The 72,089-nt window shown below is 42.6% G+C and overlaps 2 protein-coding genes across 2 annotated transcripts in view; one reads left to right on the forward strand and one right to left on the reverse strand.

Annotated features, from left to right (window-relative positions):
* The window catches only part of LOC121571046 (caspase activity and apoptosis inhibitor 1), a 7,123-nt gene extending 782 nt beyond the window's left edge, over window positions 1–6,341 (forward strand). The window contains exons 2-6 of the mRNA XM_041882285.2: window positions 2,177–2,368; window positions 2,800–2,884; window positions 3,143–3,206; window positions 3,586–3,653; window positions 5,617–6,341. Of these exons, the coding sequence (XP_041738219.1) occupies window positions 2,177–2,368; window positions 2,800–2,884; window positions 3,143–3,206; window positions 3,586–3,653; window positions 5,617–6,227 (1,020 nt within the window). The 3' untranslated portion in view covers window positions 6,228–6,341. The remainder of the gene's footprint in view (window positions 1–2,176; window positions 2,369–2,799; window positions 2,885–3,142; window positions 3,207–3,585; window positions 3,654–5,616) is intronic.
* Window positions 6,342–33,079: 26,738 nt separating this feature from the next.
* Window positions 33,080–39,774, reverse strand: LOC123491401 (alpha/beta-gliadin A-V-like). The gene is made up of 2 exons (XM_045222090.1): window positions 39,586–39,774; window positions 33,080–33,904 (listed from the first exon to the last, which is right to left on the reverse strand). The coding sequence occupies exons 1-2, from the start codon at window positions 39,772–39,774 to the stop codon at window positions 33,080–33,082; spliced, it is 1,014 nt and encodes a 337-aa protein (XP_045078025.1).
* Window positions 39,775–72,089: the final 32,315 nt, after the last annotated feature.

Here is a 72,089-nt window from a genome sequence, read left to right on the forward strand (position 1 = left end):
GATTGAGGTAAATGAATACTCAGATTGTCACACGCGGCATTGCGGTACCACGTACCGCTAGCAGCATTTTAGCCAAAGACTGTTATACTAGTTGTCTTTGTTTTATAAATGTGTAACAAACATAAAACACAATTATATAAGGAATTGGCAACTTGTTCTCATCCTGAGAAATAAGGTAGGCCACTTGATTACAACATCTGAACAAAGTGGACAGGCTAGCATGCTTTTCAAGCAGCTGGAGACAGACAGAAGGGTGTGTTCATAACAATTCAACTGTTCTGCCTTGTTAGCTAGCGAATGGATCCAAGGTGGCTGAATTTAAAATATAAAGATTAGCTGGCTACTCACTAGCACGTGGGCTTGTGCTTGAGACTGTACATTTTTTATAATGCCTATTACAAGAAGTTGGTCATTATTGACGCCAGGACAACTGAGTCACTGACCACCTTCCGGAGACACTTGAAACCCCACCTCTTTAAGGAATACCTGGAATAGTATAAAAGTAATCCATCTACCCCCCACCTGCCCCACCCCCACAAAAACAAAAATACATATATATATATATTTTTAAATGCATAAAAACGATGATAAAAAATACATAAAACTAAAAAGACACACAAAGACGTGGCGGTTGGAACCAAAAATCTCCAATTTGGACTCCAGACCAAAAGACACATTTCCACCGGTCTAATGTCCTACAGACCCCCGTGTTCGATTCCAGGCTGTATCACAACCGGCCGTGATTGGGAGTCCCATAGGGCGGCGGCGCACGTCCGGGTTTGGCCGGTGTAGGCCGTCATTGTAAATAAGAATTTGTTCTTAACTGACTTGCCCAGTTAAATAAAGGTTAAATAAAATAAAAATCACACATTCTCCTCTGAACAGTTCATGTTGAGATGTCTGTTACTTGAACTCTGTGAAGCATTTATTTGGGCTGCAATTTCTGAGGCTGGTAACTAATGAACTTATCCTCTGCAGCAGAGGTAACTCTGGGTCTTCCATTCCTGTGGCAGTCCTCATGAGAGCCAGTTTCATCATAGCGCTTGATGGGTTTTGCGACTGCACTTGAAGAAACTTTCAAAGTTCTTGAAATGTTCCGTATTGACTGACCTTCATCACATTTTCATTTACATTTTTGTCATTTAGCAGACGCTCTTATCCAGAGCGACTTACAAATTGGTGCATTCACCTTATGTCTTAAAGTAATGATGGACTGTAGTTTCTCTTTGCTTATTTGAGCGGTTCTTGCCATAATATGGGCTTGGTCTTTTACCAAATAGGGCTATCTTCTATATACCTTGTCACAACACAACTGATTAACACATTAAGAAGGAAAGAAATTCCACAAATTAACTTTTAAGAAGGCACACCTGTTAATTGAAATGCATTCCAGTTTACTACCTCATGAAGCTGGTTGAGATAATGCCAAGAGTGTGCAAAGCTGTCATCAAAGCAAAGGGTGGCTATTTGAAGAATCTCAAATATAAAATGTATTTTGATTTGTTTAACACTTTTTTGGTTACTACATGATTCCATATGTTATTTAATAGTTTTGATGTCTTCACTATTATTCTACAATGTAGAAAACTAAAGAAAAACCCTTGAATGAGTAGGTGTCTCCAAACCTTTGACTGGATATATATATATATATATTTATTAGGGAAATTCCCATACATTTGAAAAAAATCTAGATATGATTTGTAGGCTATATTACCCAGCCCTACACGCAGGTTAAAATACCAAAACAAACTGTGAATCAATGATATTCATTTGGGGGAAGGTGGAAACATTCATGGATATTTAGATTGCTAGCTAGTTTGGCCTGGGAGATGAGCATTCAGTTGTTATTTGACCTTTTAAATGTATATGGTCCTTTTTTTTTTGCTGCATCTTTATAGAATTTGAACCCGGAGTCATACAAAATCTTGTCTTTCTCTACTCTGACGATTTAATCCACCGGAAAGCGAAGTTAGTTTGTTTTTAGTACCCCCCCCTTCCCCCCCCTCCAACTTGGTCGGTCTGTTCATGGTGTAAGAGTTATATTTGTAGGGACACAGACCAATGCATTTTGAACTTCAGTGGTTGCATGCGTTCTGCCTTTGACAAAATGTTGGCCCTCATTGACTTGGTTACTCCTGGTGGAAAAACCATACTGCTATACGACTCCTTGAAACAGGACTCCAAGGACGAGCAGGCAGATCTGGAGTTGGATAAGCCTGGCAGCGACGTCGAGGAGGGAGGACTGGACCTTAGTGTGCCATTTCAACCCATCAGTGCCTATGTTGCAGACAGGCACGAGATGCTAGATCAGTGCTTTCACGTGCTTGGGGAGAGCAAGCTGCAGAAGATGCTGCCTGATGAACTCAAGGTGAGTGTGTAGTGGATTCAGGGGTAGTCTGAACGGGACTGGAACCAGGAGTGTTAGCTGTGCAAAGTGCCTAGGTCTAACCTCATTCCTAACCCAATCATGTGTTTGGTCAGCACATCTGTTCCATGCTACTTACTGTAAAGATTGGATGTGTGTTTTGATGTATTGCGAACAAAGCTATCAGTCAATAGTATAGTCATACAGTGCAATTAGTCATGTCTTAGTTATTTCTCTGTTTTTCATTTGGTGTTGTGGGCATTTGCCAGTTATTCATTTGTGATGCATTGATAGGTTGAAAGTATAGACGGACCGTGGTCTCCTCCCCTCTCCCTCCTCCCCTCTCTCTCTCTCTCGTTTTCCAGATTGTTCTCTCCTGTTTTGGTTTTACGGAGCTGTAGTCTGGATAAAATGTAATTTTTTTGTTTTTACAGAACTGTAGTCTGGATGAAATCAAGACGTTGTGTTGGGAACAGCTGGAGCAGCTGTCTCAAAGCCACCTCCTTCAGATACTGGAGGGTAAGCCCATGTGTCTGTTCAGCATCACAGGGTGTTGCTCCACTGCTAACCCTGCTGTCTGTCATTTCTCTTGGTCTGCTGGGTTTGTGTTCAGAAGACACAAAACGGGGAAGTAGGCTATTGCCTGAACTATTCCAACAAGAATACTCATACCTTTTTTTTAATTTTTTTAATGTTTTGCTACGTTTTGCCATTCTGAACACGACCCATTTTCACCTCCATTAATCTGATGGCGTGTTTGGTTGGTGTCCCTCAAAGGTGAAGAGCTGACTGGTTCATCTGGAGAAGAAGGGGATAAAAAAAATGCTGCCACCGATAGCCAGTGAGTAGAACCTGCATTTTTAAAGGAGCGTAGTACTGCTTCTTACCTTTTTATCATCATTTTTGCTATTGTCGTCAACCAGCGAGCGAGAAACCAATTGTAAGACATGGCGTTGTACACACAACAGCCAAACTGCTTTATTTGCTGTAAAAAGCTAATTTGCATTCTACAAACAACGTTTTTACTCTTGTGGATTTCTATTGCTTGGCTACTACTGCTATGTAGGCTTGGTTGACATTTTGGCGCTAATTGCAGGTAGAAATGTAAACATTTGTCATAAAGTGATTTTTAATTCACTGTATCTGATTTTGATTGGTCAATGTTAGTCCGGAAGTGATTAAACTGAAAGTGTTTTTTTCTTCTTTTTTTTTCTGTGAAGGCAGGATAATAATGTGGATTCCACGTCGTCCCTCAAAGAGAGTGTTGAAGTGGAGGATATCAAGCAAGGTACTGGTAGCTAATATAGAGTCTAAAAGGGCCCACACTTCGCTCTCATGTCAGATTTAAAGGAAAGTGCACTTACGATGCATCAAGGAACATTTTCTGCTCTACTTAAAGTGCATTATCTTGACTGCTGTCTACTTAAAGTGCATTATCTTGACTGCTGACATGCTTAATTTTTGGGGGGATAGTATTAACCCTTTAAACACATGGGAATTGGCCTGTATGGAAAAGTTTCTTACAGAAGGAATATGGAAATGCATAACCATGGTAGCAATAAAAAGGTAACATTCTGGAGATCATGGGAAAATTATTAGACTAAAAAGGTGACACAACAGTTCACCTGACAAGACTGAATCCAAACACTACACTGTTGAATTTATGTGCATTTTACATTTGCTGTACTTTTCTCCAAATTTATTGATCACGAAATCTGAAAATATTCTGGATACATTCAGTAACGTGATAAGACTATTCCTGGAAAATGTGGGGTAGGGTGCAACATAAGACAAACACAATGACAAGGGTTTGTGTGAGAAGACTAACTGGTGTCTCCAAGTGGCCTCACATTGCTCCAAAGTGTGCACAGTTCTTTACATTTTAGTCATTTAGCAGACGCTCTTATCCAGAGCGACTTACAGGAGCAATTAGGGTTAAGTGCCTTGCTCAAGGGCACATCGACAGATTTTTCACCTAGTCGGCTCGGGGATTAGAACCAGCGACCTTTCGGTTACTGGCACAACGCTCTTAACCACTAAGCTACCTGCCGTCCTTAAGCAATTTCAATGCACAAAGAACAGTCTTCAACTATAAGGTGCTTTTTCGAGCTCCTATCTGGGCCGTTGAGGAACTAGAGCAAGGTTCTTCAATTCCGGTCCTGGAGGGCCGAAACACCTCTGTTTTTCATCCTCTCCTTCTAATCAGGGGCTAATTCAGACCTGGGACACCAGGTGAGTGCAATTAACTACCAGGTAGAAATAAAAAAACAGAAGTGTTTCGGCCCTCCAGGACCGGAATTGAAGAACCCTGAACTAGAGCAAGCAGACTTGTAGTTATTTAGTTTGGAACAAAGCCCCTGGATCCCCGACATCATACAATTTACTGTTTGCACAATCCAAAAATGGTCCTTTTTTATAAATCGCAATCTGGATCAGGTGGGCGTGATTTGAAAGTTGTTCTATTGCCAACATGACTACCGAAGTTATAAAATACAATCTTACAGTGTTAGGCTTTCACAAGGCAATTCAGGGAAACGGATTGTGATTTTTGGAGCGGCAAATCTTCTTCACAATAAAAAAAAAAAAAACAGGCTCATTTTGTTCAGGACAACCCAGGGTATGACGACACGTAATCTTGTAACTGTACGTCAAACATAGCGTTCATAAACGTTGACACTGTATATGACATGAGTTTTATAATTAGTAAATTGTGAAGTGCACATTTGGACTCACGGGTGTTTGGCTTGCTTGTGTGACATCAAAGTGGTATTTATTATAATCAACGTATCATCTTTCAAAATACATTGAGTCCTCTTAAGGTACAGCATTTCCCCTCACTCAGACAACAAACATTTTTCGAAAATTGCCCAATCAGCAGGAGGGATTGGGGACAACTTGTTGTGCTCAAGTTCAGAACGGATGTCAGTCAAAACCCCCTACAGAGCTGTGAAGCAGAGACCCTGAGGTCTGACGTCTTGTATAGCATGTTACTGTACAGCCAGTGTTTTATCAGTGTCCAAATCTGCCATTTCCAACCTGTATACGGGTACGAGTGTAAAGGGTTAACAGTAGATTAAAGCGCAAGACTAAATAAACCTTTGCTCACCAGAATGTCATAAATGATTAGAATGAATGCTTCAATCTAGTTGACGCCGGTAAAGTTTTCTGTCGTCTCTGCAGGGATGGTTGATGATGAGTATGACGAACAGATTCCTTTTGACCCAAGCTGATTCCTGTCACTTTATCTGCAGAAGGTGGTGTCTCGGAGGAGAGCGACGTCCTTAGCATCAACGCCGACACCTACGACAGTGACATCGAGGGACACAAAGACGAGCCGTCCGAAAAAACAGAGGAAGCCGCCGGGACCATGGACGTAGTTGCCGGGGCAACATCTGACCCCGGCCCCTCCGCAACCCCAGCCCCTGCCGATGGGAAACCAGTTGCGGACAAACCCCCCGAACCCAAGAAGGAACTCCAGAAGGACATAGACAAAAGCGTTAGCGAGATCCTAGCCTTAGCATCGACGCCTAACCAGGAAGAGATCCTAGCTTTAGCATCGACGCCTAACCAGGAAGAGATCCTAGCCTTAGCATCGACACCTAACCAGGAAGAGATCCTAGCCTTAGCATCGACACCTAACCAAGAAGATACTAAAAAACTGATGGCGCTGCCGCTAGCCGCTGCTCCAGAGGCCCCCTTGTTGGTTACGAGGTTACCCGCTCAGAGTGCACCCGTCCCTGGCCTAGCTCCTGCACCAAGCCAGCCCTCAGCACAGCAGCTGGAGCTCCTGGAGCTAGAGATGAGAGCCAGAGCCATTAAGGCCCTAATGAAAGCGAACGATGTGAAGAAACAGATGTTTTAGACGTTTTCAAAATAATTTCATTTTCCCGAAAAGGAGCCGTATGATTCACGTTGTTGTTGTTGTTCTTTGAATTTTAGGAAGGATTGTATCGAGTAAAGTTTTTTTCTTCTTCTACTTTTTGTATGTATTTATTTCAGAAAACAACCTGTTCAGTGGGAAACTATGGCCCAAGCCGTGAGTATAGGGAGCAGCTGCACCCCCCCCCACTTTCAAAATAGGAACGCAAACTTACACTGAGTGTTCAAAACATTTGGAACATTAGGGCTTTTGCCCTCAGAACAACCTCAATTCATCGAGGCATGGACATTTACAAGGTGTCGAAAGCGTTCCACAGGGATGCTGGCCCATGTTGACTCCAATGCTTCCCACAGTTTGTGTCAACTTGGCTGGATGTCCTTTGGGTGGTGGACCATTCTTGATACACAGGAAACTGTTGAGCGTGGGGAAAAACCCAGCAGCGTTGCAGTTCTTGACACAAACCTGTGCGCTTGGCACCTACTACCATACCCCGTTCAAAAGCACTTAAATCTTGTCTTTCCCATTCACCCTCTGAATGGCACACGCACAATCTGTCTCAATTGTCTAAAGGCTTAAAAAATCCAAATTTAACCTGTCTCCTCCCCTTCATCTAAACTGATTGAAGTGGATTTAACAAGTGACATCAATAAGGGATCATAGCTTTCCCCTGGATTCACCTGGGGCCTCATTTCTAACCATTGCTTACATTTCACACTAAATATCTTCTTGGGCCAGACTGCACACTTGTAAAAATATTGAGATTTATCAACTTTGCTCACGCCATACATAAACATGTTTCCGTTATAAATCAGACCCGTCCTGAAACTCTGCATGCGTGAGCGAGCATTAAAACTCCCGCCTGAAACTATCATTCACCTTTTTATATCGCCCTTATTTGCTATATACTTTGGAAGTATTCGAATTAGGCCGAGGCAGTTTTCTGAAGGAAATAGCAGTAAGCGAACTTGACCAAATGTCTTTTGTAGGTGATGCCAGAACTTTAAACTTGTGCAGTGACGTTTGCTGTAGGCCTAAGCTATCTGACAGACGGAAAACATTTTATGAAAGACAACAACTGCAAATTGCTGTGGATCTGTAAACAGACCGTTAGATTTGAATAGGGCCTAATGTTTTGCGTTGACTTGTTCTCTAACCTACGCTGCTACGCTGGCCGAAATCTCATACATTGTCTACTTACAGTGATAGCCATACAGACTTCAAAGCAAAAAATATCAACTCTCTGTTCACCTGTTAAATGCTACTGTAGGCTACGGAACACGTTTTCCTTTCTGATGCATAGAGCAAAATACTTGAAATAATAGGCCCAATTAAATGAGAGATGCGCATGGTAATTTGTTGTAGGCTGTGGGTACTTCTGGAAGATGAACCCATCATGGCCAGAAAAGGTGAAGTGTATTCTTTAATGGTTATGAAAATATGGATTATGTGTATAAATGCAGTGTTGTTTACTCGAGAAATGAGAAATTACAGTATTCAGACGTAACCTGCAACAGTCTGTTCCACTGTTAATAAACTGCGCTCCGGATGTGATGGCATGGAGCAACATTCTTGAAATGGCTTCTCTATTTACTACTGTGAGGTGGGTCCAATTAAACAAGAGCTGGGACGAATGGTGTCCTTGTTGTAGGCCCATGCTACCTCGTGAGTATGAAACCATCACACAAAAGGTGAGGAATTTATTATGCGATGATCGTGGAAATTATATAAAAAAAATAATAGGAAATAAATGCCTATTTCTAATTGTTTTGAAATGCACTAATGGCAAATGATTGCATGTTGTTATTAACCGGTTTATTGTTATGAATAAACCTGTCCATCATATCCCCCATTTGCACAAAATACTGATCTACTTACAGTGGTGGGAAAAAAAGTATTTAGTCAGCCACCAATTGTGCAAGTTCTCCCACTTAAAAAGATGAGAGAGGCCTGTAATTTTCATCATAGGTACACGTCAACTATGACAGACAAATTGAGAGAAAAAAAAATCAGAAAATCACATTGTAGGATTTTTAATGAATTTATTTGCAAATTATGGTGGAAAATAAGTATTTGGTCACCTACAAACAAGCAAGATTTCTGGCTCTCACAGACCTGTAACTTCTTCTTTAAGAGGCTCCTCTGTCCTCCACTCGTTACCTGTATTAATGACACCTGTTTGAACTTGTTATCAGTATAAAAGACACCTGTCCACAACCTCAAACAGTCACACTCCAAACTCCACTATGGCCAAGACCAAAGAGATGTCAAAGGACACCAGAAACAAAATTGTAGACCTGCACCAGGCTGGGAAGACTGAATCTGCAATAGGTAAGCAGCTTGGTTTGAAGAAATCAACTGTGGGAGCAATTATTAGGAAATGGAAGACATACAAGACCACTGATAATCTCCCTCGATCTGGGGCTCCACGCAAGATCTCACCCCGTGGGGTCAAAATGATCACAAGAACGGTGAGCAAAAATCCCAGAACCACACGGGGGGACCTAGTGAATGACCTGCAGAGAGCTGGGACCAAAGTAACAAAGCCTACCATCGGTAACACACTACGCCGCCAGGGACTCAAATCCTGCAGTGCCAGACACGTCCCCCTGCTTAAGCCAGTACATGTCCAGGCCCGTCTGAAGTTTGCAAGAGTGCATTTGGATGATCCAGAAGAGGATTGGGAGAATGTCATATGGTCAGATGAAACCAAAATAGAACTTTTTGGTAAAAACTCAACTCGTCGTGTTTGGAGGACAAAGAATGCTGAGTTGCATCCAAAGAACACCATACCTACTGTGAAGCATGGGGGTGGAAACATCATGCTTTGGGGCTGTTTTTCTGCAAAGGGACCAGGACGACTGATCCTTGTAAAGGAAAGAATGAATGGGGCCATGTATCGTGAGATTTTGAGTGAAAACCTCCTTCCATCAGCAAGGGCATTGAAGATGAAACGTGGCTGGGTCTTTCAGCATGACAATGATCCCAAACACACCGCCCGGGCAACGAAGGAGTGGCTTCGTGAAGAAGCATTTCAAGGTCCTGGAGTGGCCTAGCCAGTCTCCAGATCTCAACCCCATAGAAAATCTTTGGAGGGAGTTGAAAGTCCGTGTTGCCCAGCGACAGCCCCAAAACATCACTGCTCTAGAGGAGATCTGCATGGAGGAATGGGCCAAAATACCAGCAACAGTGTGTGAAAACCTTGTGAAGACTTACAGAAAATGTTTGACCTGTGTCATTGCCAACAAAGGGTATATAACAAAGTATTGAGAAACTTTTGTTATTGACCAAATACTTATTTTCCACCATAATTTGCAAATAAATTCATTAAAAATCCTACAATGTGATTTTCTGGATTTTTTTTCTTCTCATTTTGTCTGTCATAGTTGACGTGTACCTATGATGAAAATTACAGGCCTGTCATATTTTTAAGTGCGAGAACTTGCACAATTGGTGGCTGACTAAATACTTTTTTCCCCCACTGTACATACAGGAAGTATACATACAGGAAGTATACATACAAGAACAACACACACAATCAAGACATCTTTGTTTTTTATTTTGTATTAATTTGAGAAAATGTGAATAATTATTCTTTCAATTTGGAAATGTGGAAATGGTTGTTTTAGATCTGTAGGAAAACAGTCCAATTGAATCCCTTTTCAGATGTAAATACAAGGCAGCAAAATGTGCCAACTGTGCAAGGGGTGTGAAGACTTTCACTAGGTACTGTAATGGACAAAAACCAAATGCGATGTTTCAAACTTGAAGATAAAATCAAACTTATTTTATCATCTGTTCTGTGCTCACTTATGACACTGCAGTAGAAACTGGAGTAGAAGATGTTTACTTTGAGACGGTACAGAAGGTTTCCAAAGAGAGAAGTAAGTAATTGTACATGTGTGATGGGTACAGTCGCACAAAGGGGAGCTTTATTAGGAAAGTTAAATATTTGTTGTGTTTTTGGGACTGTTTGAAACCAGAAAGGCAGTGTTGTAGACAATTCTCCATGTGTTTCCCTTTTGTCACACTAGATGGCAGACTTAGACTATCATACGTGGTCATTTCCTTGTTGGGCTCCATGGTGTCTGTCTCTGTTGCTGTTATCCATCCTCTCCTGCCCTTTATCTGCACTGATTGGACAATACTTGATAGATTAAAAGGCTCATTATCAGCATGGCCATCCCCTGGTCAGTTCCCCTGGTCAGTTCCCCTGGTCAGTTCTCATTATCAGGCTGGCTTTCCCCTGGTCAGTTCTCATTATCAGGCTCTTTCCCCTGGTCAGTTCTCATTATCAGGCTGGCTTTCCCCTGGTCAGTTCTCATTATCAGGCGGCTTTCCCCTGGTCAGTTCTCATTATCAGGTTGGCTTTCCCCTGGTCAGTTCTCATTATCTGGCTGGCTTTCCCCTGGTCAGTTCTCATTATCTGGCTGGCGTTCCCCTGGTCAGTTCTCATTATCAGGCTGGATTTCCCCTGGTCAGTTCCCCTGGTCAGTTCTCATTATCAGGCTGGCTTTCCCTTGGTCAGTTCTCAATATCAGGCTGGCTTTCCCCTGGTCAGTTCTCATTATCAGGCTGGCTTTCCCCTAGTCAGTTCTCATTATCAGGCTTGCTTTCCCCTGGTCAGTTCTCATTATCAGGCTGGCTTTCCCCTGGTCAGTTCTCATTATCAGGCTGGCTTTCCCCTGGTCAGTTCTCATTATCAGGCTGGCTTTCCCTTGGTCAGTTCTCAATATCAGGCTGGCTTTCCCCTGGTCAGTTCTCATTATCAGGCTGGCTTTCCCCTGGTCAGTTCTCATTATCAGGCTTGCTTTCCCCTGGTCAGTTCTCATTATCAGGCTTGCTTTCCCCTGGTCAGTTCTCATTATCTGGCTGGCTTTCCCCTGGTCAGTTCTCATTATCAGGCTGGCTTTCCCCTGGTCAGTTCTCATTATTAGGCTGGCTTTCCCCTGGTCAGTTCACATTATCAGGCTGGCTTTCCCCTGGTCAGTTCACATTATCAAGATGGCTTTCCCCTGGTCAGTTCTCATTATCAGGTTGGCTTTCCCCTGGTCAGTTCGCATTATTGGGCTGGCGTTCCCCTGGTCAGTTGTCATTATCAGGCTGGCTTTCCCCTGGTCAGTTACCCTGGTCAGTTCTCATTATCAGGCTGGCTTTCCCCTGGTCAGTTCCCCTGGTCAGTTCTCATTATCATGCTGGCTTTCCCCTGGTCAATTCCCCTGGTCAGTTCTCATTATCAGGCTGGCGTTCCCCTGGTCAGTTCCCCTGGTCAGTTCTCAGTATCAGGTTGGCTTTCCCCTGGTCAGTTCTCATTATCAGGCTGGCTTTCCCCTGGTCAGTTCTCATTATCAGGCTGGCTTTCCCCTGGTCAGTTCCCCTGGTCAGTTCTCATTATCAGGCTGGCTTTCCCCAGGTCAGTTCTCATTATCAGGCTGGCTTTCCCCTTGTCAGTTCCCCTGGTCAGTTCTCATTATCAGGTTGGCTTTCCCCTGGTCAGTTCTCATTATCAGGCTGGCTTTCCCCTGGTCAGTTCCCCTGGTCAGTTCTCATTATCAGACTGGCTTTCCCCTTGTCAGTTCCCCTGGTCAGTTCTCATTATCAGGTTGGCTGTCCCCTGGTCAGTTCTCATTATCAGGCTGGCGTTCCCCTGGTCAGTTCTCATTATCAGGTTGGCTTTCCCCTGGTCAGTTGACATTATCAGGCTGGCTTTCCCCTGGTCAGTTCCCCTGGTCAGTTTTCATTATCAGGCTGGCTTTCCCCTGGTCAGTTCTCATTATCAGGATGGTGTTCCCCTGGTCAGTTCTCATTATCAGGCTGGCGTTCCCCTGGTCAGTTCTCATTATCAGGCTGGCTTTCCCCTGGTCAGTTCTCATTATCAGGCTGGCTTTCCCCTGGTCAGTTCTCATTATCAGGCTGGCTTTCCCCTGGTCAGTTCTCATTATCAGGCTGACTTTCCACTGGTCAGTTCTCATTATCAGGCTGGCGTTCCCCTGGTCAGTTCTCATTATCAGGTTGGCTTTCCCCTGGTCAGTTGTCATTTTCAGGCTGGCTTTCCCCTGGTCAGTTCCCCTGGTCAGTTCTCATTATCAGGCTGGCTTTCCCCTGGTCAGTTCTCATTATCAGGATGGCGTTCCCCTGGTCAGTTCTCATTATCAGGCTGGCTTTCCCCTGGTCAGTTCTCATTATCAGGTATGCTTTCCCCTGGTCAGTTCTCATTATCAGGCTGGCGTTCCCCTGGTCAGTTCTCATTATCAGGTTGGCGTTCCCCTGGTCAGTTGTCCTTATCAGGCTGGCTTTCCCCTGGTCAGTTACCCTGGTCAGTTGTCCTTATCAGGCTGGCTTTCCCCTGGTCAGTTACCCTGGTCAGTTCTCATTATCAGGCTGGCTTTCCCCTGGTCAGTTCCCCTGGTCAGTTCCCTTGGTCAGTTCCCCTGGTCAGTTCTCAGTATCAGGTTGGCTTTCCCCTGGTCAGTTCTCATTATCAGGCTGGCTTTCCCCTCGTCAGTTCTCATTATCAGGTTGGCTTTCCCCTTGTCAGTTGTCATTATCAGGCTGGCTTTCCCCTGGTCAGTTCCCCTGGTCAGTTCTCATTATCAGGCTGGCTTTCCCCTGGTCAGTTCTCATTATCAGGATGGCGTTCCCCTGGTCAGTTCTCATTATCAGGCTGGCTTTCCCCTGGTCAGTTCTCATTATCAGGTCGGCTTTCCCCTGGTCAGTTCTCATTATCAGGCTGGCGTTCCCCTGGTCAGTTCTCATTATCAGGTTGGCGTTCCCCTGGTCAGTTGTCCTTATCAGGCTGGCTTTCCCCTGGTCAGTTACCCTGGTCAGTTCTCAGTATCAGGTTGGCTTTCCCCTGGTCAGTTCTCATTATCAGGCTGGCTTTCCCCTGGTCAGTTCCCCTGGTCAGTTCTCATTATCAGGCTGGCTTTCCCCTGGTCAGTTCTATTAGCTCATTGCAATGAAGGACAGGAGGCGATGGTGTGTGTGTGTGTGTGTTTATAAATATATATACTTTTTTTTTTTACATAAAAGAGAAATAGCCACTCTTGTTCAAATCTGTAAAACTCATCCTTACTTCCACCTTTTCTTGAGCCTATCACCTGATCTGTATGTTATTGGGTAGGTGAAAGCCAGGTTTCAAAACTATTGCTGTCACCTACCTAACCATGTCAACAAAATGATTATTTAGAGGGAGGTCAAGGTTGCATTACAGGTAGCATTAGAGTCCAGTATTAGAAGGTCTCAACACTGGCACGTTGTCCAGGCAGATTATGGAGCCAAACCAGCAGCATTTACTTGAAAATAGCATTTATTTATCATCAATGAAAAATTGTATATATTCAGCGATCACGTTTTAAGTTGCCAACTATGTCAATATAAATAAATTGAGCACATCAACGTTAAATTATATAGAGGGAAACGAGGCTGTTTAATACGACAGGGGATTGTTAAATACTAAATGTAACCCAGTTCAATAAGCAATTCACTACCAGAGCTGTAGGTGGCACAATTACACTAGTTCATAGAGAAATATTGGTATGTGACGTGTGAACAGACATTAGGATTTTGTTTAGTAGCCTCTCCTTGCTTCCTCTCTCCTTGATTCCTTCAAAACGTTTTTGGAGGCGCAGGCGGGGTACCACAGATCTTCTCCTCCAATGAATGACGAGAAGGAAGCGAGTAGAAAGAAGAAGGAAAGACTAGTTGAGAAAGAAGGTTTAATGTCAGTCTGTTAAGCTACACTGCTCCCTGACCACTGATTACTGTAATGGGTAGTTCGAAGTCGCATGGCCCGAGACTCATACACAATCTGATATAAGTAGGATCCACCACACTACTTTCACCTATCCAGTCGGATTCAGGTCAGGTAACAAAGGAAAAGAGATGATTTATAAGAGTATTGTGCCACCGAAACAATGTTTGATAGTGAACTGCCTGTAAAGAAACAATTGTGCATAGGCCTCATGATGAAACCGATACCGTCAGTCCCTTTATGCTGCCTTTTGATGCCTTTAACCCTCCTGTTGTTTTCAGATCTGCAAGGTGGAAGCTCAACCCTACACTGCTGATACCTATCCAGACCCTTCAGATTGGCAAACATGGAAGGGTTAGGACCAAGGGGAAGGGGTAGGGAGCGAATTGGAACCGGCTGAGACTATGGGGTACAGGGAAAACGGGCCTTTATAGGACAAAATTTAATGATTTGTATGACGTCAACTCTCAACATTAGTGTAGTGGACTAGAAGATAGATACTTTTGTGTATATAGTGTATGTGGACACCCCTTCAAATTAGTGGATTCAGCTATTTCAGCCACACCCGTTGCTGACAGGTGTATAAAATCGAGCATACAGCAATGCAATCTCCATAGCGAAACATTGGCAGTAGAATGGCCTTACTGAAGAGCTCAGTGACTTTCAACGTGGCAACGTCATAGGATGCCACCTTTCCTACAAGTCAGTTCGTCAAAATTCTTGCCTTGCTTAGAGCTGCCCCGGTCAACTGTAAGTGCTGTTATTGTGAAGTGGAAACGTCTAGGAGCAACAACAGCTCAGCCGCGAAGTGTAAGGCCACACAAGCTCACAGAACGGGACCGCCGAGGGCTGAAGCGCATAGAGCGGTTGCAACACTCACTACCGAGTTTCAAACTGCCTCTGGAAGCAACGTTAGCACAAGAACTGTTCGTCGGGAGCTTCATGAAATGGGTTTCCCTGGCCGAGCAGCCGCACACAAGCCTAAGATCACCGTGCGCAATGCCAAGCATCGGCTGGAGTGGTGTAAAGCTCGCGGCCATTGAACTCTGGAGCAGTGGAAACACATTCTCTGGAGTGATTGATCACGCTTCACCATCTGGCAGTCCGACGGACGAATCTGGGTTTGGTGGATGCCAGGAGAACGCTACCTGTCCCAAACGCACAGTGCCAACTGTAAAGTTTGGTGGCGGAGGAATAATGGTCTGGGGCTGTTTTTCATGGTTCGGGCTAGGCCCCTTAGTTCCAGTGAAGGGAAATCTTAACGCTACAGCATATAATGACATTCTAGACGATTCTGTGCTTCCAACTTTGTGGCAACAGTTTGGGGAAGGCCCTTTCCTGTTTCAGCATGACAATGCCCGCAGCAATGTTCCAACATCCAGTGGAAAGCATTCCCAGAAGATTGGAGGCCGTTATAGCAGCAAACCGGGGACCAATTCCATATTAATGCCCGTGATTTTGGAATGAGATGTACAACGATGCTCTCACTTTGGTCATGTAGTGTATGAGATACACAGGGCTATCTATCTTCAGTTCTCTCTACGTTATCTTCATGTATAGGAGGAGTAAGTCCAATCCTTTTGGTGACTGCAAACCATGTGAAGTCAGGGGTTTATGAATACCTGTTGATTTATATCCACCCTAGCCCTAGGAGCCACTATGAGGCACCCTGCATATACATGAACCATAGGTAAAGGTCTGCACTGTTGTTGAACTTGACCTGCACTCTCATATGCAAAGAGAGGAAGGGAAAACATACACACAATGGACTTTAAATTAGATAATTGGCCGTGGCTCCATAAATGACATAAATCAAGTAAAGTAGCCACCCATTTGATCAACTAAATTCATTTCTAGTGTTTTTTTTTTTTTTCCCCCTCTTCGCCGGGGAAAATAGAAATCATAGCATGCTCTCACCTTACATGTTTTTGCGCTTTGCTGTAATTTAGTCTGAAGCCGCTTTGTTCTGGTAAACTGTAAGGTTACGGGGCGCAATTACATGCAGATTCAGAAGCAAACAGCCCCCCCCCCAGGACCAAATGAAATGCAGAATAAGCGTTGAAGTGCCTCTTGGGTATTTGCATTATAAAATAAATAAAAATTGTACACCAAAATCCACACCAACGTTTATCATTTTATCTCTCGTCATTCATTCCTGATTTTAAGGGGGAAATGTCCACTTAAAAAAATATATATAAAGAGACTGAAGTGTTCATAGTGTCTATGATTGATTACAGTTTTTTATTTTATTTTTAAAACCTGTGTCATTTTACTGCATTAGGCTGTGAATTATTATCAGGGGATGAGCTGATAAACTGCTCTGACTATCACTGCAGACATAGAAAGAGTGGATAGGTGTGAGCATTATGCTAATGCTTCCAACCCAAGGTGGAGTGTACACCATCATAGTTGCATCTGAAATGTCACTCTAGTATTGCCAATATAGTGCCATACTTTTTCAGAACACGGTGCCATTTGGGCCTCACACCCTATGCTAAAACCCATCCAGTTCTCTGATCTACAGTCATACATGTCATGAGGGTAGGGGGGGGCGGACTAGGAAAAAGTCTCCCTAGCCTTAATAGGAGACAGGTTTACAGAACCAAGTCTTCCTAATTTTCGGGGAAGTACACCCTCTTTTACTTTTTTTTATTTTTTTTTTACTCATGAATGGAAATAGACAGGTTCTAGTGAAGAGGTATGGATGGGAGGATGCCAGGTATGGTTGGACTGGACACTGTAGCAGGATGTTGTAAAAGTTGCCACATCAAAGCATTTGAATGGCCCCCCTAGAGCTAGCTAGAAAGGTAAATCAACTGTGACTGGTAAATGACTGTACTCTGTGGTCCAGACCAATTTGCATACATCAAAGTTGTGGTTATACCTCACATAAACATGTTTTACGTAAGCGGTGGTTGTGTCTCATGACGGTAGACACGTTTTGAATCCATTTCCCATGTAGGCTGTGTACATACAGTAGCAGTCAAAAGTTTGGACTACTCATTCAAGGGTTTTTCTTTATTTTTACTATTTTTTACATTGTAGAATACATCGAAACTATGAAATAACACATATGGTATGTTAAACAAATCAAAATATATTTTATATTTGAGATTCTTCAAATGTCCACCCTTTGACTTGATGACAGCTTTGCACACTCTTGGCATTCTCTCAACCAGCTTCATGAGGTAGTCACCTGGAATGCATTTCAATTAACAGGTGTGCCTTGTTAAAAGTTAATTTGTGGAATTTATTTCCTTCTTAATACGATTCGGCCAATCAGTTGTGTTGTGACAAGGTAAGGGGGTATACAGAAGATAGCCCTATTTGGTAAAATACCAAGCCCATATTATGGCAAGAACAGCTCAAATAAGCAAAGAGAAACGACAGTCCATCATTACTTTAAGAGATGAAGGTCAGTCAATACAGAACATTTCAAGAACTTTGAAAGTTTCTTCAAGTGCAGTCGCAAAAACCCTTAAGCGCTATGATGAAACTGGCTCTCATGAGGACCGCCACAGGAATGGAAGACCCAGAGTTACCTCTGCTGCAGAGGATAAGTTTATTAGAGTTACCAGCCTCAGACATTGCAGCCCAAATAAATGCTTCGCAGAATTCAAGTAACAGACACATCTCAACATCAACTGTTCAGAGGGGACTGTGTGAATCAGGCCTTCATGGTCTAATTTCTGCAAAGAAACCACTACTAAAGGACACCAATAAGAAGAAGAGACCTGCTTGGGCCAAGAAACATGAGCATTGGACATTAGACCGGTGGAAATGTGTCCTTTTGTCTAGAGTCCACATTGGAGATTTTTGGTTCCAACCGCCGTGGCTTTGTGAGACGTGGTGTGGGTGAACGGATTATCTCTGCATGTGTATTTCCCACTGTAAAGCATGGAGGAGGAGGTGTGATGGTGAGGGGGTGCTTTGCTGGTGACACTGTCTGTGATTTATTTAGAATTCAAGGTACACCTAACCAGCATGTCTACCACAGCATTTTGCAGTGATACGCCATCCCATCTGGTTTGGGCTTAGTGGGACTGTCATTTGTTTTTCAACAGGACAATGACCCAACACACCTCCAGGCTGTGTAAGGGCTATTTTACCAAGAAGGAGAGTGATGGAGTGCTGCATCAGATGACCTGGCCTCCACAATCCCCCGACTTCAACCCAATTGAGATGGTTTGGGATGAGTCGGACGGCAGAGTGTTGTGGAAATTAATCACAATACTTTATTAAAAATCAAAGTTCTTCCAGAGTTTTTGTGGAATCAAGAATGACTATTACAATTTCAACAAAGCCAGGCTAATCTGCAGATTAGGCCCCCCTCTCTCTTTATGCTCCCCATCTATATAATCCCATTCTCATCCCTTCTATCTCAAAACCCCTCCCTCTTCAGTTTCCCGCTCTTTATTGCTCCGCCCACATGTCCTTTGTCGGCTAAATTCGACTTTCATTCAGTTCAGAATCGATAGTAATACAAATCAATCAATCCCTTATCTTACAAAAACACATGTTTAGTTTAAACTCTGTTCAACCCCAGCTCTCAGAACCTTTGTTTGAGGAGAGATGCATTAGACCACAGTCTGGTTTCAGTCTCTGATAAGGTAGGACAGCCATGGATTTAAGTAAGACCGAGCAATTCGACCCTAGGTCAGATTCCCACTTCACCCACACACACACACAGTGAAATGACCCAATTAAGTTATTTGCCTAGCAACAAAGAATTCTAACTCTATGTTTGTGATTAACCCAGTTTTATCTCATAGTCCACTAAAAAATCTCCGTCAAGAGTGAAGGAAAAGCAGCCAACAAGTGCGCAGCATATGTGGGAACTCCTTCAAGACTGTTGGAAAAGCATTCCAGGTGAAGCTGGTTGAGAGAATGCCAAGAGTGTGCAAAGCTGTCATCAAGGCAAAGGGTGGCTATTTGAAGAATCTCAAATATAAAATAGATTTGGATTTGTTTAACACTTTTTTGGTTACTACATGATTCCATATGTGTTATTTCGTCATTTTGATGTCTTCACTATTATTCTACAATGTAGAAAATAGTTAAAATAAAGCAAAACCCTTGAATGAGTAGGTGTGTCCAAACTTTTGACTGTATGTAGATACTGTATACAGTATATAGCGTCAAAATGCAACTTAACTCTTCACATTTCTCTACATTGCCTGGATACCATCATAAAGTCTAATTCACAAAACAAAGTGTGCTTTCTAACTAAGACATTTGATTGAAATGCAAATTCGTTAAATGGGGTCCTATATTTCTTCCAAAGTGTTTATACTTTGATGCCAGTGACTTTTCCCCTCAATATGTGACAGAGTCAAATGTCACATCAATCTCTCAGCTCAACACCCAAAATGGCGGCCTGCCCATTGGGATCCATCAATCAAAAAAAGTTCTGAAGTGAAAGAGAGAGAAAAAAAAAGTTTACCCAAGATGCTCCACAGGAAACAGGGACAGGATCTAGTCTACAGTGCAGGACTCTAGTCTACAGTGCAGGACTCTAGTCTACAGTGCAGGACTCTAGTAAAAAAAATACCTATTTCCAGCCATTTTGTATGCTGAGGTCCACTTTTGCTGATGTCGAATCTGTACAGATATAATCGGGTGTTTATATCTCCGACGCCTCCGAAGAAAGACACTGTATATTCAAATAAGGAGACGCTTCTATCTGAGTGCTCTGTTCTTTGTTTGTACATCAGCATAATCTTTCTTCCAGTCTACTCCTCTATGCAGTCTCTTCTTTTTTTTCTTACTTGGAATTAAATTGAACCAACAGCACATGCTGACAAGCAATAAATAACTTAGCACCTTTGAGTGACTAAATAAATTGATTTCCCCGAGCAATGATTCATTGTGCACATTTCATTTTCATCAAGTTAAGGCTGCAAATATTTTATCAAAGCAAAGGAGACATTTTTATTACCAGATATCCTTTAGCATTCGTTTGAATTAAATTGCCATTACATTTATGGAGTAAATTGCTGTTGAAATTCTTCATAATCATGATTACTGGTTTTTACAGGTTCCTGCTCTGAGAGCTATGTCATCGATTATAAATCAACATCTAATGTCTTGAAAAAGGAGAAGTAATATATTGGTTAATTTGGCTGACATTTGAATTACACAATTATGGGAATACATCTATCAAAATAGCATGGTTGCTACTTTTTGGTGAACCAGGAAAGGAGAAGAGTTGATTTAGGCCTACTTAGGATGGTTTGGAAACAGTGGGGGGTTTGGAAGTGTGCAAAACTAACAACACATCTCAGATACACTTGCAGACACAAAGTTAGACAACTGACATTGGTAGTCTTTGCAGCAACATTGCCAGTTGCACATTAGACAATGCCGAAATCCTTAAAATGCCTCAATTTGGAAATTTGACATGCCACTCCAGCTTAACGCCAGCATTTTGAGAAATCTCCCCCCATCCCCCATCCTTTGACATCTGACTTACATATTCCCTCTGTGCTCTGCCCGAGTTTTCCCCAACTAGAAGGCCTAGCATACAAATGCTGCATAATGCCATCAAACATCCATTGGTATTCCGGCGCGTCGGCTGGCGAGCCAATAAAGGAAAATGTTCCTGACGGATATAGAGAGACATTATCCAGGATAGATGACCTCGCACAGTCAAACAGGATAATAGAATGAAGTATTGCAATATTACATCAAAGCCGACTCACTTACATGACAGCCAGTGCTACGAGATCAACAAGCTCAGTCCTGAGATGGTTGGTGGCTTGTCCTCTGAGAGGTCTCTGGCCATTTAGGTCTCTCTCTCTCTCTCTCCTTCTCTCTCTCTCGCTCTTGCACACACTTTAATGATGATTGCATTTGTAGCATATACACTGAGTGTTCAAAACATTAAGAACACCTTCCTAATATTGAGTGACGTTAAGGTGTTCCACAGAGATGTTGACTCCAATGCTTCCCACGGGTGTCAAGTTGGCTGGATGTCCTTTGGGTGGTAGACCGTTCTTGATACACACAGGAAACTGTTGAGCGTGAAAAACCCAGCAGAGTTGCAGTTCTTGACACAAACCGGTGCGCCTGGCACCTACTACCATACCCAGTTCAAAGGCACTTAAATCTTTTGTCTTGCCCATTCACCCTCTGAATGGCACACGTACACAATCCATGTCTCAATTGTCTCAAGGCTTAAAAATCCTTATTTAACCTGTCTCCTCCCCTTCATCTACACTGATTGAAGTGGACATCAATAAGGGATCATCGCTTTCACTGATTCATCTGGTCAGTCTGTCATGAAAAGATCAGGTGTTCATAATGTTTTGTACCCTCAGTGTATCTCTCTCTCTATATATACACACTACCGTTCAAAAGTTTGGGGTCAGTTAGAAATGTCCTTGTTTTTGAAAGAAAAACTATTTCTTTGTCCATTTAAAATAACATCAAATTGATCAGAAATACAGTGTAGACATTGTTAATGTTGTAAATGGCTATTGTAGCTGGAAACACCTGATTTCTAATGGAATATCTACATAGGCGTACAGAGGCCCATTATAAGCAACCATCAGTCCTGTGTTCCAATGGCACGTTGTGTTTGCTAATCCAAGTTTATCATTTTAAAAGGCTAATTGATCGTTAGAAAACCCTTTTGCAATTCTGCTAGCACAGCTGAAAACTGTTGTGCTGATTAAAGAAGCAATAAAACTGGCCCTCTTGAGACTAGTTGAGTATCTGGAGCATCAGCAATTGTGGGTTCGATTACAGGCTCAAAAGGTCCAGAAACAAAGAACTTTCTTCTGAAACTCGTCAGTCTATTCTTGTTCTGAGAAATGAAGGCTATTCCATGCGAGAAATGGCCAAGAAACTGAAGATCTCGTACAACGCTGTGTACTACTCCCTTCACAGAACAGCGCAAACTGGCTCTAACCAGAATAGAAAGAGGAGTGGGAGGCCCCGGTGCACAACTGAGCAAGAGGTCAAATACATTAGAGTGTCTAGTTTGAGAAACAGATGCCTCACAGGTCCAAAGAAAAAGCCATATCTCAGACTGCCCATCTTTAATCTTTTCTTTTTATTGGCCAGTCTGAGATATGGCTTTTTCTTTGCAACTCTGCCTAGAAGGTCAGCATCCCGGAGTCACCTCTTCACTGTTGACGTTGAGACTGGTGTTTTGCGGGTACTATTTAATGAAGCTGTCAGTTGAGGCGTCTTTTTCCACATTATGTTACGTTACAGCCTTTTTCTAAAATGTATTAAATAAAAAAATGTCCTCAATCTACACACAATACCCCATAATGACAAATCGAAAAGTTTTTTTTTAGATATTTTAGAAAATGTATTATAAATTATAAACAGAAATACCTTATTTACATAAGTATTCAGACCCTTTGCTATGAGACTCTAAATTGAGCTCAGGTGCATCCTGTTTCCATTGATCATCCTTGAGATGTTTCTACACCTTGATTGGAGTCCACCTGTGGTAAATTCAATTGATTGGACATGATTTGGAAAGGCACACACCTGTCTATATAAGGTCCCACAGTTGACAGTGCATGGCAGAGCAAAAACCAAGACATGAGGTTGAAGGAATTGTCCGTAAAGCTCAGAGACGGGATTGTGTTGAGGCACAGATCTGGGGAAAGGTACCAAACAATTTCTGCAGCATTGAAGGTCCCCAAGAACACAGTGGCCTCCATCATTCATAAATGGAAGAAGATTGGAACCACCAAGATTCTTCCTAGAGCTGGCCGCCCAGCCAAACTGAGCAATCGGGGGAGAAGGACCTTGGTCAGGAAGGTGACCACGAACCCGATGGTCACTCTGACAGAGCTCTAGCGTTCCTCTGTGGAGATGGGAGAAACTTCCAGAAGGACAACCATCTCCGAAGCACTACACCAATCAGGCCTTTATCTCCCTCACTAACTTTAAGCATCAGTTGTCAGAGCACCTTACCGATCACTGCACCTGTACACAGCCCATCTGAAATTAGCCCGCCCAACTACCTCATCCCTATATTGTTATTTATTTTGCTCATTTGTACCCCAGTATCTCTATTTGCACATCATCTCTTGCACATCTATCATTCCAGTGTTAATACTAATTGTAATTATTTTGCACTATAGCCTATTTATTGCCTTACCTCCATAACTTGCTACATTTGCACACACTGTATATATATGTATTTCTGTTGTATTTTTGACTTTGTTTTGTTTTACCCCATATGTAACTCTGTGTTGTTGTTTTTATCGCACTGCTTTGCTTTATCTTGGCCAGGTCGCAGTTGTAAATGAGAACTTGTTCTCAACTGGTTTACCTGGTTAAATAAAGGTGAAATAAAATAAAAAAAATAAAAAAAAGTACAGTGGCCAGACGGAAGCCACTCCTCAGTAAAAGGCACATGGCAGCCCTCTTGGAGTTTGCCAAAAGGCACCTAAAGACTCTCAGACCATGAGATCTATCTATCTATCAATCTATCAATCTATCTATCTATCTATCTATCTATCTATCTATCTATCTATCTATCTATCTATCTATCTATCTATCTATCTATCTATCTATCTATCTATCTATCTATCTATCTATCTATCTGTCTATCTGTCTATCTGTCTATCTGTCTATCTGTCTATCTATCTACAGTTGAAGTCGAAGTTTACATACACTTAGGTTGGAGTCATTAAAACTTGTTTTTCAACCACTCCACAAATTTCTTGTTAACAAACTATCGTTTTGGCAAGTCGGTTAGGACATCTACTTTGTGCATGACACAAGTAATTTTTTCAACAATTGTTTACAGACAGATTATTTCACTTATAATTCACTGTATCACAATTCCAGTGGGTCAGAAGTTTACATACACTAAGTTGACTGTGCCTTTAAACAGCTTGGACATTTCCAGAAAATGATGTCATGGCTTTAGAAGCTTCTGATAGGCTAATTGACATAATATGAGTCAATTGGAGGTGTACCTGTGGATGTATTTCAAGGCCTACCTTCAAACTCAGTGCCTCTTTGCTTGACATCATGAGAAAATCAAAAGAAATCAGTCAAGACCTCAGAAAAAAATTATGTAGACCTCCACAAGTCTGGTTCATCCTTGGGAGCAATTTCCAAACAGCTGAAGGTACCACGTTCATCTGTACAAACAATAGTACGCAAGTATAAACATCATGGGACCACGCAGCTGTCATACCGCTCGGGAAGGAGACTCATTCTTTCTCCTAGAGATTAACATACTTTGATGCGAAAAGTGCAAATCAATCCCAGAACAACAGCAAAGGACCTTGTGAAGATGCTGGAGGAAACAGGTACAAACGTATCTATATCCACAGTAAAAGAGTCCTTAATCGACATAACCTGAAAGGCCGCTCAGCAAGGAAGAAGCCACTGCTCCAAAACCGCCATAAAAAAGACAGACTACGGTTTGCAACTGCACATGGGGACAACAATCATACTTTTTACCTCTGGTCTGATTAAACAAAAATAGAACTGTTTGGCCATAATGACCATCGTTACGTTTGGAGGAAAAAGGGGGATGCTTGCAAGCCGAAGAACACTATCCCAACCATGAAGCACGGGGGTGGCAGCATCATGCTGTGGGGGTGCTTTGCTGCAAGAGGGACTGGTGCACTTCACAAAATAGATGGCATCATGAGGAAGGAAAATTGTGGATATATTGAAGCAACATCTCAAGACATCAGTCAGGAAGTTAAAGCTTGGTCGCAAATGGGTCTTCCAAATGGACAATGACCCCAAGCATACTTCCAAAGTTGTGGCAAAATGGCTTAAGGACAACAAAGTCAAGCTATTGGAGTGGCCATCACAAAGCCCTGACCTCAATCCTATTGAGAATGTGTGGGCAAAACTGAAAAAGCGTGTGCGAGCAATGAGGCCTACAAACCTGACTCAGTTATATCAGCTCTGTCAGGAGGAATGGGCCAACATTCACCCAATTTATTGTGGGAAGCTTGTGGAGGGCTACCCGAAACGTTTGACCCAAGTTAAACAATTTAAAGGCAATGCTACCAAATACTAATTGAGTGTATGTAAACTTCTGACCCACTGGGAATTTGTTTATTTAAATGTCAGGAATTGTAAAAAACTGAGTTTAAATGTATTTGGCTAAGGTGTATGTAAACTTCCCGACTTCAATTGTATCTCTAAGTGAGCCTGCATACATTGATGCATACATTGGTTTGTCTTGACGCTTAGCGGTTGTTTTGGCGGTGTCGGAGGTGGAACCGTGTTAGAGCTGTCCAATCCACAAGCAGCTCCAGGCATTGGCTGCACAGAGAGAAGGAGAGAGGAGGTAAGGAGAGAGGGGGCAAGGAGAGAGGAGGCAAGGAGAGAGGGGGCAAGGAGAGAGGAGACGAGGAGAGAGGAGGCAAGGAGAGAGGAGGCAAGGAGAGAGGAGGTAAGGAGAGAGGGGGCAAGGAGAGAGGAGGCGAGGGGAGAGGAGACGAGGAGAGAGGAGGCAAGGAGAGAGGAGGCAAGGAGAGAGGAGACAAGGAGAGAGGAGGCAAGGAGACAAGGATACAAGGAACAAATGACCAACTTGGGACACTCATTAAAATGTCGCCATTAACACATTTAGTCACTCACCCGTCTAGATCACATGAAAACAGCCTAACCAGCTCTGCTAGGGTGAGGAACATTCATCAGAGTGAGCTGTTCCCTCATTTAGTCACTCACCCGTCTAGATCACATGAAAACAGCCTAACCAGCTCTGCTAGGGTGAGGAACATTCATCAGAGTGAGGTGTTCCCTCATTTAGTCACTCACCCGTCTAGATCACATGAAAACAGTCTAACCAGCTCTGCTAGGGTGAGGAACATTCATCAGAGTGAGGTGTTCCCTCATTTAGTCACTCACCCGTCTAGATCACATGAAAACAGCCTAACCAGCTCTGCTAGGGTGAGGAACATTCATCAGAGTGAGCTGTTCCCTCATTTAGTCACTCACCCGTCTAGATCACATGAAAACAGCCTAACCAGCTCTGCTAGGGTGAGGAACATTCATCAGAGTGAGCTGTTCCCTCATTTAGTCACTCACCCGTCTAGATCACATGAAAACAGCCTAACCAGCTCTGCTAGGGTGAGGAACATTCATCAGAGTGAGCTGTTCCCTCATTTAGTCACTCACCCGTCTAGATCACATGAAAACAGCCTAACCAGCTCTGCTAGGGTGAGGAACATTCATCAGAGTGAGGTGTTCCCTCATTTAGTCACTCACCCGTCTAGATCACATGAAAACAGCCTAACCAGCTCTGCTAGGGTGAGGAACATTCATCAGAGTGAGGTGTTCCCTCATTTAGTCACTCACCCGTCTAGATCACATGAAAACAGCCTAACCAGCTCTGCTAGGGTGAGGAACATTCATCAGAGTGAGGTGTTCCCTCATTTAGTCACTCACCCGTCTAGATCACATGAAAACAGCCTAACCAGCTCTGCTAGGGGTGAGGAACATTCATCAGAGTGAGGTGTTCCCTCATTTAGTCACTCACCCGTCTAGATCACATGAAAACAGCCTAACCAGCTCTGCTAGGGTGAGGAACATTCATCAGAGTGAGCTGTTCCCTCATTTAGTCACTCACCCGTCTAGATCACATGAAAACAGCCTAACCAGCTCTGCTAGGGTGAGGAACATTCATCAGAGTGAGCTGTTCCCTCATTTAGTCACTCACCCGTCTAGATCACATGAAAACAGCCTAACCAGCTCTGCTAGGGTGAGGAACATTCATCAGAGTGAGCTGTTCCCTCATTTAGTCACTCACCCGTCTAGATCACATGAAAACAGCCTAACCAGCTCTGCTAGGGTGAGGAACATTCATCAGAGTGAGCTGTTCCCTCATTTAGTCACTCACCCGTCTAGATCACATGAAAACAGCCTAACCAGCTCTGCTAGGGGTGAGGAACATTCATCAGAGTGAGCTGTTCCCTCATTTAGTCACTCACCCGTCTAGATCACATGAAAACAGCCTAACCAGCTCTGCTAGGGTGAGGAACATTCATCAGAGTGAGCTGTTCCCTCATTTAGTCACTCACCCGTCTAGATCACATGAAAACAGCCTAACCAGCTCTGCTAGGGTGAGGAACATTCATCAGAGTGAGCTGTTCCCTCATTTAGTCACTCACCCGTCTAGATCACATGAAAACAGCCTAACCAGCTCTGCTAGGGTGAGGAACATTCATCAGAGTGAGCTGTTCCCTCATTTGTGTCAGGAGGTAGCTAGCAAGCTAGCCAACTTTAGTCAATTAGATTTTGGTGCTTGACTGCTTGTTGTGAGATCAGAACGCTACTCTTTGGCCGGAGCGTCCAGTGTGCCCTCCAAAAGATAATTTACGAACGAACACCCACCTGTTAGCAGGCATTACTTGAAGTCAAACCCAACCTTCAAATATTAAAATGAAAGCAGAGACGTCACGGATACTCTTTATGTCAGACTTTCTCATTTTAGAAAATTCTGAAAAATTCTGTCCTTTTATATCGTTTTTACACTCGTTAGCTCGTTTTGGGCCAATCATTTGTTCAACTGGAAAAGTTGGGTTTTTTTCACAACAGTTCCTACAGTTCCATATAAGAGGAGTGCAAACAACTAAATCTGGCGGTGTATAGCAAACCATTCTATACCTGGTGGTGTATAGCAAACCATTCTATACCTGGTGGTGTATAGCAAACCATTCTATACCTGGTGGTGTATAGCAAACCATTCTAAATCTGGTGGTGTATAGCAAACCATTCTAAATCTGGTGGTGTATAGCAAACCATTCTAAATCTGGTGGTGTATAGCAAACCATTCTAAATATGGTGGTGTATAGCAAAACATTCTAAATCTGGTGGTGTATAGCAAACCATTCTAAATCTGGTGGTGTATAGCAAACCATTCTATATCTGGTGGTGTATAGCAAAACATTCTAAATCTGGTGGTGGATAGCAAACCATTCTATATCTGGTGGTGTATAGCAAACCATTCTATATCTGGTGGTGTATAGCAAAACATTCTAAATCTGGTGGTGGATAGCAAACCATTCTAAATCTGGTGGTGTATAGCAAACCATTCTAAATCTGGTGGTGTATAGCAAAACATTCTAAATCTGGTGGTGTATAGCAAACCATTCTAAATCTGGTGGTGGATAGCAAACCATTCTAAATCTGGTGGTGTATAGCAAACCATTCTATATCTGGTGGTGTATAGCAAAACATTCTAAATCTGGTGGTGGATAGCAAACCATTCTAAATCTGGTGGTGTATAGCAAACCATTCTAAATCTGGTGGTGTATAGCAAAACATTCTAAATCTGGTGGTGGATAGCAAACCATTCTAAATCTGGTGGTGTATAGCAAACCATTCTATATCTGGTGGTGTATAGCAAAACATTCTAAATCTGGTGGTGTATAGCAAAACATTCTAAATCTGGTGGTGTATAGCAAACCATTCTAAATCTGGTGGTGTATAGCAAACCATTCTAAATCTGGTGGTGTATAGCAAACCATTCTAAATCTGGTGGTGTATAGCAAACCATTCTAAATCTGGTGGTGTATAGCAAACCATTCTAAATCTGGTGGTGTATAGCAAACCATTCTAAATCTGGTGGTGTATAGCAAACCATTCTAAATCTGGTGGTGTATAGCAAACCATTCTAAATCTGGTGGTGTATAGCAAACCATTCTAAATCTGGTGGTGTATAGCAAACCATTCTAAATCTGGTGGTGTATAGCAAAACATTCTAAATCTGGTGGTGTACAGCAAACCGTTCTAAACCTGGTGGTGTATAGCAAACCATTCTAAATCTGGTGGTGTATAGCAAACCATTCTAAATCTGGTGGTGTATAGCAAAACATTCTAAACAGAATAGGTCAGCTTTTACGTTAACACATTTAGGCCAACTAATAAAACACATTAAGCCTAAATGAGTCAACCACAGCATCAAGCTTCAAGAGCTCAGAACATCTCCGGAGCTAAACATGTTAAAAGAACAGCTCCTTATCAGGAAATGAAACTTACACAGCTCTTTGGTTATGGGCCTCAAGCTGTTCTCAGAATATCATGGCCCACCAAGCGTCCCAGGAAGGGCGATATATATCACAGCATGTAGTCCGGTTCCCTCGCACTTTTACGATGGCGCGTCACTCCTCCCTGGCTTGCAGAGGGGTTTGGAGACATTGAGCTGTCAGTTCCCTCTGGGCTGTCATTTATTTATTTTTATTTTTAAGATGTACATTCCCCAAAGAGACACAAAGGAGTGAGCCGAGTAAATTACTTTTGTCAATGTTGTGATAAACCTGTCAAATCGTTCTCCCGCCAGCTGGCAGGCAATTGTATTCCATAAGTAATTGTGAAAAGGGACCTTAACAGAAGCGTTTGTCCAGCCTAATATTATATCAGGCCTTCCTTGGGGGCCTCACTTTTCTTTCCTCAAGCTTAATGCTTTTGACCTGTTTTAAATAAGGAGCATTATACAGTTCTCTTGGAGGTAGTCAGAACTGTTAAATGTGATCCTAATGTTGTTGTCCACTCGGTGTCGATCGACATATACAAATGAATACCAGTCATACTTTTGACAGTTGACTTTGAGAAAGAATGAAAATCTCCCTTGTCGAGGCTGAGTAGTTGGATTGATGGCCTGTAGCCAGTTGCAACAACTAGAGATGATCAATCTATCCATGGTTTTGATCTTCATACACTTTGGCCACACAACACCTTCAGGTAATGGTTTACTCGTGCATTTAAACGTACAATACTTCGGCCCACAGGACCAGCTTGATTGCTTAACGCACCAGTCAGACATTTGGAGTGGGTCTGCATATCTCCATCAAATAAAGTAATATGAGTCACCCAAACAGCAAACTGATGCCATGGAAAGCTTTCTTCCCTCCACTGATCCCTAGCCCTATTCCCCTCCTTCATCACCACATATGAATAGAGTGTTATTTCAGACCAACATTGTTGACAGACAATTACTAGAGAACGTCTGCCGACAACGTTTCCTCAAAGTGATTGCTTGTCCCCTCCTCTGATTGCAGCGGGTCCCATGGCAGAGAGATTTTTTTTGTTGTTGTAGCTTTAATGTAATTTGAAGCAAAAAACAATCAGATGCTATGACTTGTAAAAGCAGTGCTGGTGCATGAATCAAGGGCTTTCTAAAGACAGTCACGCCTTGCTTTATTGGTTTGTACGGATATGTAAGCACATTCGATCACATTTTCAGAAAGAGGTACTAAAAAATGAATTATCGATGGTTAAGACCTTTTTTAACAACCATTAAAATATAATTTACAGTATAAGGAATATGTTAATGATTTGACACACAGTTTTAACTCATCATTATAACTTATTTAAACATCAGTAAGCTATTTATAAATGGTTAACGTGTTTATAAGGGATGTGGTTATTATTAGTAAATAATTGTTTATAATTTATTACTATGTGTTTAGGTCATCGGTTATTTGTAAACTAACGAAAAAGTTGTAAATTATTAGCCAATTACTTATTAATATGCAAGATAACAGCAGTGTTCTTGATTTGGCAAGCACACTACCAATACGAAATATGCAAGAGAACGGAGGTGTATGACATGAAGCGAGATTGAACTTGAAGCAAGATTTAAACTTTGGTAAACAAATGGTACAGACGTTACCAAGTCTTTTTTTAAAGAACATAAATGCTACATTTGTCATCTCGATCTCAGACCATGTTTTCTCTTTCATATCAGGCTAGACTATAAAATAGAAGCTGAGAAATACATGTTTTTCATTATTCAACATGTGAACATTAACATTAACATCAACATCAACATCAATCTAATATTTATATATTTCTTAATTCCATTCTTTTACTTTTAGATTTGTGTGTGTTGTTGTGAATTGTTAGATACTACTGCACTGTTGGAGCTAGGAACAAAAGCATTTCGCTACACCCGCAATAACATCTGCTAAATATGTGTACGTGACCAATGAAATTTGATTTGATTTGAAAAATCAGTCTATTTGACTGACAGGAGTGATGACCAACGGGGCTGAGTTTTTACCATCAATATCCGACTCTGGGCATAAGAATGGATAGAGTTTCTCAGTGAAGGTGAATCCAGTGAAAGAATAGATATGAGACCTGGCCTCCACGTCATAGAAGGAGACCTGACCGTCCTCATAATCCACAAACACCCCCCACCTTCTGGGGCTTCTGACTGAGAGAGAGAGAGACAGTTATGTCACCATGAGCTGCGTGTTCATTTCCATTCCTCATCCACGTAGTCCAGTATCCAAATCTAGGGTTCAGACTAATCTGCCCCGTCCTGTTGATGGACACTCTGGCCATTCCTAAAATCCACTCAGTCTTCCCCTCCACCTGCACCTCATAGTAGAATATCCCAGAAGAGAAGCCTTCTTTTCCCAAGACATTGCCAATCACCATCAAACCTCTCTGGGTTGTCCGGAAGATTCTGTCTGGGTTGTCCGGAAGATTCCGTCTTCAGACAGGATGAGTCTGGGATGTGCTGTATCAGGGTCCAGAGTCACATCCATTGTGGAACAAAGAAGGTTAGATAAGTAAGTGTGTGCATGCTGTTGAAGTGTACACTGTAAAACATTTGATGTTGAGTGAAATTACAAAATCAAGGCAACCAGCTGAAATATGATTTCCAGTCCACTCAGTTCACTGGAGCAGAAAAAGTCTGCTAAAATACATTCCTGAGTTGTCTCAACACATTTGCTAAAGTTGAGAAAACTAGAAATCTCATTGCAGCTGGTTGCTTTGATTTTTTTTCAAGGTTGACTCAATTTTTGTTTTAAAGTAATCTCAATTTAAGGATATCCTCAGCTGAACTATTTAAGCTCCATGAACCAAAGTAGCGAATTTGAAAGGAAGCCCTGACCGGGACTCGAACCCCAGTCCAGCTTCTGTCAACCCAACACCTCAACCATTAACGCCAAGAGTTCCAAAGTTGTATAAAGTCTAATATAGATGTTTGCTCAACTATGGAAATGATTTTTTGTCATTGACAGATGGCTAATATATATATATTTTTTTATTTTGGTTGATACAATGCTAATGTTGTACTTAGATCCCCTTGGACACCTTTCCAGTTTCAGTCATGATCCAATTCATGGACAGAGGGTTTTATAATGTCTAACCTAACCACAGATAAAGCAGATAAACAGGTACAACAACCTCACTAATGGTTAGAAGAAAGTAATCCACTTACTTGTTTTGCTATATCTGGTTTAATGCATCCTATTTCAGCCTCTGAAATAAATATTTTAGTTGTAAACTGGTCCCTAACAAGTAAATGGACAAAAATAAAGAAAAATATATCTTGCCAAAAGGCACCCTGGGTAATATGTTAATGAGACATATTTAAAGACAACAGTAATTATATTGTGGACCTCAGCAAACGTAACTCTCTTGTATGATAAACTCAGTGTGTGTTGCAAAGGCAAAGAATTGTTTAAAAAAAAATAAAAAATTCACATTGAGCAAAAATCATTCGGTTATCACATGTCCGCTCAACTATTTCCCAATTTGAAGTCCAGCCAACTTGGATATTTAAGCTACATGGACATTAAGTAGCAAAAAATAACGTTTTTTTTGTTTAGTCCCAAATGGTTTGTAGCCCTTATCCTGACTCTAACCCTAACCTTAACCCTAAGTGCTAGATTCAAGATATCTGTGTTATAGCGCAATTGAAATGTAAAGGTAATTTCCCGTTGAGCTGACAGATGCAAAATGTTTACCGTGAATGCTGTCTCCGCGAATACTAAACACAATTCATCTTGATGATGTGAGAGGTAAGGTCTCACCTTGGTGATCTCCACTGAGTGTTTGACCTCCTTAACCTTCTCCAGTCGCTCCTGGATCATCTGCTGCATATCTGCCTTCACTTTCTTTAACTGAATAAAGTAGATTAGTTCTTTTTTTCTTCTCGTTTTCCCTTTGTATTGCATTGATCCCTCTTCATCCCCACCCCACTCCCCTAGTGGTTTGTCTTTACATTGTCCCTGTGCGTCTCTCACCGTTCCAGTCAGATCAGGTTCCAGGTGAGGTTGTTGGTACATCACATACACCACACACAAAGAGCAGAGCACCAGGGCCATGATCCTGCCAGGAACTACTCCAGGTCTCGCTGGGACTGGGGCATGGGCTGGAGTCTGAGCTGGGACTGGGGCAGGGACTGTGGCAGGAGCTGGGACTGTGGCTGGGACTGGGGCAGGGACTGTGGCAGGAGCTGGGACTGTGGCTGGGACTGGGGCAGGGACTGTGGCAGGAGCTGGGACTGTGGCTGGGACTGGGGCAGGGACTGTGGCAGGAGCTGGGACTGTGGCTGGGACTGGGGCAGGGACTGTGGCAGGAGCTGGGACTGTGGCTGGGACTGGGGCAGGGACTGTGGCAGGAGCTGGGACTGTGGCTGGGACTGGGGCAGGGACTGTGGCAGGAGCTGGGACTGTGGCTGGGACTGGGGCAGGGACTGTGGCAGGAGCTGGGACTGTGGCTGGGACTGGGGCAGGGACTGTGGCAGGAGCTGGGACTGTGGCAGGGACTGGGGCAGGGACTGTGGCAGGAGCTGGGACTGTGGCTGGGGCAGGGACTGTGGCAGGAGCTGGGACTGTGGCTGGGGCTGGGACTGGGGCAGGGACTGTGGCAGGAGCTGGGACTGTGGCTGGGACTGGGGCAGGGACTGTGGCAGGAGCTGGGACTGTGGCTGGGACTGGGGCAGGGACTGTGGCAGGAGCTGGGACTGTGGCAGGGACTGGGGCAGGGACTGTGGCAGGAGCTGGGACTGTGGCTGGGACTGGGGCAGGGACTGTGGCAGGAGCTGGGACTGTGGCTGGGACTGGGGCAGGGACTGTGGCAGGAGCTGGGACTGTGGCTGGAACTGGGGCAGGGACTGTGGCAGGAGCTGGGACTGGGGCAGGGACTGTGGCAGGAGCTGGGACTGTGGCAGGAGCTGGGAAAGGGTCTTGGTCTTGGACAGTGTGTCTTGCTCTAAGCTGATCAACAAGATCTCTGAATGCTGTGTTGACACCTAGCTCAGGTCTTCTGTGGAATGTCTCCTGACAGAGCGGACACTGGTACTGGTCTCTGCTATCCCAGTGTTTGTTGATACACTCCTTGCAGAAGTTGTGTCCACATCGGACGGAGACGGGCTCAGTGAAACACTTCCAGACAGATGGAGCACTGGCACTGCTCTTTAAACAGGACATTTCTGGGGGGACAGCCATACCTGGGAACAAATACACCATTATTACTGTTATTTCTGCAATACATCCTTGATCTGGAAAGCAAGGCTAAAAATACTATAATAAAGTGTTTCTGAGCATTGTATCATCAATGCAACACAACCCATTTTAATACACATCTCAAATCTATTAATACAAACATCTGAGAACAAGTAATATTTTACACACACAAATGAAAAAAACACAAATGTTATAAAATGGTGGATAATAGCGTTTCGGAATGAAACTTTTGGCAATGTTACAGTATAAGCTCTAAAATTTATTGAAACAAAGTTGAATGATTCAAATTGTGTGTAAACTGAAAATGTTTTGCTTGTTGGGAAGAATAAAATGTCATTCCATTTTGGAGGGCAGAGTGTCATGAAACAAATATGTGTTGTGTGTGTGCAGTTAGAAGGCAATGTTTTGCTGGAAAAATCAACAACTTGCTCTTCAAGGGCCATGAAGAACAGTTCTCTGTTAAAGGAGGAATGTGCAATTGCTATATACATTTTTTTGGACTTTTTAAAGGTCGACTTTGGGCACAAATTCAAAAATAATGCCTTTTTACTGTATAACTAATCAATGCACCATCATACCAGGTCATTTAATGCTTAAACACCCCCCAGAAAATTTATAAGATATTTGGCTACATAAGTGCCATTTCTTACAGCTTCCTGGGAAATGTCTGGCTAGCTTCAGTGGCTAGCTTAGCTAACGAACTAGCTACGTCGGTCGCGGCGCGCATGACCAGCATGTCACGTCGATGAACCACCAAAGGCACACCACATTTCTGTTTGAGAAAATTGAGAAAGGGGCGGAATTGGACAGTTTTTTCGTGCCCAAAGTCGACCTTTAGATGAACGATACAATGATTCTTGAAGAATATAACTTATAAGGCCTTATGAGCTTAGTTCAACCGACGTACCCCATCAGAACCTAAACTATCAGCCTGTTTTATTCCGTTGTTTGTAAACAATGTAATTTAAAACCACTATATAGCCTCAACACATGGTTAAAACTATCATTTTGATCTCATGGATGGTCAGTCCTTGCAACCATAGCTCTGTCTATGAATTTGAGAGTAGATACATTTCTACAGCCCAATCCCTCAGCTGTTAACTATAAACAGTGGCGAGGTGACTGTTTTGTTGTTGTTTGAACTGCAGATTGCCCCTTTAATGTTGTTTATGGGATGAAATTAAATGACTATATACTCATAAAAATGTCCTTCCCATTAAACCCCTCTCCTCCCTCTAAATAGCATGGCATTTTCTTACAAATGATTTCTGAAGCATGTTTGAAGGCTTTATAAAGGGGTACTAGCTACTATAAGAATATTACTTGCAAACCCAAACCAGTCATAACACCTTCATGAGTGTTTTGCAGTTGCATTCTTAACAACCTTCGTAAGACATGTATTCAACATCATTTCTTAAGGAGTTTTCAAAATAAAAGTCTCCTCGAATAAAATCGTATTCATCCATTATAAAATGGAAATGTGTCTTTTTTGCTACGGTACCCAAACTCCTGACACACTATTCACGCAACAGGCTGGGAGCAGCACATGGTCAGCCTTACAGCATTACCCTGGTAGCAGTTTAGGGGTTACATTTCTTGCTCAAGGCCACAATGGCAGTAGGGGGTGGCACCTGCCCTGAGTGTAGTATCTCTTAACTAAATTAGCTAGCTGTGCTCGATTGAGCTCGCCTGGCTCAATGAAGTTAAGGGAATCATCCTAAAAGTGCAAACCCCACCTGCCCATCTGGCACTACAGGCAGGATCTGATATTTCAAATACTATTTGAACCCAGGTCTGGCTGGCACCTTGTTTGCCATTGTGATGTGGTAGTAGCCATCTTAGATAAGACCCGAAGACTCCACGAGCTAATGCCTAGACTGTAGTTCAGCAGGCTAAACATCTCGCTCACTCCCACCACATTTTTCTACTAAAATACCTTTTTTGCAATATAATGAAAATGGACTTTTATTTTGAAAACCCCTTATGAATGATGAATAAATGTGCTATGAATGTAGTATGAATGATACAGCAACATTCACGAAGGTGTCATGACTGATTCATAAAGTTGCTATGAATGTCTTACGTATACCCCCTTCATGAAGTGTTACCAACTCATCACTATTCAGCAAAACTATCCCCTAAGACTTTACAATGGAGGGTTTATTTTCTTCCTACCAATGAATAATTGTCTAACGCTAGCACAAGAAAGGTAATGGAGACGTGATGAGTTGTAGTGACGGGCATTCTGAGTCTTTTCGGTGAACCGGATCATTTAGCGCTCTCTTTCAGCTAAAAGAGCTGGTCATTTGGCTCCCAAACGGCTCTCCGCTCAGCTAAAAGAGCTGTTCATTTGGCTCCCAAACGGCTCTCCGCTCAGCTAAAAGAGCTGTTCATTTGGCTCCCAAACGGCTCTCCGCTCAGCTAAAAGAGCTGTTCATTTGGCTCCCAAACGGCTCTCCGCTCAGCTAAAAGAGCTGTTCATTTGGCTCCCAAACGGCTCTCCGTTCAGCTAAAAGAGCTGTTCATTTTGCTCCCAAACGGCTCTCCGTTCAGCTAAAAGAGCTGTTCATTTGGCTTCCAAACGGCTCTCCGTTCAGCTAAAAGAGCTTTTCATTTGGCTCCCAAACGGCTCTCAATTCAGCTAAAAGAGCTGTTAATTTGGCTCCCAAACGGCTCTTTGTTCAGTAGTGCAAAAATGCGTTTGGACCAGAATGAGGTTCTCTCCTTACTATCTATTGTTTCTGCAGTGATGAATTACCATCTTCTGAGAATGTTTATATAATTTATCTGCAGATAATGGTTGTCTGGGGCACATAAAGCAGTAGTAACAGGATGCAAATTAGGGAGTCAAATTAACAGCTCTTTCACAGATGTGATAATGAGTCGTCATATAGTGTGAGGATCAACATGAAAACCAAAAGATTAATCAGCAACATTATTACACAGTAAAGGCCTTGCTGTCATGTTTTCCCTGGATATGGATAACCTGGGTCGAGGTCATTAGGCAGCAAACTGTAGAAAACCGACTAAAACAGGGAGGGACTACCTGGACTTGTCAAACAGGAAACGCTCATTTTTATTTACCGTAGCAAGCCATTTTTAAACGTTTTCCGTTGGGTGCCCTAATGAACACGACCATAGTAGCTTTGTTCAGCAAAATAAGACTTACATTTGAGCAAATAATGGATGTAGTGTAATGGATGTATTGTAATGGATGTATTGTAATGGATGTATTGTAATGGCTGTATTGTAATTATGTATTGTAATGGATGTATTGTACTGATGTATTGTAATTATGTATTGTAATGGATGTATTGTAATTATGTATTGTAATGGATGTATTGTAATGGATGTCAACAATGATAATGGTTATGTATAGTACAAGTCACGACAGGCTATGCAGCTCAACCTGAGGCAAAAGAGCAGAACACACTCTGCATTTGAAGGAGATCCCAAAAAGCGATAATCTCGTAATCGTCTTACCCTTAAGACTAGACTCTCTGGACGCTTAGAAGCCACAGGAATTTAGTCCCTAGTGTTCACCGAATCGTGTTTATTATTCTCTGTGACGGAGAAGTCATAATGGTCTCCTCAGATCTTTTCTCATTGCCTTATTATCGCCACGCCAGGCTCGTTACGCAGGCGAACACGGTGGGAGACAGCGCAATAAAACGAAGCTTAATCAAAACCAAACAGGCCCGAGAGAAATGGCTCCCCACAGTCAAATACGTGAAACAATCAGTCCCCATGTTAGAGCGCTAGTTAACCTCATCATAGGTCTTCATTTAGAAGACGGAGGAGCCAGACGCAGAGGCCATCGGGCTCGAGGTATTCATTATTTTCAATTTGCAGTTTGATTAAATGAGGCAGCCGGTTTATTTTGGGGGGAGCTTGTCATATCATCAGACACCTTTGCTTTCGATATACTCTAGTGAGCCCATTACAAGTTGTTAACTTGAAAAAGGAGGGACATTCTGGCCATTCACTTGCAGTATTTTAAATGTGATGGAATCTGTCGCTTCCAAAATGGCCGCTGATCCCTTTTGAAGGGAAAGGGGAAGTGAAGTCATCAGTGATGCGCGCTATAGGCCCTCCAAAAACCATAACAAAGTGTCCCCTTCTTCTCATACAGGTAACGCAAGAGAGGGGACATTTAGGAAATAGACGATTGCAGCCCTTTTACTCTGGCAGAGAAATCACCTGAAAGCTTTGCCCGAGTCTGTTTCTGTAATGGGCTATTCCGTGGGAATGTTTCCATGGAAACATGGCAAAGGCACCAGTACAGCTCAATGCTGCTCTCTGGGGAGTAGCATATCTGGGTAGTTTCTGTTCAGTGGGAAATGGTGATAACGGCACAGAGTGTTAGATAAAACTCCACAGGAGAAAACTATTTGTTCACAGTATGGAGTCTAATGTTTTAGATGTTAAATTATGTTATTCCGATTCGTTAATCTGTAAGAAGATTCATCCCAATGTAAACAAACTACAATTTATAAAGCATTTATAGTAGAGGTCTTCTCGGGTCCAAAAAGTTGGACCCGGTCCTGAATGGACCCGAGGACAAACAGACCCAGACCCGAATGGACCGATCATTTAAAAAATAGGGGGACCCGGACCCGAATGGACCCAATATTTCTTTTAAAAGGGGGACCAGGACCCGAGAACAATCAGACCGGAACCCAAATGAACCCGACGACAACCAGACCTAACGGGTCCGGGACTAGTGCAGATCCGATTGGACCCTAGTGACAAAAAAATGATCAGCCAAGTTGCTCTTTTGGTCAACAAATAGGTGTTTTTATGGTGGCTAGGCATTCTATAAGTCAATAAATTCACCTTATTAGCTTAAAATAAATATGCTATAGGCTATGCAGAGCCGTGGTCCATTCCGGTACATCCACATGTAAGCACATTTCCTGATGCTGCAGGATTATTTTCATGCTGTAGCAAACTGGCTCAAATTAAGATCCTACATCTGTACCCAGAGGAGGATGGAAGCTAGCTGTCCTCCGGCTACACCATGGTGCTACCCTACAGAGTGCTGTTGATGCTACTGTAGACCATTGCAAAACGTTATTTGGTGACGTGAATATATTTAGTATAGTTTTATCTAAAAAGGATAACTTTTTTAATGTTTAACTATTTTTTGTAAATGAAATTCACTGAGTAGGATGCTCCCTTTCCTCCTCTGAGGAGCCTCAACTGTTTTCCACCCTCTGTTTAACATGGCATTTACTTATACATTATTTGTAAAGAATCAAAGAAAACCTTATAAAGGGTTTATGAAGGCTTCATAAAGCCTTTAAAGCGGTTGTTCATATAAAAGGGACCAAATCTTATAATAAATGGTTCGTTCTGCCATGAAGTTTTTTCCCACCCTGTGGTGAACAGTGCCAGTCCCTGAGGTGAACAGTGCCAGTCCCTGAGGCGGAGAGTGCCAGTCCCTGAGGCGGAGAGTGCCAGTCCCTGAGGTGAACAGTGCCAGTCCCTGAGGCGGAGAGTGCCAGTCCCTGAGGTGAACAGTGCCAGTCCCTGAGGTGAACAGTGCCAGAACCTGAGAGACCATTTGCCCTGTGTGTAGTCATGTCTGAGAAGACTCCAGGTTACATCATAAACTCCTTTAGAAAACACCACTGCTCTGATGCTCTTTTCACAGGTCATGATGTGAATGTCATTCTGTCATAGATGTCGGACGGTCATGATGTGAATGTCATTCTCTGTTAGATGTCGGACGGTCATGATGTGAATGTCATTCTCTGTTAGATGTCGGACGGTCATGATGTGAATGTCATTCTCTGTTAGATGTCGGACGGTCATGATGTGAATGTCATTCTCTGTTAGATGTCGGACGGTCGTGATGTGAATGTCATTCTCTGTTAGATGTCGGACGGTCGTGATGTGAATGTCATTCTCTGTTAGATGTCGGACGGTCATGATATGTATGTCATTCTCTGTTAGATGTCGGACGGTCGTGATGTGAATGTCATTCTCTGTTAGATGTCGGACGGTCATGATGTGAATGTCATTCTCTGTTAGATGTCGGACGGTCATGATGTGTATGTCATTCTCTGTTAGATGTCGGACAGTCATGATGTGAATGTCATTCTCTGTTAGATGTCGGACGGTCATGATGTGAATGTCATTCTCTGTTAGATGTCGGACGGTCATGATATGTATGTCATTATCTGTTAGATGTCGGACGGTCATGATGTGTATGTCATTCTCAGTTAGATGTCGGACGGTCATGATATGTATGTCATTCTCTGTTAGATGTCGGACGGTCATGATGTGAATGTCATTCTCTGTTAGATGTCGGACGGTCATGATGTGAATGTAATTCTCTGTTAGATGTCGGACGGTCATGATGTGAATGTCATTCTCTGTTGGACGTCGGACGGTCATGATGTGAATGTCATTCTCTGTTGGACGTTGGACGGTCATGATGTGAATGTCATTCTCTGTTAGATGTCGGACGGTCATGATGTGAATGTCATTCTCTGTTAGATGTCGGACGGTCATGATGTGAATGTCATTCTCTGTTAATGTCGGACGGTCATGACGTAATGTCATTCTCTGTTAGATGTCGGACGGTCATGATGTGTATGTCATTCTCTGTTAGATGTCGGACGGTCATGATGTGAATGTCATTCTCTGTTAGATGTCGGACGGTCATGATGTGAATGTCATTCTCTGTTAGATGTCGGACGGTCATGATGTGAATGTCATTCTCTGTTAGATGTCGGACGGTCATGATGTGAATGTCATTCTCTGTTAGATGTCGGACGGTCATGATGTGAATGTCATTCTCTGTTAGATGTCGGACGGTCATGATATGTATGTCATTCTCTGTTAGATGTCGGATGGTCATGATGTGAATGTCATTCTCTGTTAGATGTCGGACAGTCATGATGTGAATGTCATTCTCTGTTAGATGTCGGACGGTCATGATATGTATGTCATTCTCTGTTAGATGTCGGACGGTCATGATGTGAATGTCATTCTCTGTTAGATGTCGGACGGTCATGATGTGAATGTCATTCTCTGTTAGATGTCGGACGGTCATGATATGTATGTCATTCTCTGTTAGATGTCGGACGGTCATGATATGTATGTCATTCTCTGTTAGATGTCGGACGGTCATGATGTGAATGTCATTCTCTGTTAGATGTCGGACGGTCATGATGTGAATGTCATTCTCTGTTAGATGTCGGACGGTCATGATGTGAATGTCATTCTCTGTTGGACGTTGGACGGTCATGATGTGAATGTCATTCTCTGTTAGATGTCGGACGGTCATGATATGAATGTCATTCTCTGTTAGATGTCGGACGGTCATGATGTGTATGTCATTCTCTGTTAGATGTCGGACGGTCATGATGTGAATGTCATTCTCTGTTAGATGTCGGACGGTCATGATGTGAATGTCATTCTCTGTTAGATGTCGGACGGTCATGATGTGAATGTCATTCTCTGTTAGATGTCGGACGGTCATGATGTGAATGTCATTCTCTGTTAGATGTCGGACGGTCATGATGTGTATGTCATTCTCTGTTAGATGTCGGACGGTCATGATATGTATGTCATTCTCTGTTAGATGTCGGACGGTCATGATGTGAATGTCATTAACTGTTAGATGTCGGACGGTCATGATGTGAATGTCATTCTCTGTTAGATGTCGGACGGTCATGATGTGTATGTCATTCTCTGTTAGATGTCGGACGGTCATGATGAGTATGTCATTCTCTGTTAGATGTCGGACAGTCATGATGTGAATGTCATTCTCTCTTAGATGTCGGACGGTCATGATGTGAATGTCATTCTCTGTTAGATGTCGGACGGTCATGATGTGAATGTCATTCTCTGTTAGATGTCGGACGGTCATGATGTGAATGTCATTCTCTGTTAGATGTCGGACGGTCATGATGTGAATGTCATTCTCTGTTAGATGACGGACGGTCATGATGTGAATGTCATTCTCTGTTAGACGACGGACGGTCATGATGTGAATGTCATTCTCTGTTAGACGTCGGACGGTCATGATGTGAAAGTCATTCTCTGTTAGACGTCGGACGGTCATGATGTGAATGTCATTCTCTGTTGGATGTCGGACGGTCATGATGTGAATGTCATTCTCTGTTGGATGTCGGACGGTCATGATGTGAATGTCATTCTCTGTTAGACGTCGGACGGTCATGATGTGAATGTCATTCTCTGTTAGACGTTGGACGGTCATGATGTGAATGTCATTCTCTGTTAGATGTCGGACGGTCATGATGTGAATGTCATTCTCTGTTAGACGTCGGACGGTCATGATGTGAATGTCATTCTCTGTTAGACGTCGGACGGTCATGATGTGAATGTCATTCTCTGTTAGATGTCGGACGGTCATGATGTGAATGTCATTCTCTGTTAGATGATGGACGGTCATGATGTGAATGTCATTCTGTCATAGATGTCGGACAGTCATGATGTGAATGTCATTCTCTGTTGGACGTTGGACGGTCATGATGTGAATGTCATTCTCTGTTAGATGTCGGACGGTCATGATGTGAATGTCATTCTCTGTTAGATGTCGGACGGTCATGATGTGAATGTCATTCTCTGTTAGATGTCGGACGGTCATGATGTGAATGTCATTCTCTGTTAGATGTCGGACGGTCGTGATGTGTATGTCATTCTCTGTTAGATGTCGGACGGTCAGTGATGTGAATGTCATTCTCTGTTAGATGTCGGACGGTCATGATATGTATGTCATTCTCTGTTAGATGTCGGACGGTCATGATGTGAATGTCATTCTCTGTTAGATGTCGGACGGTCATGATGTGAATGTCATTCTCTGTTAGATGTCGGACGGTCATGATGTGTATGTCATTCTCTGTTAGATGTCGGACAGTCATGATGTGAATGTCATTCTCTGTTAGATGTCGGACGGTCATGATGTGAATGTCATTCTCTGTTAGATGTCGGACGGTCATGATATGTATGTCATTCTCTGTTAGATGTCGGACGGTCATGATGTGAATGTCATTCTCTGTTAGATGTCGGACGGTCATGATATGTATGTCATTATCTGTTAGATGTCGGACGGTCATGATGTGAATGTCATTCTCTGTTAGATATCGGACGGTCATGATGTGAATGTAATTCTCTGTTATATGTCGGACGGTCATGATGTGAATGTCATTCTCTGTTGGACGTCGGACGGTCATGATGTGAATGTCATTCTCTGTTGGACGTTGGACGGTCATGATGTGAATGTCATTCTCTGTTAGATGTCGGACGGTCATGATGTGAATGTCATTCTCTGTTAGATGTCGGACGGTCATGATGTGAATGTCATTCTCTGTTAGATGTCGGACGGTCATGACGTAATGTCATTCTCTGTTAGATGTCGGACGGTCATGATGTGTATGTCATTCTCTGTTAGATGTCGGACGGTCATGATGTGAATGTCATTCTCTGTTAGATGTCGGACGGTCATGATGTGAATGTCATTCTCTGTTAGATGTCGGACGGTCATGATGTGAATGTCATTCTCTGTTAGATGTCGGACGGTCATGATGTGAATGTCATTCTCTGTTAGATGTCGGACGGTCATGATGTAAATGTCATTCTCTGTTAGATGTCGGACGGTCATGATATGTATGTCATTCTCTGTTAGATGTCGGACGGTCATGATGTGAATGTCATTCTCTGTTAGATGTCGGACAGTCATGATGTGAATGTCATTCTCTGTTAGATGTCGGACGGTCATGATATGTATGTCATTCTCTGTTAGATGTCGGACGGTCATGATGTGAATGTCATTCTCTGTTAGATGTCGGACGGTCATGATGTGAATGTCATTCTCTGTTAGATGTCGGACGGTCATGATATGTATGTCATTCTCTGTTAGATGTCGGACGGTCATGATATGTATGTCATTCTCTGTTAGATGTCGGACGGTCATGATGTGAATGTCATTCTCTGTTAGATGTCGGACGGTCATGATGTGAATGTCATTCTCTGTTAGATGTCGGACGGTCATGATGTGAATGTCATTCTCTGTTGGACGTTGGACGGTCATGATGTGAATGTCATTCTCTGTTAGATGTCGGACGGTCATGATGAGTATGTCATTCTCTGTTAGATGTCGGACGGTCATGATGTGAATGTCATTCTCTCTTAGATGTCGGACGGTCATGATGTGAATGTCATTCTCTGTTAGATGTCGGACGGTCATGATGTGAATGTCATTCTCTGTTAGATGTCGGACGGTCATGATGTGAATGTCATTCTCTGTTAGATGTCGGACGGTCATGATGTGAATGTCATTCTCTGTTAGATGACGGACGGTCATGATGTGAATGTCATTCTCTGTTAGACGACGGACGGTCATGATGTGAATGTCATTCTCTGTTAGACGTTTTACGGTCATGATGTGAATGTCATTCTCTGTTAGACGTCGGACGGTCATGATGTGAATGTCATTCTCTGTTGGATGTCGGACGGTCATGATGTGAATGTCATTCTCTGTTGGATGTCGGACGGTCATGATGTGAATGTCATTCTCTGTTAGACGTCGGACGGTCATGATGTGAATGTCATTCTCTGTTAGACGTTGGACGGTCATGATGTGAATGTCATTCTCTGTTAGATGTCGGACGGTCGCGATGTGAATGTCATTCTCTGTTAGACGTCGGACGGTCATGATGTGAATGTCATTCTCTGTTAGACGTCGGACGGTCATGATGTGAATGTCATTCTCTGTTGGATGTCGGACGGTCATGATGTGAAGGTCATTCTCTGTTAGATGTCGGACGGTCATGATGTGAATGTCATTCTCTGTTAGATGATGGACGGTCATGATGTGAATGTCATTCTGTCATAGATGTCGGACAGTCATGATGTGAATGTCATTCTCTGTTGGACGTTGGACGGTCATGATGTGAATGTCATTCTCTGTTGGACGTCGGACGGTCATGATGTGAATGTCATTCTCTGTTAGATGTCGGACGGTCATGATGTGAATGTCATTCTCTGTTAGATGTCGGACGGTCATGATGTGAATGTCATTCTCTGTTAGATGTCGGACGGTCATGATGTGTATGTCATTCTCTGTTGGACGTCGGACGGTCATGATGTGAATGTCATTCTCTGTTAGATGTCGGACGGTCATGATGTGAATGTCATTCTCTGTTAGATGTCGGACGGTCATGATGTGAATGTCATTCTCTGTTAGATGTCGGACGGTCATGATGTGAATGTCATTCTCTCTTAGATGTCGGACGGTCATGATGTGAATGTCATTCTCTGTTAGATGTCGGACGGTCATGATGTGAATGTCATTCTCTGTTGTACGTTGGACGGTCATGATGTGAATGTCATTCTCTGTTGGACGTCGGACGGTCATGATGTGAATGTCATTCTCTGTTGGACGTTGGACGGTCATGATGTGAATGTCATTCTCTGTTGGACGTCGGACGGTCATGATGTGAATGTAATTCTCTGTTAGATGTCGGACGGTCATGATGTGAATGTCATTCTCTGTTAGATGTCGGACGGTCATGATGTGAATGTCTTTCTCTGTTAGATGACGGACGGTCATGATTTGAATGTCATTCTGTCATAGATGTCGGACGGTCATGATGTGAATGTCATTCTCTGTTGGACGTTGGACGGTCATGATGTGAATGTCATTCTCTGTTGGACGTCAGACGGTCATGATGTGAATGTCATTCTCTGTTAGATGTCGGACGGTCATGATGTGAATGTCATTCTCTGTTAGATGTCGGACGGTCATGATGTGAATGTCATTCTCTGTTAGATGTCGGACGGTCATGATGTGTATGTCATTCTCTGTTAGATGTCGGATGGTCATGATGTGAATGTCATTCTCTGTTAGATGTCGGACGGTCATGATGTGAATGTCATTCTCTGTTGGACGTTGGACGGTCATGATATGAATGTCATTCTCTGTTGGACGTCGGACGGTCATGATGTGAATGTCATTCTCTTGGGCATAAATCATATTCCTAACGAATTACCAAATTCTTAGTGATAAGGAACTGCTGAGCAGAGCTGAACTCGGTCTGAATGGAGCAACTAAATTGTTGAATGTTCGCGGGCCTCCACTTTGAATAATTAACTGTTCTGAGCGGAAATCTTGGTGAGAAACTCATTTTCCTCCAGCTGAAAGGTTCCGTCCTTGCGATGCCTTTGAAAAAGTCAGTCAAACTGATAAGGTAGAATTAAAGACATGTTTCAAAAGGAAGCTGGACTTTTTTTCCTGGTCCCTTCCAAAAAAGAAGAAAGAGATTGAAAGAGATTGAAAAGTGTGATATCAACATAAATAGGTATGCAGTGTTTGATGAGTTCTGAACCAGTGCTGTGTTTCCCACCAGAAAATCAAGAGCATTTTCTATGTCAATTGTGTCATTTTTTCTACAAAGAGTACACTACACTTTTCCCATACTTGATACAACATTAATCCAATACCAAACAGCACTTCCCTTTTCACTTATAAGTAGTAGTGACATAGTAGTACAGAATTTTTATGACATCTGTGACATATGTAAGACATATCTGTGAAGTATCTGTGACATATTTGTGACTGAAGGACATGCGATTAACTATGAATGTCTTGACTCATCAGTACACAAAATCCATTGTATATCTAAATTTGTGTTTTCTAAATTCAAGATACTATTACCGTATCCCTAGCCATATTTGGAAACCGACGAGCGGTCCCTTCAGTCGAGTGTTCCAACATGGGACTCCCCTGGTCCCTCAACATTTCCCTGTCCTCGGCAGACTCGTTGGAAAAGCGCTGGGACAAACATTGGATGAGTCACTGAGAAAACAATTCCCATGTCTCTCTCTCTCCCTCTCTCTCCCTCTCTCTCCCTCTCTCTCTCTCTCTCTCTCTCTCTCTCTCTCTCTCTCTCTCTCTCTCTCTCTCTCTCTCTCTCTCTCTCTCAATTCAATTCAATTTCAATTTAAGGGCTTTATTGGCATGGGAAACGTGTGTTAACATTGCCAAAGCAAGTGAAATAGATAGTAAACAAAAGTTAAATAAACAATAAACATTCCTTGTAAACATTACACTCAGAAGTTCCAAAATAATAAAGATATTTCAAATGTCATATTATGTACATATACAACGTTGTAACAATGTGCAAATAGTTAAGGTACAAAAGGGAAGATAAATAAACACAAATATGGGTTGTATTTACAATGGTGTTTGTTCTTCACTGGTTGCCCTTTTCTTGTGGCAACAGGTCACAAATATTGCTGCTGTGATTGCACACTGTGGTATTTCACCCAGTAGATATGGGAGTTTATCAAAATTGGATTTGTTTTCAAATTGTGGGTCTGTGTAATCTGAGGGAAATATGTGTCTCTAATATGGTCATACATTTGGCAGGAGGTTAGGAAGTGCAGCTCAGTTTCTCTGTTTAGGGCCAAATAGCATTCTAGTTTGCTCTGTTTTCTTGTTAATCCTTTCCAATGTCTCTCTCTCTCTCTCTCTCTCTCTCTCTCTCTCTCTCTCTCTCTCTCTCTCTCTCTCTCTCTCTCTCTCTCTCTCTCTCTCTCTCTCTCTCTCTCTCTCTCTCTCTCTCTCTCTCTCTCTCTCTCTCTCTCTCTCTGTCTCTCCCTCTCTCTCTCTCTCTCTCTGGGGATGAATCATATTTCTCACTCACACAGACACAACACAACACACACACACACACCTCTGCTAAAAAGTCAATAAAAAATGCATTGTCTTCTCACTTTCTGCTGTTGGCGTCAGGCGTCAGGCTGTCTAAATTGTCTAAGAAAGCAGTGGAGTGTGAAATTGAGTTCAGAACTGTGTGCAGTGCGAGGATCCTGAGAGGATGCTCTGTTATCTATTCATATCGCATTTGAAATTCACTTGCTGTTTTGCATGAAGAGGTCAATTAACATGTTGTGATGTTGTTCTTGGATCTTGGCAGGAAAAGGTTTGGAAGGTGCCCTTTGACCTTCAAGATTGTCTTAAATAGATTGGTCCTCTTGGAGGCCTGTGAAGCTTTAAAGTGAAAAGGTCCAGATAAATGTCTCCTGTTTATTTTTTCTTTGAGGGCCATGAACCAGAGTTCGGTGCGGTGGTCACAATCGTAACTTCACCAGAGTTCGATGCTTGCTTTTGCAAAAGGGTCACATTTTGCTTGATAACATCTATTATAGTACAGTTACTTGGAGTCCATATTTTTGAACTGTTTCTTCATCCTCCTCATATGAGGCCCTAAGTCAAAAGTCTATGCAAGAATAATAACACTTGTCCATATTAATTTGTCGAAAACAAATGATTTTGCTTGAGAATGTTACTTTTGCTGCGTATTGGAGATTTAAATCAGCAGTACTACACAGCAGTTCCTCGGCCCGAGTCTCTCCTCAGCACGCAATGATGAATGCTTTTGAAACCAGATGATATATGCCTATAGATTGCTCTGCGAATTGCTGTCGGTTCGAAGACTAATGGGTCCTCTCACATCTCTGGGCATTCTATGCAAAGATCATTCAGGGATTTCAGCTCATCTTCACTGAGCGTGATGAACGCGTCAGAGTGGAATTGTGAAGACTGTGCCCAAACTTTGTCACCAGACTTACCGGACTGCTTTTTGAATGTCAGAGCCCACTAACGATTTGTGCTGTCAGTGGGGGAAAAAAAAGGTTCCCGAAACTAGTTCTTTTTTTATTAGCAGCGCTCTGAGTGCCCATCAGTGTCAACCTCTTCAACTCAATAGTTTATTTGACTGACAGTGTAATGTGACAGAAATATCTTCAAATTCAAAGGATTCACTTAACTTTAACTTAAAGGGTCAATCTGCCATTGCTACATCAATTTTTGGTCTGTTAAATTAATTTGTATTACTTTTTTTATTTCACCTTTATTTAACTAGGTAAGCCAGTTGAGAACAAGTTCTCATTTACAACTGCGACCTGGCCAAGATAAAGCAAAGCATTGCGATAAAAACAACAACACAGAGTTACATATGGGGTAAACAAAACATAAAGTCAAAAATACAACAGAAAATATATATACAGTGTGTGCGAATGTAGTAAATTATGGAGGTAAGGCAATAAATAGGCCATAGTGCAAAATAGTTACAATTTCGTACTAACACTGGAGTGATAGATGTGCAGAAGAAGATGTGCAAATAGAGATACTGGGGTGCAAATCAGCAAAATAAATAACAATATGGAGATGAGGTAGTTGGATGGGCTAATTACAGATGGGCTGTGTACAGGTGCAGTGATCGGTAACCTGCTCTGACAACTGACGCCTAAAGTTAGTGAGGGAGATAAGAGTCTCCAGCTTCAGAGATTTTTGCAATTCGTTCCAGTCATTGGCAGCAGAGAACTGGAAGGAATGGCGGCCAAAGGAGGTGTTGGCTTTGGGGATGACCAGTGAGATATACCTGCTGGAGTGCAGACTACGGGTGGGTGTTGCTATGGTGACCAGTGAGCTAAGATAAGACGGGGATTTGCCTAGCAGTGATTTATAGATGACCTGGAGCCAGTGGGTTTGGTGACGACTATGTAGTGAGGGCCAGCCAACAAGAGCGTACAGGTCACAATGGTGGGTAGTATATGGGGCTTTGGTGACAAAACGGATGGCACTGTGATAGACTACATCCAATTTGCTGAGTAGAGTGTTGGAGGCTATTTTGTAAATGACATCGCCGAAGTCAAGGATCGGTAGGATAGTCAGTTTTACGAGGGCATGTTTGGCAGCATGAGTGAAGGAGGCTTTGTTGCGAAATAGGAAGCTGATTCTAGATCTAACATTTGATTGGAGATGCTTAATGTGAGTCTGGAAGGAGAGTTTACAGTCTAACCAGACACCTAGGTATTTGTAGTTGTCCACATACTCTAGGTCAGACCCGCCAAGAGTAGTGATTCTAGTCGGGTGGGCAGGTGCCAGCAGCGTTCGGTTGAAGAGCATGCATTTAGTTTTACTAGTGTTTAAGAGCAGTTGGAGGCTACGGAAGGAGTGTTGTATGGCGTTGAAGCTCATTTGGAGGTTTGTTAACACAGTGTCCAATAAAGGGCCAGATGTATACAAAATGGTGTCATCCGCATAGAAGTGGATCCGAGCGTCACCAGCAGCAAGAGCAACATCATTGATATACACAGAGAAAAGAGTCGGCCCGAGAATTTAACCCTGTGGCACACCCATAGAGACTGCCAGAGGTCCAGACAACAGGCCCTCCGATTTGACACATTGAACTCTATCTGAGAAGTAGTTGGTGAACCAGGCGAGGCAGTCATTTGAGAAACCAAGGCTGTTTAGTCTGCCAATAAGAATGCGGTGGTTGACAGAGTCGAAAGCCTTGGCCAGGTCGATGAAGACAGCTGCGCAGTACTGTCCTTTATCGATCGCGGTTATAATATCGTTTAGGACCTTGAGCGTGGCTGAGGTGCACCCATGACCAGCTCGGAAACCGGATTGCATAGCGGAGAAGGTACGGTGGGATTCTAAATGGTCGGCGATCTGTTTGTTAACTTGGCTTTTCAAAAACTTTCGAAAGGCAGGGCAGGATGGATATAGGTCTGTAACAGTTGGGTCTTGAAAAGGGGGATGACCGCGGCAGCTTTCCAATCTCTGGGGATCTCAGACGTTACGAAAGAGAGGTTGAACAGTAATAGGGGTTGCGACATAATGATATATAGCTTTTATATAACTTTTATATGCCTCATGAGCTTAGTTCAACTTTCGTACCCCATTTTGTTCTAGCAAGAGAAGATATGATAAATACAGTACCTATCGGCAGTGAGATTCTCGGTGTGTTTCATGCTTTACAGATAGAAATGTAAAGGTAATATATCCGATTGAGCTGACATATGCAGCCGTGAATGCAGTCCAGGGGTGGACTGGGACAATAATTTGGCCCTGTCATTTTATCCACACCAGCCGACATCACTGTGCGCGCCGCCAACTAACCCCACCCCTCCGACCTGCCACAAGCCGTACACACACACCCCATCCCATTGACATTGACATGCGTTTTTTCTGGATTTTTTTGTTAGAATTAGAAAACAAATCCAATTTGGATAAACTCCCATAAAGTGGCTTGCGAAAGTATTCACCCCCCTTGGCATTTTTCCTATTTTGTTGCCTTACAACCTGGGTTTGTATCATTTGATTTACACAACATGCCTACCACTTCGAAGATGCAAAATATATATTTTTTTGTGAAACAAACAAGAAATAAGACAAAAAAACTGAAAACTTGAGCGTGCATAACTATTTACCCCCCCAAAGTCAATACTTTGTAGAGCCACCTTTTGCAGCAATTACAGCTGCAAGTCTCTTGGGGTATGTCTCTATAAGCTTGGCACATCTAGCCACTGGGATATTTTCCCATTCTTCAAGGCAAAACTGCTCCAGCTCCTTCAAGTTGGATGGGTTCTGCTGGTGTACAGCAATCTTTAAGTTATACCACAGATTCTCAATTGGATTGAGGTCTGGGCTTTGACTAGGCCATTCCAAGACATTTAAATGTTTCCCCTTAAACAACTGGAGTGTTGCTTTAGTAGTATGCTTAGGGTCATTGTCCTGCTGGAAGGTGAACCTCCATCCCAGTCTCAAATCTCTGGAAGAATGAAACAGGTTTCCCTCCATAATTTCCCTGTATTTAGCGCCATCCACCATTCCTTCAATTCTGACCAGTTTCCCAGTCCCTGCCGATGAAAAACATCCCCACAGCATGATGCTGCCACCACCATGCTTCACTGTGGGGATGGTGTTCTCGGGGTGATGAGAGGTGTTGGGTTTGCGCCAGACATTTTCCTTGAAGGCCAAAAAGCTCTATTTGAGTCTCATCTGACCAGAGTACCTTCTTCCACATGTTTGGGGAGTCTCCCACATGCCTTTTGGCGAACACCAAACGTGTTTGCTTATTTTTTTCTTCAAGCAATGGTTTTTTTCTGGCCACTCTTCCATAAAGCCCAGCTCTGTGGCGTGTACGGCTTAAAGTGGTCCTATGGACAGATACTCCAATCTCCGCTGTGGAACTTTGCAGCTCCTTCAGGGTTATCTTTGGTCTCTTTGTTGCCTCACTGGTTAATCCCCTCCTTGCCTGGGCCGTGAGTTTTGGTGGGCGGCCCTCTCTTGGCAGGTTTGTTGTGGTGCCATATTCTTTCAATGTTTTAATAATGGATTTAATGGTGCTCCATGGGATGTTCAAAGTTTAAAAAATATATATATAACCCAACCCTGATCTGTACTTCTCCACAACTTTGTCCCTGACCTGTTTGGAGAGCTCCTTGGTCTTCATGGTGCCGCTTGCTTGGTGGTGCCCCTGGCTTAGTGGTGTTGCAGACTCTGGGGCCTTTCAGAACAGGTGTAAATATACTGAGATCATGTGACACTTAGATTGCACACAGGTGGACTTTGTTTAACTAATTATGTGACTTCTGAAGGTAATTGGTTGCACCAGATCTTATTTAGAGGCTTCAGAGTAAAGGGGGTGAATACATATGCACGCACCACTTTTCCGTCATTTATTTTATAGAATTTTTTGAAACAAGTCATTTTTTTCATTTCACTTCACCAATTTGGACTATTTTGTGTATGTCCATTACATGAAATCCAAATAAAAATCAATTTAAATTACAGGTTGTAATGCAACAAAGTAGGAAAAACGCCAAAGGGGATGAATATTTTTGCAAGGCACTGTACACCCTGACCCTACACACTCTACCGCTGACAACATTGGCAGTACAGAACAGCGTTTCTCAACCATTTCTGTACCAGTGAATAACAGGCGAGACTTGGTCCTCCTCCTCTTTTATTACCATGTTTAAAACATATACAATACAGTGCCTTCGGAAAAGTATTCAGACCCCTTGACTTTTTCCACATGTTGTTAGGTTACAGACCTATTCTAAAATTCATTTTAAAAAATGTATCATCAATATACAGACAATACCCCGTAATGACAATGCAAAAACTGTTTTTTTTAAATGTTTGCTAATTTATAAAAATTATAAAACTGAAATTTTACATTTACATAAGTATTCAGACCCTTAACTCAGTACTTTGTTGAAGCAACTTTGGCAGCGATTACAGCCTCGAACCTTCTTGGGTATGACGCTACAAGCTTGGCACACCTTTATTTGGGGAGTTTTTCCCATTCTTTTCTGCAGATCCTCTCAAGCTCTGTCAGGTTGGATGGGGAGCGTTGCTGCACAGCTATTTTCAGGTCTCTCCAGAGATGTTCGATCGGGTTCAAGTCCGGGCTCTGGGTGAGCCACTCAAGGACATTCAGAGACTTGTCCCGAAGCCACTGCTGCATTGTCTTGGCTGTGTGCTTAGGGTTGTTGTCCTGTTGGAAGGTGAACCTTCGCCCCAGTCTGAGGTCCTGAGCGCTCTGGAGCAGGTTTTCATCAAGGATCTCTCTGTACTTTGCTCTGTTCATATTTGCCTCGATCCTGACTAGTCTCCCAGTCCCTGCTGCTGAAAAACATCCTGACAGCATGATGCTGCCACCACCATGCTTCACCGTAAGGATGGTACCAGGTTTCCTCCAGTTCAGGCCAAAGAGTTCAATCTTGGTTTCATCAGACAAGATAATCTTGTTTCTCGTGGTCTGAGAGTCTTTAGGTGCCTTTTGGCAAACTGCAAGCGTGCTGTCATGTGCCTTTTACTGAGGAGTGGCTTCCGTCTGTCCACTCTACCATAAAGGCCTGATTGGTGGAGTGCTGCAGAGATGGTTGTCCATCTGGAAGGTTCTCCCATCTCTACAGATTAACTCTAGAGCTCTGTCAGACTGACCATCGTGTTCTTGGTCCCCTCCCTGACCAAGGCCCTTCTCCCCCGATAGCGTAGTTTAGCCGGGCGGCCAGATCTAGGAAGAGTCTTGGTGGTTCCAAACTTCTTCCATTTAAGAATGATGGAGGCTTCTGTGTTCTTAGGGCGGCAGATAGCTTAGTGGGTAAGCGCGTTGTGCCAGTAACCGAAAGGTTGCTGGTTCTAATCCCTGAGCCGACTAGGTGAAAAATGTGTCGATGTGCCCTTAAGCAAGGCACTTAACCCTAATTACTCATGTAAGTCACTCTGGATAAGAGTGTCTGCTAAATGAACAACATTTTTAAAAATGGTACCCTTCCCCAGATCTGTGCCTCGACACAATCCTGTCTCGGAGCTCTACCTACAATTCCTTCAACCTCATGGCTTGGTTTTTGCTCTGACATGCACTGTCAACTGTGGGACCTTATATAGACAGGTGTGTGCCTTTCCAAATCATGCCCAATCAATTGAATTTACCACAGGTGGACTCCAATGAAGTTGTAGAAACATCTCAAGGATGATCAATGGAAACAGGACGCACATGAGCTCAATTTCAAGTCTCATAGCAAAGGGTCTGAATACTTATGTAAATAAGGTATTTCTGTTTTTGTTTTTTCATAAATGTGCAAACATTTCTAAAAACCTGTTTTTGCTTGTCGTTATGGGGTATTGTGTGTAGATTGCTGAGGAATTTTTTTTCTTTAATCATTTTAGAATAAGGCTGTGACGTAACAAAATGTGGGAAAAAGTCAAGAGGTCTGAATACTTCTGTCTGGAGATACAACTCACCACTATAACTGGGTCTCCTGAATCAACACCCTACCCTACGTTTGAACTACTCTTACAGGGCTCCAGACCAACATTTTCCCCTGGTGTCACATTTTTCCATTTGGTGGCACCAGCCCATGATTTGGTCAGACCCAATTCATCTTATAAAATAATTCATAGTGCTTTATTAAGAAGTATAATAGACCACTGAGGTATTCAAGAAAAAAAGGTTGTTTAATCTAACACATCCAAGCAGGAGTGCGTGATTAAATGTATTTTCATGTGCAGTCAGCAGCCTAATCCAGTGATTGTCATGAATTTTGGGTAGACAATTAGACTACAGACAGATCTTATTTTTTCGTTACCATAGAGATTAATTACATACATCTTTATGTGCACTAACTCATATCATAGGCCAATTAATTAGGGGGTTCATTAACAGAGGAAGTGGAAACTCTAAGCACATTAACTAGATCGCTAACTCTAAATATAATACCCTCTGCTAGCAGCCATGTATTAATCCAACAGTACATTTTATGTCCTGAAAAAAAACGTAGCAGTTGTAGGTTACTACCAATGAGAACTATAGGCCTATGCCCACCCAATGGCCGGTGCACATTTTGCTGTAGGTGGGCCTGGCTCGAGGCTAGCTCAAGGCTAACTGGTGCTTGCTAAGGGGCAATGGTAATTAGCCAACGACAACAGCCATTCGGTTGCAGCTAGCTAGTTGCGATGATCCGGCGCTAGGGTTTTGCATACGTGCTGCTCCTCATCTCAAAGCTATATCAGATATATTGGTTATAAAATAGTTGTTATTGAGATCAATATTGAGAGTTGAGAAATAATAATTATACTTAAAGAAAGCTGAGACCTTCCTCTCTTCGACAGGGACATTTTGAAATGTTATACGATCAGAACGCATTTTACTGTTGAGCGCATGGGGGGGAGAGGAGAGTGGCTCGCTCATCACAGCAGCAGGCCCCAGGGAGGGCACAGGCACTGGGCAGACACTTTCTTTACAGGAATCATAAGGATTGCACTTTACTGTTTGACCAAATCATGATTTTAGCCACCTAAAAAAAAGTTTTGAGTGAGGTCACAATTTACAATGTGGTCTTTCCAGGTTTTTTCGATCCATGATTGCAGGTCTCTTTGCTGATGTCGTGTTTGACTTTGAATGTGAGTGATCTCAGCTCAGCCTATCAGAAATCCGGGCCGGCCCATCTTGGTAGGGGTGCCAGCCGTTGCCCACTGATCAGCCAAAGGCTCATTATAGATGTGTATAATCTAGCGACTCCTTTTTCTTTACAGGGACATGGGCCGTCAGCCATATAACCTTTTCATTTTTTTTGTATATACAAATATTAAGTGTGTGTCAATTTCGACCAGCCCACCCAACTAAAAAATTTTCCAGCCCATCTGCCATTTGCCAGAATTGCCAGATGGACAATCCACCCCTGATGCAATCTCCGCTAAAGCGGGAACATTGCTTTAAATGTAAACTTCTGCGATACGGATTGAATAGAGCACATCATCTTGTTTTACTCCAATGTTTGTAAACAAAGCCAATGTAAACCAACACTGTATAGCTTCAAGACATGGGTAGAACATTCATTTTGATCTCATGGATGGTCAGCCCTTGCATCCAAAGATCTTTCTGCAAATTTGACAGTGGTTACATTTCTCAAGCCCCATCCCTCAGCTGTTTATCGAAATATACTGAACAAAAATATAAACACAACATATAAAGTGTTCGTCCCAGAAATGTTAAATACGCGCAAAAAGCTTATTTCTGGGGCCTTCTGAGTGCCGCAGCAGTCTAAAGCACTGTATCGCAGTGTTGCGGTGTCACTACAGCCTGGGTTTCGATCCCAGGCTGTGTCACAACCGGCTGTGACCGGGAGTCCCATAGGGTGGCGCACAATTAGCCCAGGGTTGTCGTCCGGGTTAGGGGAGGGTTTGGCCGGGGGGGCTTTACTTGGCTCATCGCGCTCTAGCAACTCCTTGTGGCGGGCCGGGCTCCTGCGTGCTGATGTCAGTTGAACAGTGTTTCCTCTGACACATTGGTGCTTCTGGGTTAAGCAGCGCGGCTTGGCGGGTCATGCTTCGGCGGATGCAAGACTAGACCTGAGCCGGTTGGGGAGTTGCAGTGATGAGACAAGATCACAATTGGGGAGAAAATGTATTTTTCTGTTAGTGAGCATTTCTCCTTTGCCAAGAGAATCCATCCACCTGGCATATCAAGAAGCTGATTAAACAGCATGATCATTACACAGGTGCACCTTATGCTGGGGACAATAAAAGGCCACTCTAAAATGTGCAGTTTTGTCACACAACACAATGCCACAGATGTCTCAAGTTTTGAGGGAGCGTTCAATTGGCATGCTGATTGCAGAAATGACCAACAGAGCTGTTGCCAGAGAATGTAATGTTAATTTCTCTACCATAAGTCGTCATTTTAGAGAATTTGGCAGTACGACCAACTGGCCTCACAACCGCAGACCACGTGTAACCACGTCAGCCCAGGACTTCCACATCCGGCTTCTTCACCTGCGGGATCGTCTGAGACCAGCCACCCAGACAGCTGATGAAACTGAGGAGTATTTCTGTCTGTAATAAAGCCCTTTTGTGGGGAGAAACTCATTGGCTGGGCCTGGCTACCCAGTGGGTGGGCCTGGCTCCCAAGTGGGTGGGCCTATGCCCTCCCAGGCATAGGCCCACCTGCGCCCCTGCCCAGTCATGTGAAATCCATAGATTAGGGCCTAATTTATTTATTCAAATGGACTGATTTCCTTCTATGAACTGTAACTCTATGAACTGTAACTGAGACAGTAATCATGACGATTTTATGTGGAAGCGTATATTGGTCAGGACTTGAATGTGATTGGACAATACTTTGTGTTGACCCATTTCAACTATTTTTTTTTCTCCCAGCAAATGTTGAATACACTAATTTCAAATAGCAGCTCTGCATGGTCCTACATTGCAGGACCTATCTTGAACTGCATCATCACTGGGGTCATAGATCTGTTTTTTTAAAAATAAGATTACAACTAAAATGCTAAATACCTCCCACTGTAATAGCATCACCCATTTCTGTCGGAATATGATCATGTCTGAATTTATGTATTGTAACCACATCGCAAAAAACTGAGAAGCTCAATCAGTGGTCTAAAGCCTAAAACGGAACTTTGGAAAACCATGCCAAAATGACAAACGCCCTCTTGTAAGCTAATCACAGTACCCTGGGGACATGTTGGGCCATTACCTACTTTAAGCATCTGCACTCATTAAAAGGGTAAATACATAATTACTGTCATCCTAATGAATGTGTCATTTGCCCGTCTTTGGATTCTAAGAGCCGCGGTCCCTCAGTCTCCAGTAACCAGGCAAACAAACAGATTACATGTTATATTTAATAAGTCATTTGCCCTTTTCTGAAATGCAAAGATGATTTAATGCGCTTAATGATGTAATTATTCCTTCTTGGAAAATGCTCTGCATCCATCTAATGCCCTGGTTAATTTCCATAAAACTGTAAAATTGAGATTATATTTATCTTTGGTTGACTTCAGGGTCTTCTTCTGAGCGATTGACTTGAAAACATACCAGAAAAAGCCTTCGTTACATAAATATGTAAGTGTAGGTGTTTTGTAGTTAATTAATTATTCACAAGCTGTCCCAAATTTATTTCACAGTGAAAAATAATTGTGAGTTTGGGTGCTGAGGTGCTGGGTCCGAATCCGAGTCCACGTTGCGTTCGGATTCGGTCCAGAGACCACCAGATGAGTTTAGCTGTTGTAGACGCTAGACACGTAGACACTACGTCAAACATTTTTTTTTTTTTTATGCCAGTCGCCCCTTCTCTTTTATCTTTTACCCTAATCAATATTCCAATATAAAATGTCAAGTTCCTATTTCAACAAAAATTATTTTCCTTGACAACCTGAACAAGCGTTAAGAGCCAGTTATGGAAGGCCCAGCCTGTTAAAAGGCTTTTAATGAGCCGTGAGTGCGAGGAGGCAGGGACCCCCGCTAGCTTCTGATACAATGCACCGTCGTCTCATTCATTGATGATGAACCACGCGCTATCCGGGCCAGTTCGAGGAACAAAGTGCCACTCTCCGTGAAGACTCTTGTAACCGTAGGACACTGTCAACCAGGGAGAGGACGGACGGGCACCGGCTAGCCTTGCCACCACAGCTCTGCCCCCCCCAGACATTGCTAATGGTTTACACCGCTACAGTGTGGCATCAAAAGCTTCTGTAACAGGGTGGAGGTGCCTCTATTTGAGTAATTACGGTTGTCATGTGAAATGCATATGCTGTCCTATTGGTCCGTTTTGAATTAATTGTTTGAGTGTTCTTATTGGTTGCCCGAAGTGACTCTGGAGAATGCGCCTCCACCTGTTCCTATAAAATGGTGATGCATTTCCTGGAGCGGGAGCAGGGAAAGACAGGGACAGGGACAGAGCTGCTGCTGCTGCTGCTGCTGCTGCTGCTGCTGCTGCTGCTGCTGCTGCTGCTGCTGCTTGCTGCTGCTGCTGCTGCTGCTGCTGCTGGTGGTGGTGGTGGTGTTGCCGTTGCCAAGCACCACACCAGACCGCACCGCACCGCACCAGACCAGACCTACTGTAGCTTTCAAACCTGCTTCATTCACGGATAACAAATATTCTATTCAGTCTGTTTGTGTTAAAGTGTTAACTGTAAGTATCCTGAATACAACTGGTGTTTGACTGAGTGACTTGGAGACAGCCAGAGAGATAATAGTCGTGTTTTATTTATATTGTGTCCATTGCTACATTTAAGGGGAAAGGGGGATACCTAGTCAGTTGTACAACTGAATGCATTCAACTGAAATGTATCTTCCGCATTTAACCCAACCCCTCTGAGATTGCCTATTTATTGCATGTGCGCTTTAGTCTGTAAAGACTGTTTGATATTTAATCCTTATTAAACACTGTGAGCTTTGCTCTGTTTTACACTAGGATCTGGTTTACTGTGTTTTACAATAGGATCTGGTTTGCTGTGTTTTACAATAGGATCTGGTTTGCTGTGTTTTACAATAGGATCTGGTTTGCTGTGGTTTACAATAGGATCTGGTTTGCTGTGTTTTACACTAGGATCTGGTTTGCTGTGTTTTACAATAGGTTCTGGTTTGCTGTGGTTTACAATAGGATCTGGTTTGCTGTGTTTTACACTAGGATCTGGTTTGCTGTGGTTTACAATAGGATCTGGTTTGCTATGTTTAACACTAGGATCTGGTTTGCTGTGTTTTACACTAGGATCTGGTTTGCTGTGTTTTACACAAAAAAAACAATCAATGAGTTAATAAAGCTGCATACAAACATTGTCTCTTTTTTGCTTTCTTGAGTAAGGCAGTTCCAAAATGCAGGTGTTTCAGCCTAGCTCAGTGCTTTCTGTGGTGGTGGGGCAGCCAGCGGAAAATACGGAGTGTAGGGGTTGGAAATGTTCTCTATTTGCGCCGTGATTGGCTCAGTGTTCTGTCACTCATGGGGACACTACTTCACCGGTAAATCTACAGGGAGAGCTAGAAAGTTCAAGCCCCCCTTGGGTGCTGCCATGGAGTTACATTAGAAGTGTCTATCCTGGCCTGCCGAGTGGCGCAGCGGTCTAAGGCACTGCATTGCACTCACTACAGATCCAGGTTTGATCCCAGGCTGTGTCACAACCGTCTGTGACCGGGAGTCCCATAGGGCGGTGCATTACTGGCCCAGCGTCGTCGGCGTTATGGGAGGGATTGGCCGGAAGGGGCTTTACTTGGCTCTTGTTGCGGGCCGGGCGCCTGCAGGCTGACTTTGGTCGTCAGTTAAAGTGTTTCCTCCGACACATTGGTGCGGGCGGGTGTTAAGATGAGCGGTTAGGCGGGTCCTGTTTCGGAGGAGGCATGACTCTACCTCTCCCAAGCCCGTTGGGGAGTTGCAGCGATGAGACAATATCGTGAAGAAAAAAAAGATCCCATCCAAGAAGGCTCAAGGTCATTGGCCACAGATAAAATGATGTCAAATCACGTTATATCTACCGTAGCTTTGATTGGACTGATCATGTCAACATCATACTTTCAATCTTAGCTAGCAAGCTAGACAAGCAGTCATCATGAATCAAGTTGACAATCTACAGGCAAATCCTTTTCCAACCTTGTCATATGAAGAGAAATTATAGAGAAAACGTATCGGTGCTCATCGGCCATTGGACATAAACATTACACAACAAGTTGGAAATCGCAGATTCAACAATGAGTGGTTCGGAAGGAATCAGTTGCTAACTGCAAGCATTGCAAAGCAATCACTAGCCTGCTATTCAGTGGAGTGGGTGTGTGGTACCAAGTCTGGGTTTAAGGGTATTTTTTCCAAGCTTAAAAGGATAAACATTCAACCCCAGGAGCCAGAAAAGGTTGAATACATTGGCGATGCTGTCAATCCAGCATGACTTCTGCCGCGTTCAAAATAACTGGAAAGTCGGAACTGAGAAATCTCAGACTTCAGTGAGTTCAAGATAACTGGGAACTCTGAAAAAACAAGCTCCGACTGGGAAAATACGTTCTGAATGGTCATCCAACTTGGAATTCCAAGTCCGGAACTCGGGCCTCTTTCTAGAGCTCTGACCTGAAGATCACTGACATTTCTTTCAGAGTTCCCAGTTGTCTTGAAAGCTCCATAAATCTAGAGAATGCCAGACTTTAATAACAAAATTTGCACACAAGAAAGACCACCGCGCCACCTTCCTGTTCAAGTGAGCACAGCACAACGGTGAGTACAAAAATGTATTGCATGCTACTGCATAAATTATGTAATATGCTATGGAGATATGTACACTGTAGCTAAGAAAGTAATACTAAGTGTATGTTGTGTAGTAAGTTGTTAGTAGTTAATGTGCCTCACCCTAATAATGTGGTCCCTTTCCCCCTCATAACTTAGCCTACTGTTCTGACTTGGTGGTGCACATGTAGCCTATAGCCTGTTTTAGAGAAATGTAATCATCTAATATTGTAAGAGATTTCATTGTCTGCTTATATGCCCCCTTTATTTATCCTATGGTTCTGACTTGGTGTACAGGGAGAACACTGTAAGAACGTCCCATGTTCTGAATTCTGTCGCTGTGCATTTCAAAAGTGCTGAACAAATAGTTATGACTACGTCCATCGTAGCGCGCTCATTAATGTCTTAATCGAAATTACGGATTGCCTCTTATTTGTTTCCATTATGCCATAGTTTGTACAGTGAGGGAAAAAAGTATTTGATCCCCTGCTGATTTTGCACGTTTGCCCACTGACAAAGAAATGATCAGTCTATAATTTTAATGGTAGGTTTATTTGAACAGTGAGAGACAGAATAACAACAAAATAATCCAGAAAACGCATGTCAAAAATGTTATAAATTGATTTGCATTTTAATGAGGGAAATAAGTATTTGACCCCTCTGCATAACATGACTTAGTACTTGGTGGCAAAACCCTTGTTGGCAATCACAGAGGTCAGACGTTTCTTGTAGTTGGCCACCAGGTTTGCACACTTCTCAGGAGGGATTTTGTCCCACTCCTCTTTGCAGATCTTCTCCAAGTCATTAAGGTTTCGAGGCTGACATTTGGCAACTCGAACCTTCAGCTCCCTCCACAGATTTTCTATGGGATTAAGGTCTGGAGACTAGCTAGGTCACTCCAGGACCTTAATGAGCTTCTTCTTGAGCCACTTCTTTGTTGCCTTGGCCATGTGTTTTGGGTCATTGTCATGCTGGAATACCCATCCACTACCCATAGACTGATCATTTCTTTGTCAGTGGGCAAACGTACAAAATCAGAAGGGGATCAAATACTTTTTTCCCTCAGTGTCAGTAGAAAACACATTTGTTAAAGCAAGTCAGCCATATCAGCTATGTTTTTTTTAAAGGCAGTAAATGAGTCTGAATGAACTGTTTCGCTGCCAGACAAGGCTCCGCTGATAGCCAGGTGTGGCGGTGGTAAGGATTCACTCCATGGTGCTGAAAGGAAAGCTCTGATGTTCGGACAGCCCTTTATATAGGCACCGTTTGTCACCTTTATAGTGCAATTCATGTATTGTTTAGTGTTGTGTTGTGGCTTTGCTGGCATATATATATATATATATATATATATATATATATATATATATATATACAGTGGGGAGAACAAGTATTTGATACACTGACGATTTTGCAGGTTTTCCTACTTACAAAGCATGTAGAGGTCTGTAATTTTTATCATAGGTACACTTCAACTGTGAGAGACGGAATCTAAAACAAAAATCCAGAAAATCACATTGTATGATTTTTAAGTAATTCATTTGCATTTTATTGCATGACATAAGTATTTGATACATCAGAAAAGCAGAAGTTAATATTTGGTACAGAAACCTTTGTTTGCAATTACAGAGATCATACGTTTCCTGTAGGTCTTGACCAGGTTTGCACACACTGCAGCAGGGATTTTGGCCCACTCCTCCATATAGACCTTCTCCAGATCCTTCAGGTTTCGGGGCTGTCGCTGGGCAATACGGACTTTCAGCTCCCTCCAAAGATTTTCTATTGGGTTCAGGTCTGGAGACTGGCTAGGCCACTCCAGGACCTTGAGATGCTTCTTACGGAGCCACACCTTAGTTGCCCTGGCTGTGTGTTTCGGGTCATTGTCATGCTGGAAGACCCAGCCACGACCCATCTTCAATGCTCTTACTGAGGGAAGGAGGTTGTTGGCCAAGATCTCGCGATACATGGCCCCATCCATCCTCCCCTCAATACGGTGCAGTCGTCCTGTCCCCTTTGCAGAAAAGGATCCCCAAAGAATGATGTTTCCACCTCCATGCTTCACGGTTGGGATCGTGTTCTTGGGGTTGTACTCATCCTTCTTCTTCCTCCAAACACGGCGAGTGGAGTTTAGACCAAAAAGCTATATTTTTGTCTCATTAGACCACATGACCTTCTCCCATTCCTCCTCTGGATCATCCAGATGGTCATTGGCAAACTTCAGACGGGCCTGGACATGCGCTGGCTTGAGCAGGGGGACCTTGCGTGCGCTGCAGAATTTTAATCCATGACGGCGTAGTGTGTTACTAATGGTTTTCTTTGAGACTGTGGTCCCAGCTCTCTTCAGGTCATTGACCAGGTCCTTCCGTGTAGTTCTGGGCTGATTCCTCACCTTCCTCATGATCATTGATGCCCCACGAGGTGAGATCTTGCATGGAGCCCCAGACCGAGGGTGATTGACCGTCATCTTGTACTTCTTCCATTTTCTAATAATTGCGCCAACAGTTGTTGCCTTCTCACCAAGCTGCTTGCCTATTGTCCTGTAGCCCATCCCAGCCTTGTGCAGGTCTACAATTTTATCCCTGATGTCCTTACACAGCTCTCTGGTCTTGGCCATTGTGGAGAGGTTAGAGTCTGTTTGATTGAGTGTGTTGACAGGTGTCTTTTATACAGGTAACGAGTTCAAACAGGTGCAGTTAATACAGGTAATGAGTGGAGAACAGGAGGGCTTCTTAAAGAAAAACGAACAGGTCTGTGAGAGCCGGAATTCTTACTGGTTGGTAGGTGATCAAATACTTATGTCATGCAATAAAATGCAAATGAATTACTTAAAAATCATACAATGTGATTTTCTGGATTTTTGTTTTAGATTCCGTCTCTCATAGTTGAAGTGTACCTATGATAAAAATGACAGACCTCTACATGCTTTGTAAGGAGGAAAACCTGCCAAATCGGCAGTGTATCAAATACTTGTTCTCCCCACTGTATATATATATATATATATATATATATATTTATTATTATTATTTATTTATATACATATATTTTTTTTTTGAGTTTGCCCCACCAAGATTTTACATGCTAAAATCATCACTGTATACATGGCTGGTTAGATGAGAACTTGTAGAAGGCTTATACAGTATTTATATATTTTCGAATGTCTGATGTTGATTTCGGGAGGCTGCCATCCTGGAAAAGGGAACAGACCACTTGTTCTGCGGCATAGGATAACAACATTGACAACGGTTGGCTGCTATTTAAGCGATCATGTGAATGCCAAATCCATGTATTGGTGTGTGGCCAGCGACTTTTATAAAGAGGCGCCCCGAATTTTCCATGCCATTTCCTGTCCATTCATTAACTCCGCGTTCTAAGTCCTGCGGGTGACAAAATCAACGGTACAAAACCAAATATATTGATGTTTTAAGTAATCAATCATATGCTATCGCGATGACTATAAACTTTTATACTAACATCACTAATCTGAGGTATAAAAGGTGTAATTTCACTCAATTTTATGGGGTGAAAATGCAAATTTTCGTAAGGTAGTAACACAAACTGTCCATATTAGGTAAATTAGCGCACTGTAAAATCATTTAAAATGGCAAAATAATTGCACATATCCATTGAAGTAGTATATGTTGCCCACTCACAAACTATTCCAACACTGACATATATTTCTCACTCATTTAACCATTTAGAGAGTTTAAAAAATGCTCTCAAACGCAATTTAACCGATTAGATCCTCCATAGTGTCTGTGCGCAAACCTGAACGTTTGACGTCCCTAGCAATAGGCCAAATAAAGATCGGTTGTACTTTTAAAAAATAGGAAAAAGGTGTCTATCATTCAGTAGATGTTACTATGCACTTATACTTTCAACATTTCTGCTGTTGATTTAGCCTGATTGATCCTATTGATATTATGACACTAGATATGCATACTAATTACTGGATAAATCAATATTTGACATTGAATGCAGTGGTGTATCATCTACAAAAGGCACATGGTAATGGTATTGACGCCGTTGTAGATGACTGATTTGTATAGTATGGTCAATGAAGGTTACCCATGGCAACAAGTGTGTGTCGGGAAGGGGTTAAGTCGCTCCTTTGTGTTGCTTGGAACGCTGTTGCCATGTGTTACTTTGATTCATGTCTTGCTGTTTAGCTAATTGTATGCAGTACCTTTTTAAAGTGTGGGTATAGGCCCAACTCAAAGGGCCATGTTTAACGTTAAAGATAATGCACACTTGACTCTGCTGGAATGAAACGACCTTTGCAGAGTCACAGCAGAATTGTCAAACACATTTATGTCAGTCTGTTTATATGGATTTTTCTTTTGGGGTAATGAGAGAGATGGTGAGTTTTTGTTGTTGTTTCCAAATGTAAACGGCTCCCCAAATTAAGAGGCTTTAAGCATTGAGCGAACCCATGGCATTAACAAGCATGAGCAAATCATGTCATCGCCATGAGCCTATATTGTTTTTCAATTTGAATTACTGCCTAAATGAAGCATTACCATACATGCGCAAAATGTGCACCTCATTCTCCAGGCTTTCTAGTCTGTGTTATTTTAATCACATTGAACCATGGTTTAGCAGAATAATAAAATGAATGGGTAGTCTAAATTTACCAGCTTTCATTTTTTATTCAATTCAACCAGAGGCATATTTGGAAGCATTTTTTATTTATTATTACAAGCTTTTTCCTCTTTCGTTTGCAGAATTTGGTGCCATCCCTTGAATTCCTTGAATTGCTGAAGGCATAAGGATTACTAACACTACATACCAGCCCAAACATATCGTCTGTCTATCTACTACACTGTCAATAAAGTTATTACAAAACAGGAAGTACAGGAAGTCTGTTGGTTATTTAAACAAAGGCCAGACAAACAAGTGATAATACAAAAAACGTAATACTTTGATAAATATACTGAAACATAGTTTTCTATTATCTCAATTGATGAGAACAAGCAAGTGCTTCAACAAAATGCATTTGAAACATGTATGCAAGTGTTATTTTTTTGTGTGTAATTTTGTTCTCTGTTCTGAAGACCCTTCCATTTGAATCACTCTACACATGTAACAAACTATCCCACTTCTGACAATGGCCCTTTGTCACTTGGGCTTTTGCAGCATATGATAGTTACACTCTGTTTCTTTTATTTTCAAGGCATTTCTGTCAGCCATCCACTCTGAGACAAAAGGGTCCATTTACTCTCCATGCCACTTCCCTTCTGACTGGTGACAAGAGTCAGTGTTTGTAATTACCATTACTGTCTGCCAAATCGCACAAAGCCATTACTGTTGGTCATTTTCTTCAATGGCAAAATCATGTGGTCACTTATGCATATATTGTGGTGGGGGTGGTGGGGGATAAGACAACCTTCCTCGCTCTTAAAGACCCAGTGCAGTCAAAAACTAGATTTTCCTGTGTTTTATATATACTGAACAAAAATATAAACGCAACATGTAAAGTGTTGGTCCCATGTTTCATGAGCTGAAATAAAACATCCCAGAAATGTTCCATACGCACAAAAAGCTTATTTCGCTCCAATTTTGTGCACAAATGTGTTTCCATCCCTGTTAGTAATCATTTCTCGTTTGCCAAGATAATCCATTCACCTGACATATCAAGAAGCTGATTAAACAGCATGATCGTTACACAGGTGCACCTTGTGCTGGTAACAATAAAAGGCCACTCTAAAATGTGCAATTTTGTCACACAACACAATGCCACAGATGTCTCAAGTTCTGTGGGGGCATGCAATTGGCATGCTGACTGCAGGAATGTCCACCAGAGCTGTTGCCAGAGAATTGAATGTTAATTTCTCTACCAAAAGCCGCCTCCAACATAGTTTAAGAGAATTTGGCAGTATGTCCAACCGGCCTCACAACCGCAGACCACGTGTAACCACGCCAGCCCAGGACCTTCACATCCGGCTTCTTCACCTGCAGGATCGTCTGAGACCAGCCACCCGGACAGCTGATGAAACTGAGGAGTATTTCTGTCTGTAATAAAGCCCTTTTGTGGGGAAAACTCATTCTGATTGGCTGGGCCTGGCTCCCAAGAGGGTGGGCCTATGCCCTCCCAGGCCCACCCATGGCTGCTCCCCTGCCCAGTCACGTGAAATCCATAGATTTGGACCTAAAGAATGTATTTCAATTGACTGATTTCCTTATATGAACTGTAACTCAGTAGAATTGTTGAAATTGTTACATGTTGCGTTTTATATTTTTGTTCAGTAAATATATTTCCATACTATAAGGTTGGAATAATACTGTGAAACTGTGAAAATAATGATAATACACTTTTAGTGTAATAGCTGTTTGAAAAGACTGCCTGAAATTTCAGCATGTTTTGGTGGGATGGAGTTTTGGCCTGCCTGGTGACATCATCAGCCGATAAATTAGTTAATAGACCAATAAGAAAAGGAGTTCCAAACCTCTCTGCCAATAACAGCTAGTCTTCCGTTTTCACTCAGACCACACCCAGACAGTCCAGCAAAATTCTTGCTTGAGAAATTACTCTCTGCTAAAAAGCCATTTTTGTTTATTTTTTACCACTTTAATTGAAAAATAAAAATCACAGTAAGGTACTTAATTGTTACCCAGAAATGATTTGATTTTGAGATCATTATGGCTGCAATGGGTCTTTTAAGATTTGACATCCTCTCATAAAGTTCAACCCATTTATCGTGGTATGTTGTCATAAATATTAACTTGGGCTTCATACTTTCCTTCCCATACAGATTGGATGTTTGACCAGATTTGAAAGGCACACACGCCCACATGGGAGCAATGCAGAGCTAAACAGATGACATGAATCTGAACAAGAGTTCAAATTAACTTTCCTTAAACTTGAGGTGACTGGTGATCCGTGTGTCTGTGTGCATTTCTCTTGCTTTCTCTCTCTCACGCTTTCTTTCTTTCTTTCTTTTTCTCTGTGATAGATTTTCACTCTTTCTAAAGAAGCCGACACTGTGGTTGTTCTTTCGCTGGAGTCACTAACAAGCAGCTGTCACAGTGCAGCACCACTTCAGTGCCTTTTCCATCATGTGGGATTTGGTTTGAAAGACAGTAGTTCATTTTCAGATATGTGGGCCCCCTGTGCGCCTCTCCGACTGTGTCCAACCAAAACTGTTCTTAGGTCAGTGGTTATGTGATTATTCAACCCCTCTCAGAACATGAGTAACTGTTTTGAGAGAGCTTCCTAATATTAGGACTTTCATTCTCTTTGCTGGCTTCCTCTCTGCTTTGGGGTTTAGCCTATAGGATTGTTCAACAATAACAATAGCCACTTTACTTTACAATAACAATAGCCACTTTACATTACATATTGCCTTACCTCCATAACTTGCTACATTTGCACACACTGTATATATATTTTCTGTTGTATTTTTGACTTTATGTTTTTTTTTTACCCCATATGTAACTCTGTGTTGTTGTTTTTATCGCACTGCTTTGCTTTATCTTGGCCAGGTCGCAGTTGTAAATGAGAACTTGTTCTCAACTGGCTTACCTGGTTAAATAAAGGTTAAATAAAAAAATAAAAAAATAAAAAAACATTGTAATGGGGAAAATCATACGTACATACATATGCTACCAATGTGTAGCACCCACCTCTGTGATGCGAACAACAGTCATTTTGTGAGAAGGCTCACCACACATCACAGTGGAGAGGTGATGATCTCCCATGTCTTATTTTCAATGGGATATACAGTACCAGTCAAAAGTTTGGACGCACCTACTCATTCCAGGTTTATTTATTTATTTATTTATTTATTTATTTTTAAACTATTTTCTACATTGTAGAATAATAGTGAAGACATCAAAACTATGAAATAACACATATGGAATCATGTAGTAACCAAAAAAGTGTTAAACAAATAGCCACACTTTTGTAGATAGACAGACGATTCTTCAAATAGCCACACTTTTGCCTTGATGACAGCTTTGCACACTCTTGGCATTCTCTCAACCAGCTTCAACTGGAATGCTTTTCCAACAGCCTTAAAGGAGTTCCCACATATGCTGAGCACTTGTTGGCTGTTTTTCCTTCACTCTGCGGTCCGACTCATCCCAAACCATCTCAATTGGGTTGAGGTCGGGGGATTGTGGAGGCCAGGTCATCTGATGTAGCACTCCATCACTCTCCTTCTTGGTAAAATAGCCCTTACACAGCCTGAAGGTGTGTTGGGTCATTGTCCTGTTGAAAAACAAATGATGGAACTAAAAATCTCCAATTTGGACTCCAGACCAAAAGACACATTTCCACCGGTCTAAAGTCCATTGCTTGTGTTTCTTGGCCCAAGCAAGTCTCTTCTTCTTATTGGTATCCTTTAGTAGTGGTTTCTTTGCAGCAATTCAACCATGAAGGCCTGATTCACACAGTACCCTCTGAACAGTTGATGTTGAGTTGTGTCTGTTACTTGAACTCTGTGAAACATTTATTTGGGCTGCAATGTCTGAGGCTGGTAACTCTAATGAACTTATCCTCTGCAGCAGAGGTACCTCTGGGTCTTCCATTTCTGTGGCGTTCCTCATGAGAGCCAGCTTCATCATAGCACTTGATGGTTTTTGCGACTGCTCTTGAAGAAACTTTCAAAGTTCTTGAAATGTTCCGTATTGACTGACCTTCATGTCTTAAAGTAATGATGGACTGTCGTTTTTCTTTGCTTATTTGAGCTGTTCTTGCCATAATATGGACTTGGTATTTTACCAAATAGGGCTATCTTCTGTATACCCCCGTACCTTGTCACAACACAACTGATTGCCTCAAACACATAAAGAAGGAAAATAATTCCACAAATTAACTTTTAAGAAGGCACACCTGTTAATTGAAATGCATTCCAGGTGACTACCTCATGAAGCTGGTTGAGAGAATGCCAAGAGTGTGCAAAGCTGTCATCAAGGCAAAGGGTGACTATTTGAAGAATCTCAAATATAAATTATATTCTGATTTGTTTAACACTTTTTTGGTTACTACATGATTCCATATGTGTTATGTTATAGTTTTGATGTCTTCACTATTATTCTACAATGTAGAAAATAGTAAAAAATTAAGAAAAACCCTTGAATGAGTAGGTGCGTCCAAACTTTTCACTGGTAGTGTATATAGTAGGCTAAACCTTGTTTTCTGGTCCTGCATGCCAACGGTACAAACTGATATTTCTGATTCAGATTTCACATAAACCCAAGGTATGCATACTTGAACACTACACTACTTAGAAATATGACTGGGTATTGAGAATAAGCTGAGCAACTTGTACACAAGCATTCATAATAGGTCTCTTTTGTGTTCCTACAACACAAAGTTGATTGATTCTCACCAACAGGGGGCAGTGTAAGTATTTAGTACGATGGCTGATTTTGCCAATCACTGTACAGCCAGCCAGGATCACAGAACAGCTTGCAGGTATTGTCTTCAACCCCAAACTAGGCATATTCTCCTACACAAAAAACACGTGTCCTCTTCAAATGTATTAGGCCTTTAGTGTTTCCAGATCATGATTCATATTGAATTTAAAGATGTCCTTATAAGGTGATAGAAAATAAAAAGAAGAGAGAAAAACAGATTTAAACAAACTTTTTCCGTTAAATAAATAAAATGAAATAAAACTCGGAGCTTTTTAATATAATGCAACGTTACGTAATTACATTAATGCTACACCATTCATAAGGTCTCCAAGTGATTTCCAATAGGTACCTTTCCTTTGTGCACACTTTGTATTGCACATTCAGCATAGTCCTTATTTGAATGTCATTTGACATATTCCTCAGAGGTCCATGGTTTGACTCGGGAGCACTGAGGCATGCATTTCTCAAATCAAATCAAATCAAGTTTTATTGGTCGCATACACATATTTAGCAGATGTTATTACGGGGTGTAGCGAAATGCATGTGTTCCTAGCTCCAACAGTGCAGTAGTATCTAACAATTCACAACAACACACACAGATCTCAAAGTAAAATAATGGAATTAAGACATTTATAAATATTAGGATGAGCAATGTCGGAGTGGGATTGACTAGAATACAGTATATTATGAAATGAGTAAAACTGTATGTAAACATGACCACTGTTCCATTATTAAAGTGACCAGTGTTCCATGTCTATGTAGAGTACATAGGGCAGCAGCCTCTAAGGTGCAGGGTTGAGTAACCGGGTGGTAGCCGGCTAGTGATGGCTATTTAACAGTCTGATGGCCTTGAGATACAAGCTGTTTTTCAGTCTCTCAGTCCCAGCTTTGGTGAACAGGCCGTGGCTCGGATGGTTGATGTCCTTGATGATCTTTTTGGCCTTCCTGTGACATCGGATACTGTAGGTGTCCTGGAGGGCAGGCAGTGTGCCCCCGGTGATGCTTTGGGCAGACCGCACCACCCTCTGGAGAGCCCTGCGGTTGCGGGTGGTGCAGTTGCCAACCAGGCGGTGATACAGCCCGACAGGATGCTCTCAATGGTGCATCTGTGAAAGTTTGTGAGGGTCTTAGGGGCCAAGCCAAATTTCTTCAGCCTCCTGAGGTTGAAGAGGCGCCGTTGCGC

This window comes from Coregonus clupeaformis, chromosome 1, assembly GCF_020615455.1.
Source record: "Coregonus clupeaformis isolate EN_2021a chromosome 1, ASM2061545v1, whole genome shotgun sequence".
Classification (NCBI taxonomy): Eukaryota; Metazoa; Chordata; class Actinopteri; order Salmoniformes; family Salmonidae; genus Coregonus; species Coregonus clupeaformis.

What these genes read in the sequence shown, in the direction of transcription:
- LOC123491401 (XM_045222090.1), bottom strand. Translation starts at nt 39,774, where the DNA reads ATGGTCTCTCAGGTTCTGGCACTGTTCACCTCAGGGACTGGCACTGTT. An exon ending in CTGGCACTGTTCACCACAGG is followed by an intron (nt 33,905 to 39,585) that starts GTGGGAAAAAAC and finishes CTCCTGCCACAG; the next exon opens with TCCCAGCTCCTGCCACAGTC.